This window comes from Leuciscus leuciscus (genome assembly GCF_965113295.1).
Source record: "Leuciscus leuciscus genome assembly, chromosome: 1".
NCBI classification, from domain to species: Eukaryota; Metazoa; Chordata; class Actinopteri; order Cypriniformes; family Leuciscidae; genus Leuciscus; species Leuciscus leuciscus.
The window spans coordinates 6,032,590-6,104,678 of record NC_138725.1 but is presented as its reverse complement, the minus strand read 5'-3'; positions in this window follow the sequence as shown (position 1 = coordinate 6,104,678).

Genomic DNA, 72,089 nt, shown 5'->3' with positions numbered 1-72,089 from the left:
TCCAATATAATTATAAATTCAATTGTTATAAGACTTTACAATATTACTGTTTGTTGTTGTATTTTTTTCAAAACTTGAAACTTGTGTGTGTGTGTGTGTGTGTGTGTGTGTACCTGTTTTTCTATCCCGGTGGGGACTTCAACCTGAATGCACACAGACTCATGGGGACTCGTGTCACAGTGGGGACCTAAATAGAGGTCCCCATGGGTAAACAAGCTTATAAATCATACAGAATGAGGTTTTTTTGGAAATGTAAAAATGCAGAAAGTGTTCTGTGATGGGTAGGTTTAGGGGTAGGGTTAGTGTAAGGAGATAGAATATACTGTTTGTACAGTATAAAAACCATTAAGTCTATGGAGAGTCCCCACAAAGATAGTAAACCAGACATATGTGTGTGTGTGTGTGTGTCAGTTGGATTTTTTTATGTTTTTGAAATAAGTCTCATGCGCTCCCCCAGACTGCATTTATTTGATTAAAATATAGTAGCCTAGGCTATAAACTACAGTATTGTGATCTATTATTTTTATATTTTATAATATATTATAATTGTAACGATCTCATAGCTTTATTTATGCAATTGTAAATACAGTGAATGCCAGATCTGATGCCGCTTTCTGTGTATGCACTGGAAAGATGGATTTTCCTTTAATGATTTAATTTGACTGGTGTTGCGTCCCAGGGCGTATGCATTTGTGTTTTATAATGTGTAAGTGTCACTCATTGATTTATTGAGTGTGTGTGCTGCCAATGGACCCAACGGCCTGCTGGGAGTTGTAGTTTTGTTGTATGTTTTGTCCAATTTCCTGTGCTCCTCCCTGTCCTCATCTAGGTGATGGGACCTACCAGCTGTTCCTCATCAATGGCAAGAGGATCCAGTATTCAAGCAGAGCCGGAGAGAGAGACTGGGAGAGAGTTCTTCTCCCAAGAGCCTGAGACTGTTGTGTTACCAGACTTGGAGTGTTGCTCTTGTTGGTGTATGTGAAGCTTAAATGTGTTGTTACGGCTGTAGTGGCAGCTTTGATGTGTTAAGCTTAAACCGAGGTCAACTTAAATGTCTTGTGGCTGTAGTGTACAGCTTTGAATTGTTTGCCCATTGTTGAGTGTTGGAGCAGTAGGGAGTGGGTGCCATTTTTCTTTTCTCCTGTTTTTTTTTTTTGTTTGTTTGTTTGTTTTGTTTTTTTGTTAGTTAGGAAGTAAGGTAAGAGTTGTGTTGTTTATTGTTGTAGGTTAATTAGGTTGTCCATCTACCGGCTAGTGATCTTTTGTTTGTTTTGGCTTTACCTGCTCCTGAAGAACACGCTTCATTTCTTTTTCTTTTGGAGCTGTTTGTTTAGGATTCTTTTTGCACTGTATTTATCACTTATTGTAAATAAATGTATTGGAAATCTTACTTTGTGTATTGTGTGCTGGGACTCAGTATAGGTTCACTTTTGTTTGTCGCTGTTCATTTTTTGCTTTAAAGTGACTTTCCCTTTTGCCCCTAGAACATGAATTGGGAACATAACACTGGTAACAGTGGGTATTGTGTAATTATTCTTATAGAATGTAGTCTTTTCTCTCTCTCTGTTTTGCATGCGTGGTCATAATCATTATTGTTGTTATTATTATTCTATATATATTTTTTTGCCTCTGTCACAGTGTATTCAGTGTATACTGTTCATAGGCAACACCAATAGGTGTCATGTCCCACAAAATAAACATATGACCACTGTTGTACAGTATCCATTACTTGGACTATTTAAATGTAGTATTAAAAAAAAAGCCAAAAAGATCGTCGCGTTGCGATGGGAGTATGCCCAACCAGATCAGCCGATCCGTCTAGCGATCAATGGGTGAGTTCCTGCCTGTCCGCATTCAACGACAATAGTAAAGGGCGCTCGGCAGCCATTTATACCACAGACTGGACCCGTCTTTCACTTCGACGGTAACTAAAAAAAAATTCAAGTTGCGATTTTTTACGATGGAGATCCTCGCGCGATCGAGTGTAGATTGTGTTGAACACGATAAGAACAAAAAATTCTGCGTTTATTCCTTAAAACAGTCGGCATTTCCCACATTGCTTCTGCTCTGCAGCTGCTATTGGCGTACGTCACTGTTATTAAGCGCCTCCTATTGGCGTAGGTAATGTTTACCTCACGATGATCAAGTATGTAAGGCGAACGGAACGAAACAGTCAAATTAACAATAAATTAACATGGTGAGTAACATTTTATAACCAATATTGTCAATATTGTTTGTTTTCCCTCTATTTTGCTGACTAGAATTTCAAAATAAAGCCCTACCAGAGTCTCAATGCAACAACAGAAAGCGATTGAACCCTGAATTTTGTGAACAGTTACATAATCCAATATAATTATAAATTCAATTGTTATAAGACTTTACAATATTACTGTTTGTTGTTGTATTTTTTTCAAAACTTGAAACTTGTGTGTGTGTGTGTGTGTGTGTGTGTGTGTGTGTGTGTGTGTCAGTTGGATTTTTTTATGTTTTTGAAATAAGTCTCATGCGCTCCCCCAGACTGCATTTATTTGATTAAAATATAGTAGCCTAGGCTATAAACTACAGTATTGTGATCTATTATTTTTATATTTTATAATATATTATAATTGTAACGATCTCATAGCTTTATTTATGCAATTGTAAATACAGTGAATGCCAGATCTGATGCCGCTTTCTGTGTATGCACTGGAAAGATGGATTTTCCTTTAATGATTTAATTTGACTGGTGTTGCGTCCCAGGGCGTATGCATTTGTGTTTTATAATGTGTAAGTGTCACTCATTGATTTATTGAGTGTGTGTGCTGCCAATGGACCCAACGGCCTGCTGGGAGTTGTAGTTTTGTTGTATGTTTTGTCCAATTTCCTGTGCTCCTCCCTGTCCTCATCTAGGTGATGGGACCTACCAGCTGTTCCTCATCAATGGCAAGAGGATCCAGTATTCAAGCAGAGCCGGAGAGAGAGACTGGGAGAGAGTTCTTCTCCCAAGAGCCTGAGACTGTTGTGTTACCAGACTTGGAGTGTTGCTCTTGTTGGTGTATGTGAAGCTTAAATGTGTTGTTACGGCTGTAGTGGCAGCTTTGATGTGTTAAGCTTAAACCGAGGTCAACTTAAATGTCTTGTGGCTGTAGTGTACAGCTTTGAATTGTTTGCCCATTGTTGAGTGTTGGAGCAGTAGGGAGTGGGTGCCATTTTTCTTTTCTCCTGTTTTTTTGTTTTTGTTTGTTTGTTTGTTTGTTTTGTTTTTTTGTTAGTTAGGAAGTAAGGTAAGAGTTGTGTTGTTTATTGTTGTAGGTTAATTAGGTTGTCCATCTACCGGCTAGTGATCTTTTGTTTGTTTTGGCTTTACCTGCTCCTGAAGAACACGCTTCATTTCTTTTTCTTTTGGAGCTGTTTGTTTAGGATTCTTTTTGCACTGTATTTATCACTTATTGTAAATAAATGTATTGGAAATCTTACTTTGTGTTTTGTGTGCTGGGACTCAGTATAGGTTCACTTTTGTTTGTCGCTGTTCATTTTTTGCTTTAAAGTGACTTTCCCTTTTGCCCCTAGAACATGAATTGGGATCATAACACTGGTAACAGTGGGTATTGTGTAATTATTCTTATAGAATGTAGTCTTTTCTCTCTCTCTGTTTTGCATGCGTGGTCATAATCATTATTGTTGTTATTATTATTCTATATTTTTTTTTTTGCCTCTGTCACAGTGTATTCAGTGTATACTGTTCATAGGCAACACCAATAGGTGTCATGTCACACAAAATAAACATATGACCACTGTTGTACAGTATCCATTACTTGGACTATTTAAATGTAGTATTAAAAAAAAGGCAAAAAGATCGTCGCGCTGCGATGGGAGTATGCCCAGCCAGATCAGCCGATCCGTCTAGCGATCAATGGGTGAGTTCCTGCCTGTCCGCATTCAACGACAATAGTACAGGGCGCTCGGCAGCAATTTATACCACAGACTGGACCCGTCTTTCACTTCGACGGTAACTAAAAAAAAATTCAAGTTGCGATTTTTTACGATGGAGATCCTCGCGCGATCGAGTGTAGATTGTGTTGAACACGATAAGAACAAAAAATTCTGCGTTTATTCCTTAAAACAGTCGGCATTTCCCACATTGCTTCTGCTCTGCAGCTGCTATTGGCGTACGTCACTGTTATTAAGCGCCTCCTATTGGCGTAGGTAATGTTTACCTCACGATGATCAAGTATGTAAGGCGAACGGAACGAAACAGTCAAATTAACAATAAATTAACATGGTGAGTAACATTTTATAACCAATATTGTAAATATTGTTTGTTTTCCCTCTATTTTGCTGACTAGAATTTCAAAATAAAGCCCTACCAGAGTCTCAATGCAACAACAGAAAGCGATTGAACCCTGAATTTTGTGAACAGTTACATAATCCAATATAATTATAAATTCAATTGTTATAAGACTTTACAATATTACTGTTTGTTGTTGTATTTTTTTCAAAACTTGAAATTTGTGTGTGTGTGTGTGTGTGTGTGTGTGTGTGTGTGTGTGTGTGTCAGTTGGATTTTTTTTATGTTTTTGAAATAAGTCTCATGCGCTCCCCCAGCCTGCATTTATTTGATTAAAATATAGTAGCCTAGGCTATAAACTACAGTATTGTGATCTATTATTTTTATATTTTATAATATATTATAATTGTAACGATCTCATAGCTTTATTTATGCAATTGTAAATACAGTGAATGCCAGATCTGATGCCGCTTTCTGTGTATGCACTGGAAAGATGGATTTTCCTTTAATGATTTAATTTGACTGGTGTTGCGTCCCAGGGCGTATGCATTTGTGTTTTATAATGTGTAAGTGTCACTCATTGATTTATTGAGTGTGTGTGCTGCCAATGGACCCAACTGCCTGCTGGGAGTTGTAGTTTTGTTGTATGTTTTGTCCAATTTCCTGTGCTCCTCCCTGTCCTCATCTAGGTGATGGGACCTACCAGCTGTTCCTCATCAATGGCAAGAGGATCCAGTATTCAAGCAGAGCCGGAGAGAGAGACTGGGAGAGAGTTCTTCTCCCAAGAGCCTGAGACTGTTGTGTTACCAGACTTGGAGTGTTGCTCTTGTTGGTGTATGTGAAGCTTAAATGTGTTGTTACGGCTGTAGTGGCAGCTTTGATGTGTTAAGCTTAAACCGAGGTCAACTTAAATGTCTTGTGGCTGTAGTGTACAGCTTTGAATTGTTTGCCCATTGTTGAGTGTTGGAGCAGTAGGGAGTGGGTGCCATTTTTCTTTTCTCCTGTTTTTTTTTTTTGTTTGTTTGTTTGTTTGTTTGTTTAGTTTTTTTGTTAGTTAGGAAGTAAGGTAAGAGTTGTGTTGTTTATTGTTGTAGGTTAATTAGGTTGTCCATCTACCGGCTAGTGATCTTTTGTTTGTTTTGGCTTTACCTGCTCCTGAAGAACACGCTTCATTTCTTTTTCTTTTGGAGCTGTTTGTTTAGGATTCTTTTTGCACTGTATTTATCACTTATTGTAAATAAATGTATTGGAAATCTTACTTTGTGTATTGTGTGCTGGGACTCAGTATAGGTTCACTTTTGTTTGTCGCTGTTCATTTTTTGCTTTAAAGTGACTTTCCCTTTTGCCCCTAGAACATGAATTGGGATCATAACACTGGTAACAGTGGGTATTGTGTAATTATTCTTATAGAATGTAGTCTTTTCTCTCTCTCTGTTTTGCATGCGTGGTCATAATCATTATTGTTGTTATTATTATTCTATTTTTTTTTTTTTTGCCTCTGTCACAGTGTATTCAGTGTATACTGTTCATAGGCAACACCAATAGGTGTCATGTCACACAAAATAAACATATGACCACTGTTGTACAGTATCCATTACTTGGACTATTTAAATGTAGTATTAAAAAAAAGCCAAAAAGATCGTCGCGCTGCGATGGGAGTATGCCCAGCCAGATCAGCCGATCCGTCTAGCGATCAATGGGTGAGTTCCTGCCTGTCCGCATTCAACGACAATAGTAAAGGGCGCTCGGCAGCAATTTATACCACAGACTGGACCCGTCTTTCACTTCGACGGTAACTAAAAAAAAATTCAAGTTGCGATTTTTTACGATGGAGATCCTCGCGCGATCGAGTGTAGATTGTGTTGAACACGATAAGAACAAAAAATTCTGCGTTTATTCCTTAAAACAGTCGGCATTTCCCACATTGCTTCTGCTCTGCAGCTGCTATTGGCGTACGTCACTGTTATTAAGCGCCTCCTATTGGCGTAGGTAATGTTTACCTCACGATGATCAAGTATGTAAGGCGAACGGAACGAAACAGTCAAATTAACAATAAATTAACATGGTGAGTAACATTTTATAACCAATATTGTCAATATTGTTTGTTTTCCCTCTATTTTGCTGACTAGAATTTCAAAATAAAGCCCTACCAGAGTCTCAATGCAACAACAGAAAGCGATTGAACCCTGAATTTTGTGAACAGTTACATAATCCAATATAATTTTAAATTCAATTGTTATAAGACTTTACAATATTACTGTTTGTTGTTGTATTTTTTTCAAAACTTGAAACTTGTGTGTGTGTGTGTGTGTGTGTGTGTGTGTGTGTGTGTGTGTGTGTGTGTGTCAGTTGGATTTTTTTATGTTTTTGAAATAAGTCTCATGCGCTCCCCCAGACTGCATTTATTTGATTAAAATATAGTAGCCTAGGCTATAAACTACAGTATTGTGATCTATTATTTTTATATTTTATAATATATTATAATTGTAACGATCTCATAGCTTTATTTATGCAATTGTAAATACAGTGAATGCCAGATCTGATGCCGCTTTCTGTGTATGCACTGGAAAGATGGATTTTCCTTTAATGATTTAATTTGACTGGTGTTGCGTCCCAGGGCGTATGCATTTGTGTTTTATAATGTGTAAGTGTCACTCATTGATTTATTGAGTGTGTGTGCTGCCAATGGACCCAACGGCCTGCTGGGAGTTGTAGTTTTGTTGTATGTTTTGTCCAATTTCCTGTGCTCCTCCCTGTCCTCATCTAGGTGATGGGACCTACCAGCTGTTCCTCATCAATGGCAAGAGGATCCAGTATTCAAGCAGAGCCGGAGAGAGAGACTGGGAGAGAGTTCTTCTCCCAAGAGCCTGAGACTGTTGTGTTACCAGACTTGGAGTGTTGCTCTTGTTGGTGTATGTGAAGCTTAAATGTGTTGTTACGGCTGTAGTGGCAGCTTTGATGTGTTAAGCTTAAACCGAGGTCAACTTAAATGTCTTGTGGCTGTAGTGTACAGCTTTGAATTGTTTGCCCATTGTTGAGTGTTGGAGCAGTAGGGAGTGGGTGCCATTTTTCTTTTCTCCTGTTTTTTTTTTTTGTTTTGTTTGTTTGTTTGTTTGTTTGTTTGTTTGTTTGTTTTGTTTTTTTGTTAGTTAGGAAGTAAGGTAAGAGTTGTGTTGTTTATTGTTGTAGGTTAATTAGGTTGTCCATCTACCGGCTAGTGATCTTTTGTTTGTTTTGGCTTTACCTGCTCCTGAAGAACACGCTTCATTTCTTTTTCTTTTGGAGCTGTTTGTTTAGGATTCTTTTTGCACTGTATTTATCACTTATTGTAAATAAATGTATTGGAAATCTTACTTTGTGTTTTGTGTGCTGGGACTCAGTATAGGTTCACTTTTGTTTGTCGCTGTTCATTTTTTGCTTTAAAGTGACTTTCCCTTTTGCCCCTAGAACATGAATTGGGATCATAACACTGGTAACAGTGGGTATTGTGTAATTATTCTTATAGAATGTAGTCTTTTCTCTCTCTCTGTTTTGCATGCGTGGTCATAATCATTATTGTTGTTATTATTATTCTATATTTTTTTTTTTTTTGCCTCTGTCACAGTGTATTCAGTGTATACTGTTCATAGGCAACACCAATAGGTGTCATGTCACACAAAATAAACATATGACCACTGTTGTACAGTATCCATTACTTGGACTATTTAAATGTAGTATTAAAAAAAAGGCAAAAAGATCGTCGCGCTGCGATGGGAGTATGCCCAGCCAGATCAGCCGATCCGTCTAGCGATCAATGGGTGAGTTCCTGCCTGTCCGCATTCAACGACAATAGTAAAGGGCGCTCGGCAGCTATTTATACCACAGACTGGACCCGTCTTTCACTTCGACGGTAACTAAAAAAAAATTCAAGTTGCGATTTTTTACGATGGAGATCCTCGCGCGATCGAGTGTAGATTGTGTTGAACACGATAAGAACAAAAAATTCTGCGTTTATTCCTTAAAACAGTCGGCATTTCCCACATTGCTTCTGCTCTGCAGCTGCTATTGGCGTACGTCACTGTTATTAAGCGCCTCCTATTGGCGTAGGTAATGTTTACCTCACGATGATCAAGTATGTAAGGCGAACGGAACGAAACAGTCAAATTAACAATAAATTAACATGGTGAGTAACATTTTATAACCAATATTGTCAATATTGTTTGTTTTCCCTCTATTTTGCTGACTAGAATTTCAAAATAAAGCCCTACCAGAGTCTCAATGCAACAACAGAAAGCGATTGAACCCTGAATTTTGTGAACAGTTACATAATCCAATATAATTTTAAATTCAATTGTTATAAGACTTTACAATATTACTGTTTGTTGTTGTATTTTTTTCAAAACTTGAAACTTGTGTGTGTGTGTGTGTGTGTGTGTGTGTGTGTCAGTTGGATTTTTTTATGTTTTTGAAATAAGTCTCATGCGCTCCCCCAGACTGCATTTATTTGATTAAAATATAGTAGCCTAGGCTATAAACTACAGTATTGTGATCTATTATTTTTATATTTTATAATATATTATAATTGTAACGATCTCATAGCTTTATTTATGCAATTGTAAATACAGTGAATGCCAGATCTGATGCCGCTTTCTGTGTATGCACTGGAAAGATGGATTTTCCTTTAATGATTTAATTTGACTGGTGTTGCGTCCCAGGGCGTATGCATTTGTGTTTTATAATGTGTAAGTGTCACTCATTGATTTATTGAGTGTGTGTGCTGCCAATGGACCCAACGGCCTGCTGGGAGTTGTAGTTTTGTTGTATGTTTTGTCCAATTTCCTGTGCTCCTCCCTGTCCTCATCTAGGTGATGGGACCTACCAGCTGTTCCTCATCAATGGCAAGAGGATCCAGTATTCAAGCAGAGCCGGAGAGAGAGACTGGGAGAGAGTTCTTCTCCCAAGAGCCTGAGACTGTTGTGTTACCAGACTTGGAGTGTTGCTCTTGTTGGTGTATGTGAAGCTTAAATGTGTTGTTACGGCTGTAGTGGCAGCTTTGATGTGTTAAGCTTAAACCGAGGTCAACTTAAATGTCTTGTGGCTGTAGTGTACAGCTTTGAATTGTTTGCCCATTGTTGAGTGTTGGAGCAGTAGGGAGTGGGTGCCATTTTTCTTTTCTCCTGTTTTTTTTTTTTGTTTTGTTTGTTTGTTTGTTTGTTTGTTTTGTTTTTTTGTTAGTTAGGAAGTAAGGTAAGAGTTGTGTTGTTTATTGTTGTCAGGTTAATTAGGTTGTCCATCTACCGGCTAGTGATCTTTTGTTTGTTTTGGCTTTACCTGCTCCTGAAGAACACGCTTCATTTCTTTTTCTTTTGGAGCTGTTTGTTTAGGATTCTTTTTGCACTGTATTTATCACTTATTGTAAATAAATGTATTGGAAATCTTACTTTGTGTTTTGTGTGCTGGGACTCAGTATAGGTTCACTTTTGTTTGTCGCTGTTCATTTTTTGCTTTAAAGTGACTTTCCCTTTTGCCCCTAGAACATGAATTGGGATCATAACACTGGTAACAGTGGGTATTGTGTAATTATTCTTATAGAATGTAGTCTTTTCTCTCTCTCTGTTTTGCATGCGTGGTCATAATCATTATTGTTGTTATTATTATTCTATATTTTTTTTTTTGTTGCCTCTGTCACAGTGTATTCAGTGTATACTGTTCATAGGCAACACCAATAGGAATAGGTGTCATGTCACACAAAATAAACATATGACCACTGTTGTACAGTATCCATTACTTGGACTATTTAAATGTAGTATTAAAAAAAAGGCAAAAAGATCGTCGCGCTGCGATGGGAGTATGCCCAGCCAGATCAGCCGATCCGTCTAGCGATCAATGGGTGAGTTCCTGCCTGTCCGCATTCAACGACAATAGTAAAGGGCGCTCGGCAGCTATTTATACCACAGACTGGACCCGTCTTTCACTTCGACGGTAACTAAAAAAAAATTCAAGTTGCGATTTTTTACGATGGAGATCCTCGCGCGATCGAGTGTAGATTGTGTTGAACACGATAAGAACAAAAAATTCTGCGTTTATTCCTTAAAACAGTCGGCATTTCCCACATTGCTTCTGCTCTGCAGCTGCTATTGGCGTACGTCACTGTTATTAAGCGCCTCCTATTGGCGTAGGTAATGTTTACCTCACGATGATCAAGTATGTAAGGCGAACGGAACGAAACAGTCAAATTAACAATAAATTAACATGGTGAGTAACATTTTATAACCAATATTGTCAATATTGTTTGTTTTCCCTCTATTTTGCTGACTAGAATTTCAAAATAAAGCCCTACCAGAGTCTCAATGCAACAACAGAAAGCGATTGAACCCTGAATTTTGTGAACAGTTACATAATCCAATATAATTTTAAATTCAATTGTTATAAGACTTTACAATATTACTGTTTGTTGTTGTATTTTTTTCAAAACTTGAAACTTGTGTGTGTGTGTGTGTGTGTGTGTGTGTGTGTGTCAGTTGGATTTTTTTATGTTTTTGAAATAAGTCTCATGCGCTCCCCCAGACTGCATTTATTTGATTAAAATATAGTAGCCTAGGCTATAAACTACAGTATTGTGATCTATTATTTTTATATTTTATAATATATTATAATTGTAACGATCTCATAGCTTTATTTATGCAATTGTAAATACAGTGAATGCCAGATCTGATGCCGCTTTCTGTGTATGCACTGGAAAGATGGATTTTCCTTTAATGATTTAATTTGACTGGTGTTGCGTCCCAGGGCGTATGCATTTGTGTTTTATAATGTGTAAGTGTCACTCATTGATTTATTGAGTGTGTGTGCTGCCAATGGACCCAACGGCCTGCTGGGAGTTGTAGTTTTGTTGTATGTTTTGTCCAATTTCCTGTGCTCCTCCCTGTCCTCATCTAGGTGATGGGACCTACCAGCTGTTCCTCATCAATGGCAAGAGGATCCAGTATTCAAGCAGAGCCGGAGAGAGAGACTGGGAGAGAGTTCTTCTCCCAAGAGCCTGAGACTGTTGTGTTACCAGACTTGGAGTGTTGCTCTTGTTGGTGTATGTGAAGCTTAAATGTGTTGTTACGGCTGTAGTGGCAGCTTTGATGTGTTAAGCTTAAACCGAGGTCAACTTAAATGTCTTGTGGCTGTAGTGTACAGCTTTGAATTGTTTGCCCATTGTTGAGTGTTGGAGCAGTAGGGAGTGGGTGCCATTTTCTCTTTTCTCCTGTTTTTTTTTTTTGTTTTGTTTGTTTGTTTGTTTGTTTGTTTTGTTTTTTTGTTAGTTAGGAAGTAAGGTAAGAGTTGTGTTGTTTATTGTTGTCAGGTTAATTAGGTTGTCCATCTACCGGCTAGTGATCTTTTGTTTGTTTTGGCTTTACCTGCTCCTGAAGAACACGCTTCATTTCTTTTTCTTTTGGAGCTGTTTGTTTAGGATTCTTTTTGCACTGTATTTATCACTTATTGTAAATAAATGTATTGGAAATCTTACTTTGTGTTTTGTGTGCTGGGACTCAGTATAGGTTCACTTTTGTTTGTCGCTGTTCATTTTTTGCTTTAAAGTGACTTTCCCTTTTGCCCCTAGAACATGAATTGGGATCATAACACTGGTAACAGTGGGTATTGTGTAATTATTCTTATAGAATGTAGTCTTTTCTCTCTCTCTGTTTTGCATGCGTGGTCATAATCATTATTGTTGTTATTATTATTCTATTTTTTTTTTTTTGTTGCCTCTGTCACAGTGTATTCAGTGTATACTGTTCATAGGCAACACCAATAGGTGTCATGTCACACAAAATAAACATATGACCACTGTTGTACAGTATCCATTACTTGGACTATTTAAATGTAGTATTAAAAAAAAGGCAAAAAGATCGTCGCGCTGCGATGGGAGTATGCCCAGCCAGATCAGCCGATCCGTCTAGCGATCAATGGGTGAGTTCCTGCCTGTCCGCATTCAACGACAATAGTAAAGGGCGCTCGGCAGCTATTTATACCACAGACTGGACCCGTCTTTCACTTCGACGGTAACTAAAAAAAAATTCAAGTTGCGATTTTTTACGATGGAGATCCTCGCGCGATCGAGTGTAGATTGTGTTGAACACGATAAGAACAAAAAATTCTGCGTTTATTCCTTAAAACAGTCGGCATTTCCCACATTGCTTCTGCTCTGCAGCTGCTATTGGCGTACGTCACTGTTATTAAGCGCCTCCTATTGGCGTAGGTAATGTTTACCTCACGATGATCAAGTATGTAAGGCGAACGGAACGAAACAGTCAAATTAACAATAAATTAACATGGTGAGTAACATTTTATAACCAATATTGTCAATATTGTTTGTTTTCCCTCTATTTTGCTGACTAGAATTTCAAAATAAAGCCCTACCAGAGTCTCAATGCAACAACAGAAAGCGATTGAACCCTGAATTTTGTGAACAGTTACATAATCCAATATAATTTTAAATTCAATTGTTATAAGACTTTACAATATTACTGTTTGTTGTTGTATTTTTTTCAAAACTTGAAACTGTGTGTGTGTGTGTGTGTGTGTGTGTGTGTGTGTCAGTTGGATTTTTTTATGTTTTTGAAATAAGTCTCATGCGCTCCCCCAGACTGCATTTATTTGATTAAAATATAGTAGCCTAGGCTATAAACTACAGTATTGTGATCTATTATTTTTATATTTTATAATATATTATAATTGTAACGATCTCATAGCTTTATTTATGCAATTGTAAATACAGTGAATGCCAGATCTGATGCCGCTTTCTGTGTATGCACTGGAAAGATGGATTTTCCTTTAATGATTTAATTTGACTGGTGTTGCGTCCCAGGGCGTATGCATTTGTGTTTTATAATGTGTAAGTGTCACTCATTGATTTATTGAGTGTGTGTGCTGCCAATGGACCCAACGGCCTGCTGGGAGTTGTAGTTTTGTTGTATGTTTTGTCCAATTTCCTGTGCTCCTCCCTGTCCTCATCTAGGTGATGGGACCTACCAGCTGTTCCTCATCAATGGCAAGAGGATCCAGTATTCAAGCAGAGCCGGAGAGAGAGACTGGGAGAGAGTTCTTCTCCCAAGAGCCTGAGACTGTTGTGTTACCAGACTTGGAGTGTTGCTCTTGTTGGTGTATGTGAAGCTTAAATGTGTTGTTACGGCTGTAGTGGCAGCTTTGATGTGTTAAGCTTAAACCGAGGTCAACTTAAATGTCTTGTGGCTGTAGTGTACAGCTTTGAATTGTTTGCCCATTGTTGAGTGTTGGAGCAGTAGGGAGTGGGTGCCATTTTTCTTTTCTCCTGTTTTTTTTTTTTGTTTTGTTTGTTTGTTTGTTTGTTTGTTTTGTTTTTTTGTTAGTTAGGAAGTAAGGTAAGAGTTGTGTTGTTTATTGTTGTCAGGTTAATTAGGTTGTCCATCTACCGGCTAGTGATCTTTTGTTTGTTTTGGCTTTACCTGCTCCTGAAGAACACGCTTCATTTCTTTTTCTTTTGGAGCTGTTTGTTTAGGATTCTTTTTGCACTGTATTTATCACTTATTGTAAATAAATGTATTGGAAATCTTACTTTGTGTTTTGTGTGCTGGGACTCAGTATAGGTTCACTTTTGTTTGTCGCTGTTCATTTTTTGCTTTAAAGTGACTTTCCCTTTTGCCCCTAGAACATGAATTGGGATCATAACACTGGTAACAGTGGGTATTGTGTAATTATTCTTATAGAATGTAGTCTTTTCTCTCTCTCTGTTTTGCATGCGTGGTCATAATCATTATTGTTGTTATTATTATTCTATATTTTTTTTTTTGTTGCCTCTGTCACAGTGTATTCAGTGTATACTGTTCATAGGCAACACCAATAGGTGTCATGTCACACAAAATAAACATATGACCACTGTTGTACAGTATCCATTACTTGGACTATTTAAATGTAGTATTAAAAAAAAGGCAAAAAGATCGTCGCGCTGCGATGGGAGTATGCCCAGCCAGATCAGCCGATCCGTCTAGCGATCAATGGGTGAGTTCCTGCCTGTCCGCATTCAACGACAATAGTAAAGGGCGCTCGGCAGCTATTTATACCACAGACTGGACCCGTCTTTCACTTCGACGGTAACTAAAAAAAAATTCAAGTTGCGATTTTTTACGATGGAGATCCTCGCGCGATCGAGTGTAGATTGTGTTGAACACGATAAGAACAAAAAATTCTGCGTTTATTCCTTAAAACAGTCGGCATTTCCCACATTGCTTCTGCTCTGCAGCTGCTATTGGCGTACGTCACTGTTATTAAGCGCCTCCTATTGGCGTAGGTAATGTTTACCTCACGATGATCAAGTATGTAAGGCGAACGGAACGAAACAGTCAAATTAACAATAAATTAACATGGTGAGTAACATTTTATAACCAATATTGTCAATATTGTTTGTTTTCCCTCTATTTTGCTGACTAGAATTTCAAAATAAAGCCCTACCAGAGTCTCAATGCAACAACAGAAAGCGATTGAACCCTGAATTTTGTGAACAGTTACATAATCCAATATAATTTTAAATTCAATTGTTATAAGACTTTACAATATTACTGTTTGTTGTTGTATTTTTTTCAAAACTTGAAACTTGTGTGTGTGTGTGTGTGTGTGTGTGTGTGTGTGTCAGTTGGATTTTTTTATGTTTTTGAAATAAGTCTCATGCGCTCCCCCAGACTGCATTTATTTGATTAAAATATAGTAGCCTAGGCTATAAACTACAGTATTGTGATCTATTATTTTTATATTTTATAATATATTATAATTGTAACGATCTCATAGCTTTATTTATGCAATTGTAAATACAGTGAATGCCAGATCTGATGCCGCTTTCTGTGTATGCACTGGAAAGATGGATTTTCCTTTAATGATTTAATTTGACTGGTGTTGCGTCCCAGGGCGTATGCATTTGTGTTTTATAATGTGTAAGTGTCACTCATTGATTTATTGAGTGTGTGTGCTGCCAATGGACCCAACGGCCTGCTGGGAGTTGTAGTTTTGTTGTATGTTTTGTCCAATTTCCTGTGCTCCTCCCTGTCCTCATCTAGGTGATGGGACCTACCAGCTGTTCCTCATCAATGGCAAGAGGATCCAGTATTCAAGCAGAGCCGGAGAGAGAGACTGGGAGAGAGTTCTTCTCCCAAGAGCCTGAGACTGTTGTGTTACCAGACTTGGAGTGTTGCTCTTGTTGGTGTATGTGAAGCTTAAATGTGTTGTTACGGCTGTAGTGGCAGCTTTGATGAAGCTTAAACCGAGGTCAACTTAAATGTCTTGTGGCTGTAGTGTACAGCTTTGAATTGTTTGCCCATTGTTGAGTGTTGGAGCAGTAGGGAGTGGGTGCCATTTTTCTTTTCTCCTGTTTTTTTTTTTTTTGTTTGTTTGTTTGTTTGTTTGTTTGTTTGTTTTGTTTTTTTGTTAGTTAGGAAGTAAGGTAAGAGTTGTGTTGTTTATTGTTGTAGGTTAATTAGGTTGTCCATCTACCGGCTAGTGATCTTTTGTTTGTTTTGGCTTTACCTGCTCCTGAAGAACACGCTTCATTTCTTTTTCTTTTGGAGCTGTTTGTTTAGGATTCTTTTTGCACTGTATTTATCACTTATTGTAAATAAATGTATTGGAAATCTTACTTTGTGTTTTGTGTGCTGGGACTCAGTATAGGTTCACTTTTGTTTGTCGCTGTTCATTTTTTGCTTTAAAGTGACTTTCCCTTTTGCCCCTAGAACATGAATTGGGATCATAACACTGGTAACAGTGGGTATTGTGTAATTATTCTTATAGAATGTAGTCTTTTCTCTCTCTCTGTTTTGCATGCGTGGTCATAATCATTATTGTTGTTATTATTATTCTATATTTTTTTTTTTGTTGCCTCTGTCACAGTGTATTCAGTGTATACTGTTCATAGGCAACACCAATAGGTGTCATGTCACACAAAATAAACATATGACCACTGTTGTACAGTATCCATTACTTGGACTATTTAAATGTAGTATTAAAAAAAAGGCAAAAAGATCGTCGCGCTGCGATGGGAGTATGCCCAGCCAGATCAGCCGATCCGTCTAGCGATCAATGGGTGAGTTCCTGCCTGTCCGCATTCAACGACAATAGTAAAGGGCGCTCGGCAGCTATTTATACCACAGACTGGACCCGTCTTTCACTTCGACGGTAACTAAAAAAAAATTCAAGTTGCGATTTTTTACGATGGAGATCCTCGCGCGATCGAGTGTAGATTGTGTTGAACACGATAAGAACAAAAAATTCTGCGTTTATTCCTTAAAACAGTCGGCATTTCCCACATTGCTTCTGCTCTGCAGCTGCTATTGGCGTACGTCACTGTTATTAAGCGCCTCCTATTGGCGTAGGTAATGTTTACCTCACGATGATCAAGTATGTAAGGCGAACGGAACGAAACAGTCAAATTAACAATAAATTAACATGGTGAGTAACATTTTATAACCAATATTGTCAATATTGTTTGTTTTCCCTCTATTTTGCTGACTAGAATTTCAAAATAAAGCCCTACCAGAGTCTCAATGCAACAACAGAAAGCGATTGAACCCTGAATTTTGTGAACAGTTACATAATCCAATATAATTTTAAATTCAATTGTTATAAGACTTTACAATATTACTGTTTGTTGTTGTATTTTTTTCAAAACTTGAAACTTGTGTGTGTGTGTGTGTGTGTGTGTGTGTGTGTGTCAGTTGGATTTTTTTATGTTTTTGAAATAAGTCTCATGCGCTCCCCCAGACTGCATTTATTTGATTAAAATATAGTAGCCTAGGCTATAAACTACAGTATTGTGATCTATTATTTTTATATTTTATAATATATTATAATTGTAACGATCTCATAGCTTTATTTATGCAATTGTAAATACAGTGAATGCCAGATCTGATGCCGCTTTCTGTGTATGCACTGGAAAGATGGATTTTCCTTTAATGATTTAATTTGACTGGTGTTGCGTCCCAGGGCGTATGCATTTGTGTTTTATAATGTGTAAGTGTCACTCATTGATTTATTGAGTGTGTGTGCTGCCAATGGACCCAACGGCCTGCTGGGAGTTGTAGTTTTGTTGTATGTTTTGTCCAATTTCCTGTGCTCCTCCCTGTCCTCATCTAGGTGATGGGACCTACCAGCTGTTCCTCATCAATGGCAAGAGGATCCAGTATTCAAGCAGAGCCGGAGAGAGAGACTGGGAGAGAGTTCTTCTCCCAAGAGCCTGAGACTGTTGTGTTACCAGACTTGGAGTGTTGCTCTTGTTGGTGTATGTGAAGCTTAAATGTGTTGTTACGGCTGTAGTGGCAGCTTTGATGTGTTAAGCTTAAACCGAGGTCAACTTAAATGTCTTGTGGCTGTAGTGTACAGCTTTGAATTGTTTGCCCATTGTTGAGTGTTGGAGCAGTAGGGAGTGGGTGCCATTTTTCTTTTCTCCTGTTTTTTTTTTTTGTTTTGTTTGTTTGTTTGTTTGTTTGTTTGTTTGTTTTGTTTTTTTGTTAGTTAGGAAGTAAGGTAAGAGTTGTGTTGTTTATTGTTGTAGGTTAATTAGGTTGTCCATCTACCGGCTAGTGATCTTTTGTTTGTTTTGGCTTTACCTGCTCCTGAAGAACACGCTTCATTTCTTTTTCTTTTGGAGCTGTTTGTTTAGGATTCTTTTTGCACTGTATTTATCACTTATTGTAAATAAATGTATTGGAAATCTTACTTTGTGTTTTGTGTGCTGGGACTCAGTATAGGTTCACTTTTGTTTGTCGCTGTTCATTTTTTGCTTTAAAGTGACTTTCCCTTTTGCCCCTAGAACATGAATTGGGATCATAACACTGGTAACAGTGGGTATTGTGTAATTATTCTTATAGAATGTAGTCTTTTCTCTCTCTCTGTTTTGCATGCGTGGTCATAATCATTATTGTTGTTATTATTATTCTATATTTTTTTTTTTGTTGCCTCTGTCACAGTGTATTCAGTGTATACTGTTCATAGGCAACACCAATAGGTGTCATGTCACACAAAATAAACATATGACCACTGTTGTACAGTATCCATTACTTGGACTATTTAAATGTAGTATTAAAAAAAAGGCAAAAAGATCGTCGCGCTGCGATGGGAGTATGCCCAGCCAGATCAGCCGATCCGTCTAGCGATCAATGGGTGAGTTCCTGCCTGTCCGCATTCAACGACAATAGTAAAGGGCGCTCGGCAGCTATTTATACCACAGACTGGACCCGTCTTTCACTTCGACGGTAACTAAAAAAAAATTCAAGTTGCGATTTTTTACGATGGAGATCCTCGCGCGATCGAGTGTAGATTGTGTTGAACACGATAAGAACAAAAAATTCTGCGTTTATTCCTTAAAACAGTCGGCATTTCCCACATTGCTTCTGCTCTGCAGCTGCTATTGGCGTACGTCACTGTTATTAAGCGCCTCCTATTGGCGTAGGTAATGTTTACCTCACGATGATCAAGTATGTAAGGCGAACGGAACGAAACAGTCAAATTAACAATAAATTAACATGGTGAGTAACATTTTATAACCAATATTGTCAATATTGTTTGTTTTCCCTCTATTTTGCTGACTAGAATTTCAAAATAAAGCCCTACCAGAGTCTCAATGCAACAACAGAAAGCGATTGAACCCTGAATTTTGTGAACAGTTACATAATCCAATATAATTTTAAATTCAATTGTTATAAGACTTTACAATATTACTGTTTGTTGTTGTATTTTTTTCAAAACTTGAAACTTGTGTGTGTGTGTGTGTGTGTGTGTGTGTGTGTGTCAGTTGGATTTTTTTATGTTTTTGAAATAAGTCTCATGCGCTCCCCCAGACTGCATTTATTTGATTAAAATATAGTAGCCTAGGCTATAAACTACAGTATTGTGATCTATTATTTTTATATTTTATAATATATTATAATTGTAACGATCTCATAGCTTTATTTATGCAATTGTAAATACAGTGAATGCCAGATCTGATGCCGCTTTCTGTGTATGCACTGGAAAGATGGATTTTCCTTTAATGATTTAATTTGACTGGTGTTGCGTCCCAGGGCGTATGCATTTGTGTTTTATAATGTGTAAGTGTCACTCATTGATTTATTGAGTGTGTGTGCTGCCAATGGACCCAACGGCCTGCTGGGAGTTGTAGTTTTGTTGTATGTTTTGTCCAATTTCCTGTGCTCCTCCCTGTCCTCATCTAGGTGATGGGACCTACCAGCTGTTCCTCATCAATGGCAAGAGGATCCAGTATTCAAGCAGAGCCGGAGAGAGAGACTGGGAGAGAGTTCTTCTCCCAAGAGCCTGAGACTGTTGTGTTACCAGACTTGGAGTGTTGCTCTTGTTGGTGTATGTGAAGCTTAAATGTGTTGTTACGGCTGTAGTGGCAGCTTTGATGTGTTAAGCTTAAACCGAGGTCAACTTAAATGTCTTGTGGCTGTAGTGTACAGCTTTGAATTGTTTGCCCATTGTTGAGTGTTGGAGCAGTAGGGAGTGGGTGCCATTTTTCTTTTCTCCTGTTTTTTTTTTTTGTTTTGTTTGTTTGTTTGTTTGTTTGTTTGTTTGTTTTGTTTTTTTGTTAGTTAGGAAGTAAGGTAAGAGTTGTGTTGTTTATTGTTGTAGGTTAATTAGGTTGTCCATCTACCGGCTAGTGATCTTTTGTTTGTTTTGGCTTTACCTGCTCCTGAAGAACACGCTTCATTTCTTTTTCTTTTGGAGCTGTTTGTTTAGGATTCTTTTTGCACTGTATTTATCACTTATTGTAAATAAATGTATTGGAAATCTTACTTTGTGTTTTGTGTGCTGGGACTCAGTATAGGTTCACTTTTGTTTGTCGCTGTTCATTTTTTGCTTTAAAGTGACTTTCCCTTTTGCCCCTAGAACATGAATTGGGATCATAACACTGGTAACAGTGGGTATTGTGTAATTATTCTTATAGAATGTAGTCTTTTCTCTCTCTCTGTTTTGCATGCGTGGTCATAATCATTATTGTTGTTATTATTATTCTATATTTTTTTTTTTGTTGCCTCTGTCACAGTGTATTCAGTGTATACTGTTCATAGGCAACACCAATAGGTGTCATGTCACACAAAATAAACATATGACCACTGTTGTACAGTATCCATTACTTGGACTATTTAAATGTAGTATTAAAAAAAAGGCAAAAAGATCGTCGCGCTGCGATGGGAGTATGCCCAGCCAGATCAGCCGATCCGTCTAGCGATCAATGGGTGAGTTCCTGCCTGTCCGCATTCAACGACAATAGTAAAGGGCGCTCGGCAGCTATTTATACCACAGACTGGACCCGTCTTTCACTTCGACGGTAACTAAAAAAAAATTCAAGTTGCGATTTTTTACGATGGAGATCCTCGCGCGATCGAGTGTAGATTGTGTTGAACACGATAAGAACAAAAAATTCTGCGTTTATTCCTTAAAACAGTCGGCATTTCCCACATTGCTTCTGCTCTGCAGCTGCTATTGGCGTACGTCACTGTTATTAAGCGCCTCCTATTGGCGTAGGTAATGTTTACCTCACGATGATCAAGTATGTAAGGCGAACGGAACGAAACAGTCAAATTAACAATAAATTAACATGGTGAGTAACATTTTATAACCAATATTGTCAATATTGTTTGTTTTCCCTCTATTTTGCTGACTAGAATTTCAAAATAAAGCCCTACCAGAGTCTCAATGCAACAACAGAAAGCGATTGAACCCTGAATTTTGTGAACAGTTACATAATCCAATATAATTTTAAATTCAATTGTTATAAGACTTTACAATATTACTGTTTGTTGTTGTATTTTTTTCAAAACTTGAAACTTGTGTGTGTGTGTGTGTGTGTGTGTGTGTGTGTCAGTTGGATTTTTTTATGTTTTTGAAATAAGTCTCATGCGCTCCCCCAGACTGCATTTATTTGATTAAAATATAGTAGCCTAGGCTATAAACTACAGTATTGTGATCTATTATTTTTATATTTTATAATATATTATAATTGTAACGATCTCATAGCTTTATTTATGCAATTGTAAATACAGTGAATGCCAGATCTGATGCCGCTTTCTGTGTATGCACTGGAAAGATGGATTTTCCTTTAATGATTTAATTTGACTGGTGTTGCGTCCCAGGGCGTATGCATTTGTGTTTTATAATGTGTAAGTGTCACTCATTGATTTATTGAGTGTGTGTGCTGCCAATGGACCCAACGGCCTGCTGGGAGTTGTAGTTTTGTTGTATGTTTTGTCCAATTTCCTGTGCTCCTCCCTGTCCTCATCTAGGTGATGGGACCTACCAGCTGTTCCTCATCAATGGCAAGAGGATCCAGTATTCAAGCAGAGCCGGAGAGAGAGACTGGGAGAGAGTTCTTCTCCCAAGAGCCTGAGACTGTTGTGTTACCAGACTTGGAGTGTTGCTCTTGTTGGTGTATGTGAAGCTTAAATGTGTTGTTACGGCTGTAGTGGCAGCTTTGATGTGTTAAGCTTAAACCGAGGTCAACTTAAATGTCTTGTGGCTGTAGTGTACAGCTTTGAATTGTTTGCCCATTGTTGAGTGTTGGAGCAGTAGGGAGTGGGTGCCATTTTTCTTTTCTCCTGTTTTTTTTTTTTGTTTTGTTTGTTTGTTTGTTTGTTTGTTTGTTTGTTTTGTTTTTTTGTTAGTTAGGAAGTAAGGTAAGAGTTGTGTTGTTTATTGTTGTAGGTTAATTAGGTTGTCCATCTACCGGCTAGTGATCTTTTGTTTGTTTTGGCTTTACCTGCTCCTGAAGAACACGCTTCATTTCTTTTTCTTTTGGAGCTGTTTGTTTAGGATTCTTTTTGCACTGTATTTATCACTTATTGTAAATAAATGTATTGGAAATCTTACTTTGTGTTTTGTGTGCTGGGACTCAGTATAGGTTCACTTTTGTTTGTCGCTGTTCATTTTTTGCTTTAAAGTGACTTTCCCTTTTGCCCCTAGAACATGAATTGGGATCATAACACTGGTAACAGTGGGTATTGTGTAATTATTCTTATAGAATGTAGTCTTTTCTCTCTCTCTGTTTTGCATGCGTGGTCATAATCATTATTGTTGTTATTATTATTCTATATTTTTTTTTTTTTTGCCTCTGTCACAGTGTATTCAGTGTATACTGTTCATAGGCAACACCAATAGGTGTCATGTCACACAAAATAAACATATGACCACTGTTGTACAGTATCCATTACTTGGACTATTTAAATGTAGTATTAAAAAAAAGGCAAAAAGATCGTCGCGCTGCGATGGGAGTATGCCCAGCCAGATCAGCCGATCCGTCTAGCGATCAATGGGTGAGTTCCTGCCTGTCCGCATTCAACGACAATAGTAAAGGGCGCTCGGCAGCTATTTATACCACAGACTGGACCCGTCTTTCACTTCGACGGTAACTAAAAAAAAATTCAAGTTGCGATTTTTTACGATGGAGATCCTCGCGCGATCGAGTGTAGATTGTGTTGAACACGATAAGAACAAAAAATTCTGCGTTTATTCCTTAAAACAGTCGGCATTTCCCACATTGCTTCTGCTCTGCAGCTGCTATTGGCGTACGTCACTGTTATTAAGCGCCTCCTATTGGCGTAGGTAATGTTTACCTCACGATGATCAAGTATGTAAGGCGAACGGAACGAAACAGTCAAATTAACAATAAATTAACATGGTGAGTAACATTTTATAACCAATATTGTCAATATTGTTTGTTTTCCCTCTATTTTGCTGACTAGAATTTCAAAATAAAGCCCTACCAGAGTCTCAATGCAACAACAGAAAGCGATTGAACCCTGAATTTTGTGAACAGTTACATAATCCAATATAATTTTAAATTCAATTGTTATAAGACTTTACAATATTACTGTTTGTTGTTGTATTTTTTTCAAAACTTGAAACTTGTGTGTGTGTGTGTGTGTGTGTGTGTGTGTGTCAGTTGGATTTTTTTATGTTTTTGAAATAAGTCTCATGCGCTCCCCCAGACTGCATTTATTTGATTAAAATATAGTAGCCTAGGCTATAAACTACAGTATTGTGATCTATTATTTTTATATTTTATAATATATTATAATTGTAACGATCTCATAGCTTTATTTATGCAATTGTAAATACAGTGAATGCCAGATCTGATGCCGCTTTCTGTGTATGCACTGGAAAGATGGATTTTCCTTTAATGATTTAATTTGACTGGTGTTGCGTCCCAGGGCGTATGCATTTGTGTTTTATAATGTGTAAGTGTCACTCATTGATTTATTGAGTGTGTGTGCTGCCAATGGACCCAACGGCCTGCTGGGAGTTGTAGTTTTGTTGTATGTTTTGTCCAATTTCCTGTGCTCCTCCCTGTCCTCATCTAGGTGATGGGACCTACCAGCTGTTCCTCATCAATGGCAAGAGGATCCAGTATTCAAGCAGAGCCGGAGAGAGAGACTGGGAGAGAGTTCTTCTCCCAAGAGCCTGAGACTGTTGTGTTACCAGACTTGGAGTGTTGCTCTTGTTGGTGTATGTGAAGCTTAAATGTGTTGTTACGGCTGTAGTGGCAGCTTTGATGTGTTAAGCTTAAACCGAGGTCAACTTAAATGTCTTGTGGCTGTAGTGTACAGCTTTGAATTGTTTGCCCATTGTTGAGTGTTGGAGCAGTAGGGAGTGGGTGCCATTTTTCTTTTCTCCTGTTTTTTTTTTTTGTTTTGTTTGTTTGTTTGTTTGTTTGTTTGTTTTGTTTTTTTGTTAGTTAGGAAGTAAGGTAAGAGTTGTGTTGTTTATTGTTGTAGGTTAATTAGGTTGTCCATCTACCGGCTAGTGATCTTTTGTTTGTTTTGGCTTTACCTGCTCCTGAAGAACACGCTTCATTTCTTTTTCTTTTGGAGCTGTTTGTTTAGGATTCTTTTTGCACTGTATTTATCACTTATTGTAAATAAATGTATTGGAAATCTTACTTTGTGTTTTGTGTGCTGGGACTCAGTATAGGTTCACTTTTGTTTGTCGCTGTTCATTTTTTGCTTTAAAGTGACTTTCCCTTTTGCCCCTAGAACATGAATTGGGATCATAACACTGGTAACAGTGGGTATTGTGTAATTATTCTTATAGAATGTAGTCTTTTCTCTCTCTCTGTTTTGCATGCGTGGTCATAATCATTATTGTTGTTATTATTATTCTATATTTTTTTTTTTTTTGCCTCTGTCACAGTGTATTCAGTGTATACTGTTCATAGGCAACACCAATAGGTGTCATGTCACACAAAATAAACATATGACCACTGTTGTACAGTATCCATTACTTGGACTATTTAAATGTAGTATTAAAAAAAAGGCAAAAAGATCGTCGCGCTGCGATGGGAGTATGCCCAGCCAGATCAGCCGATCCGTCTAGCGATCAATGGGTGAGTTCCTGCCTGTCCGCATTCAACGACAATAGTAAAGGGCGCTCGGCAGCTATTTATACCACAGACTGGACCCGTCTTTCACTTCGACGGTAACTAAAAAAAAATTCAAGTTGCGATTTTTTACGATGGAGATCCTCGCGCGATCGAGTGTAGATTGTGTTGAACACGATAAGAACAAAAAATTCTGCGTTTATTCCTTAAAACGTCGGCATTTCCCACATTGCTTCTGCTCTGCAGCTGCTATTGGCGTACGTCACTGTTATTAAGCGCCTCCTATTGGCGTAGGTAATGTTTACCTCACGATGATCAAGTATGTAAGGCGAACGGAACGAAACAGTCAAATTAACAATAAATTAACATGGTGAGTAACATTTTATAACCAATATTGTCAATATTGTTTGTTTTCCCTCTATTTTGCTGACTAGAATTTCAAAATAAAGCCCTACCAGAGTCTCAATGCAACAACAGAAAGCGATTGAACCCTGAATTTTGTGAACAGTTACATAATCCAATATAATTTTAAATTCAATTGTTATAAGACTTTACAATATTACTGTTTGTTGTTGTATTTTTTTCAAAACTTGAAACTTGTGTGTGTGTGTGTGTGTGTGTGTGTGTGTGTCAGTTGGATTTTTTTATGTTTTTGAAATAAGTCTCATGCGCTCCCCCAGACTGCATTTATTTGATTAAAATATAGTAGCCTAGGCTATAAACTACAGTATTGTGATCTATTATTTTTATATTTTATAATATATTATAATTGTAACGATCTCATAGCTTTATTTATGCAATTGTAAATACAGTGAATGCCAGATCTGATGCCGCTTTCTGTGTATGCACTGGAAAGATGGATTTTCCTTTAATGATTTAATTTGACTGGTGTTGCGTCCCAGGGCGTATGCATTTGTGTTTTATAATGTGTAAGTGTCACTCATTGATTTATTGAGTGTGTGTGCTGCCAATGGACCCAACGGCCTGCTGGGAGTTGTAGTTTTGTTGTATGTTTTGTCCAATTTCCTGTGCTCCTCCCTGTCCTCATCTAGGTGATGGGACCTACCAGCTGTTCCTCATCAATGGCAAGAGGATCCAGTATTCAAGCAGAGCCGGAGAGAGAGACTGGGAGAGAGTTCTTCTCCCAAGAGCCTGAGACTGTTGTGTTACCAGACTTGGAGTGTTGCTCTTGTTGGTGTATGTGAAGCTTAAATGTGTTGTTACGGCTGTAGTGGCAGCTTTGATGTGTTAAGCTTAAACCGAGGTCAACTTAAATGTCTTGTGGCTGTAGTGTACAGCTTTGAATTGTTTGCCCATTGTTGAGTGTTGGAGCAGTAGGGAGTGGGTGCCATTTTTCTTTTCTCCTGTTTTTTTTTTTTGTTTTGTTTGTTTGTTTGTTTGTTTGTTTGTTTTGTTTTTTTGTTAGTTAGGAAGTAAGGTAAGAGTTGTGTTGTTTATTGTTGTAGGTTAATTAGGTTGTCCATCTACCGGCTAGTGATCTTTTGTTTGTTTTGGCTTTACCTGCTCCTGAAGAACACGCTTCATTTCTTTTTCTTTTGGAGCTGTTTGTTTAGGATTCTTTTTGCACTGTATTTATCACTTATTGTAAATAAATGTATTGGAAATCTTACTTTGTGTTTTGTGTGCTGGGACTCAGTATAGGTTCACTTTTGTTTGTCGCTGTTCATTTTTTGCTTTAAAGTGACTTTCCCTTTTGCCCCTAGAACATGAATTGGGATCATAACACTGGTAACAGTGGGTATTGTGTAATTATTCTTATAGAATGTAGTCTTTTCTCTCTCTCTGTTTTGCATGCGTGGTCATAATCATTATTGTTGTTATTATTATTCTATATATTTTTTTTTTTGCCTCTGTCACAGTGTATTCAGTGTATACTGTTCATAGGCAACACCAATAGGTGTCATGTCACACAAAATAAACATATGACCACTGTTGTACAGTATCCATTACTTGGACTATTTAAATGTAGTATTAAAAAAAAGGCAAAAAGATCGTCGCGCTGCGATGGGAGTATGCCCAGCCAGATCAGCCGATCCGTCTAGCGATCAATGGGTGAGTTCCTGCCTGTCCGCATTCAACGACAATAGTAAAGGGCGCTCGGCAGCTATTTATACCACAGACTGGACCCGTCTTTCACTTCGACGGTAACTAAAAAAAAATTCAAGTTGCGATTTTTTACGATGGAGATCCTCGCGCGATCGAGTGTAGATTGTGTTGAACACGATAAGAACAAAAAATTCTGCGTTTATTCCTTAAAACAGTCGGCATTTCCCACATTGCTTCTGCTCTGCAGCTGCTATTGGCGTACGTCACTGTTATTAAGCGCCTCCTATTGGCGTAGGTAATGTTTACCTCACGATGATCAAGTATGTAAGGCGAACGGAACGAAACAGTCAAATTAACAATAAATTAACATGGTGAGTAACATTTTATAACCAATATTGTCAATATTGTTTGTTTTCCCTCTATTTTGCTGACTAGAATTTCAAAATAAAGCCCTACCAGAGTCTCAATGCAACAACAGAAAGCGATTGAACCCTGAATTTTGTGAACAGTTACATAATCCAATATAATTTTAAATTCAATTGTTATAAGACTTTACAATATTACTGTTTGTTGTTGTATTTTTTTCAAAACTTGAAACTTGTGTGTGTGTGTGTGTGTGTGTGTGTGTGTGTCAGTTGGATTTTTTTATGTTTTTGAAATAAGTCTCATGCGCTCCCCCAGACTGCATTTATTTGATTAAAATATAGTAGCCTAGGCTATAAACTACAGTATTGTGATCTATTATTTTTATATTTTATAATATATTATAATTGTAACGATCTCATAGCTTTATTTATGCAATTGTAAATACAGTGAATGCCAGATCTGATGCCGCTTTCTGTGTATGCACTGGAAAGATGGATTTTCCTTTAATGATTTAATTTGACTGGTGTTGCGTCCCAGGGCGTATGCATTTGTGTTTTATAATGTGTAAGTGTCACTCATTGATTTATTGAGTGTGTGTGCTGCCAATGGACCCAACGGCCTGCTGGGAGTTGTAGTTTTGTTGTATGTTTTGTCCAATTTCCTGTGCTCCTCCCCAGGGCCGGCCCTGACCAATTTGCTGCCCTAGGCAAGATTTTACCTGGCGCCCCATGCATCACAGCCCATTTCACCCCGTCATTGTGTTCATGATTTAGCATATATATATAACACAGCCTAAACACAAATACCAAGAGCATTACATAGCATTCAAGTCAAGTCCCCATTATCTTTTATAGCACGATTTACAATAAAGATTTAATGTGAACTTTGCTATTTTGAATAAACCTGTAAATAAATATCATTACTATGCCATAAAATGTACAGAAAATGATAATGATGATTCATTATCAAAGTTGGAAACAGTTCTGCTGCTTAATATTTTTTCATAACCTGTGATACTTTTTTAGGATACTTTGATAAATAAATAGTAAAAAAAAAAATTTTTTAAATGTTTTAAAAATAGAAATCTTTTGTAACAACAATATACACTACTGGTCAGTCATTTGGGGTCAGTTGTTTTTTTTTTGTTTTTTTGTTGTTGAAATAAATCAATACTTTATTCAGCAAGGATGTGTTAAATTGATAAAAAGTGATCGTAAAGATGATTTATATAATTAGAAAATATTTTTATTTTATTTTAAATAAATGCAGTTCTTTTTAACATTTTATTCATCAAATATATTAGGCAGCAGAACTGTTTCCAACACGCATAATAAATCAGAATATTAAAATGATTTCTAAAGGATCATGTGATAGACTGGATGTCACATGTGACACTGAAGACTGGAGTAATGATGCTGAAAATTCAGCTTTGCATCACAGAAATAAATGATAATTTAAAGTATAATAAATTGAAAACCAATTATTTTAAATTGTAATAATATATCACAATATTTATTATTTTTTCTGTATTTTTGATCAAATAAATGCAGGCTTGATGAGCAGAAGAAACTTTTTTCAAAAACATTAAAAATAGTAATGTTTCCAAACTTTTGGCCTGTACTGTATCCCCACAACTGCACAACTGTAGAGTAAAACATTAATAAAAAAGTGATAATAAAAAATGCGTCTTAAAACTGACATGATTGTTACAAAACCACACAGTCTGGGGACTCTGGAGAACTCAGAACAACTGCTAACATTAAGTTTAAGGTAAAAATAACTGCCATGAAATTATAGTATCTTACTCCTATGCCATAAATTGTTCATTCACTACATCACTTTACCTCTGTCTTTATCCCCTTTTATCCTCTTCTCTTCTTTTTGGCACTGTATCTATCGCAGACTATGCTCATTTATAATGTGTCATGTAAATTCGGCCTTCCGTCACAATCAGGAAACTTTCACCGTGTCTAGAACTGGCGCGAGCTGCCAGGCCCGTTTCTACGAGCTGTGTGTTAACAAAAGCAGTGCTGTCTACATTGGATGCGGAGTCGCCGTGCGCCGTGCGCCGTGCTACACAACAAATTACCAACAACTGATCGCGCGCGCGCTCTGTTTCTGACGCACTTCAAGCACTCGATGGGCGGGGGACGATTGGTGAGCCGGACTTTTTTTTTTTTTTTTTTTTTTTGAAGTATTTGGAATTAATGGTTTTAAAATAGTATTATATATAAAAAAATAAAAATGTAAAAAAATAAAAATAAAAATAAAAATTCACTCGTTCACTCATTCTGGCGCCCCTATGGATGAGTGGCGCCCCTAGCATTTGCCTATACCGCCTATGCCGCGGGCCGGCCCTGCTCCTCCCTGTCCTCATCTAGGTGATGGGACCTACCAGCTGTTCCTCATCAATGGCAAGAGGATCCAGTATTCAAGCAGAGCCGGAGAGAGAGACTGGGAGAGAGTTCTTCTCCCAAGAGCCTGAGACTGTTGTGTTACCAGACTTGGAGTGTTGCTCTTGTTGGTGTATGTGAAGCTTAAATGTGTTGTTACGGCTGTAGTGGCAGCTTTGATGTGTTAAGCTTAAACCGAGGTCAACTTAAATGTCTTGTGGCTGTAGTGTACAGCTTTGAATTGTTTGCCCATTGTTGAGTGTTGGAGCAGTAGGGAGTGGGTGCCATTTTTCTTTTCTCCTGTTTTTTTTTTTTGTTTTGTTTGTTTGTTTGTTTGTTTGTTTGTTTGTTTTGTTTTTTTGTTAGTTAGGAAGTAAGGTAAGAGTTGTGTTGTTTATTGTTGTAGGTTAATTAGGTTGTCCATCTACCGGCTAGTGATCTTTTGTTTGTTTTGGCTTTACCTGCTCCTGAAGAACACGCTTCATTTCTTTTTCTTTTGGAGCTGTTTGTTTAGGATTCTTTTTGCACTGTATTTATCACTTATTGTAAATAAATGTATTGGAAATCTTACTTTGTGTTTTGTGTGCTGGGACTCAGTATAGGTTCACTTTTGTTTGTCGCTGTTCATTTTTTGCTTTAAAGTGACTTTCCCTTTTGCCCCTAGAACATGAATTGGGATCATAACACTGGTAACAGTGGGTATTGTGTAATTATTCTTATAGAATGTAGTCTTTTCTCTCTCTCTGTTTTGCATGCGTGGTCATAATCATTATTGTTGTTATTATTATTCTATATTTTTTTTTTTTTTGCCTCTGTCACAGTGTATTCAGTGTATACTGTTCATAGGCAACACCAATAGGTGTCATGTCACACAAAATAAACATATGACCACTGTTGTACAGTATCCATTACTTGGACTATTTAAATGTAGTATTAAAAAAAAGGCAAAAAGATCGTCGCGCTGCGATGGGAGTATGCCCAGCCAGATCAGCCGATCCGTCTAGCGATCAATGGGTGAGTTCCTGCCTGTCCGCATTCAACGACAATAGTAAAGGGCGCTCGGCAGCTATTTATACCACAGACTGGACCCGTCTTTCACTTCGACGGTAACTAAAAAAAAATTCAAGTTGCGATTTTTTACGATGGAGATCCTCGCGCGATCGAGTGTAGATTGTGTTGAACACGATAAGAACAAAAAATTCTGCGTTTATTCCTTAAAACAGTCGGCATTTCCCACATTGCTTCTGCTCTGCAGCTGCTATTGGCGTACGTCACTGTTATTAAGCGCCTCCTATTGGCGTAGGTAATGTTTACCTCACGATGATCAAGTATGTAAGGCGAACGGAACGAAACAGTCAAATTAACAATAAATTAACATGGTGAGTAACATTTTATAACCAATATTGTCAATATTGTTTGTTTTCCCTCTATTTTGCTGACTAGAATTTCAAAATAAAGCCCTACCAGAGTCTCAATGCAACAACAGAAAGCGATTGAACCCTGAATTTTGTGAACAGTTACATAATCCAATATAATTTTAAATTCAATTGTTATAAGACTTTACAATATTACTGTTTGTTGTTGTATTTTTTTCAAAACTTGAAACTTGTGTGTGTGTGTGTGTGTGTGTGTGTGTGTGTCAGTTGGATTTTTTTATGTTTTTGAAATAAGTCTCATGCGCTCCCCCAGACTGCATTTATTTGATTAAAATATAGTAGCCTAGGCTATAAACTACAGTATTGTGATCTATTATTTTTATATTTTATAATATATTATAATTGTAACGATCTCATAGCTTTATTTATGCAATTGTAAATACAGTGAATGCCAGATCTGATGCCGCTTTCTGTGTATGCACTGGAAAGATGGATTTTCCTTTAATGATTTAATTTGACTGGTGTTGCGTCCCAGGGCGTATGCATTTGTGTTTTATAATGTGTAAGTGTCACTCATTGATTTATTGAGTGTGTGTGCTGCCAATGGACCCAACGGCCTGCTGGGAGTTGTAGTTTTGTTGTATGTTTTGTCCAATTTCCTGTGCTCCTCCCTGTCCTCATCTAGGTGATGGGACCTACCAGCTGTTCCTCATCAATGGCAAGAGGATCCAGTATTCAAGCAGAGCCGGAGAGAGAGACTGGGAGAGAGTTCTTCTCCCAAGAGCCTGAGACTGTTGTGTTACCAGACTTGGAGTGTTGCTCTTGTTGGTGTATGTGAAGCTTAAATGTGTTGTTACGGCTGTAGTGGCAGCTTTGATGTGTTAAGCTTAAACCGAGGTCAACTTAAATGTCTTGTGGCTGTAGTGTACAGCTTTGAATTGTTTGCCCATTGTTGAGTGTTGGAGCAGTAGGGAGTGGGTGCCATTTTTCTTTTCTCCTGTTTTTTTTTTTTGTTTTGTTTGTTTGTTTGTTTGTTTGTTTTGTTTTTTTGTTAGTTAGGAAGTAAGGTAAGAGTTGTGTTGTTTATTGTTGTAGGTTAATTAGGTTGTCCATCTACCGGCTAGTGATCTTTTGTTTGTTTTGGCTTTACCTGCTCCTGAAGAACACGCTTCATTTCTTTTTCTTTTGGAGCTGTTTGTTTAGGATTCTTTTTGCACTGTATTTATCACTTATTGTAAATAAATGTATTGGAAATCTTACTTTGTGTTTTGTGTGCTGGGACTCAGTATAGGTTCACTTTTGTTTGTCGCTGTTCATTTTTTGCTTTAAAGTGACTTTCCCTTTTGCCCCTAGAACATGAATTGGGATCATAACACTGGTAACAGTGGGTATTGTGTAATTATTCTTATAGAATGTAGTCTTTTCTCTCTCTCTGTTTTGCATGCGTGGTCATAATCATTATTGTTGTTATTATTATTCTATATTTTTTTTTTTGTTGCCTCTGTCACAGTGTATTCAGTGTATACTGTTCATAGGCAACACCAATAGGTGTCATGTCACACAAAATAAACATATGACCACTGTTGTACAGTATCCATTACTTGGACTATTTAAATGTAGTATTAAAAAAAAGGCAAAAAGATCGTCGCGCTGCGATGGGGATGGGAGTATGCCCAGCCAGATCAGCCGATCCGTCTAGCGATCAATGGGTGAGTTCCTGCCTGTCCGCATTCAACGACAATAGTAAAGGGCGCTCGGCAGCTATTTATACCACAGACTGGACCCGTCTTTCACTTCGACGGTAACTAAAAAAAAATTCAAGTTGCGATTTTTTACGATGGAGATCCTCGCGCGATCGAGTGTAGATTGTGTTGAACACGATAAGAACAAAAAATTCTGCGTTTATTCCTTAAAACAGTCGGCATTTCCCACATTGCTTCTGCTCTGCAGCTGCTATTGGCGTACGTCACTGTTATTAAGCGCCTCCTATTGGCGTAGGTAATGTTTACCTCACGATGATCAAGTATGTAAGGCGAACGGAACGAAACAGTCAAATTAACAATAAATTAACATGGTGAGTAACATTTTATAACCAATATTGTCAATATTGTTTGTTTTCCCTCTATTTTGCTGACTAGAATTTCAAAATAAAGCCCTACCAGAGTCTCAATGCAACAACAGAAAGCGATTGAACCCTGAATTTTGTGAACAGTTACATAATCCAATATAATTTTAAATTCAATTGTTATAAGACTTTACAATATTACTGTTTGTTGTTGTATTTTTTTCAAAACTTGAAACTTGTGTGTGTGTGTGTGTGTGTGTGTGTGTGTGTCAGTTGGATTTTTTTATGTTTTTGAAATAAGTCTCATGCGCTCCCCCAGACTGCATTTATTTGATTAAAATATAGTAGCCTAGGCTATAAACTACAGTATTGTGATCTATTATTTTTATATTTTATAATATATTATAATTGTAACGATCTCATAGCTTTATTTATGCAATTGTAAATACAGTGAATGCCAGATCTGATGCCGCTTTCTGTGTATGCACTGGAAAGATGGATTTTCCTTTAATGATTTAATTTGACTGGTGTTGCGTCCCAGGGCGTATGCATTTGTGTTTTATAATGTGTAAGTGTCACTCATTGATTTATTGAGTGTGTGTGCTGCCAATGGACCCAACGGCCTGCTGGGAGTTGTAGTTTTGTTGTATGTTTTGTCCAATTTCCTGTGCTCCTCCCTGTCCTCATCTAGGTGATGGGACCTACCAGCTGTTCCTCATCAATGGCAAGAGGATCCAGTATTCAAGCAGAGCCGGAGAGAGAGACTGGGAGAGAGTTCTTCTCCCAAGAGCCTGAGACTGTTGTGTTACCAGACTTGGAGTGTTGCTCTTGTTGGTGTATGTGAAGCTTAAATGTGTTGTTACGGCTGTAGTGGCAGCTTTGATGTGTTAAGCTTAAACCGAGGTCAACTTAAATGTCTTGTGGCTGTAGTGTACAGCTTTGAATTGTTTGCCCATTGTTGAGTGTTGGAGCAGTAGGGAGTGGGTGCCATTTTTCTTTTCTCCTGTTTTTTTTTTTTGTTTTGTTTGTTTGTTTGTTTGTTTGTTTGTTTTGTTTTTTTGTTAGTTAGGAAGTAAGGTAAGAGTTGTGTTGTTTATTGTTGTAGGTTAATTAGGTTGTCCATCTACCGGCTAGTGATCTTTTGTTTGTTTTGGCTTTACCTGCTCCTGAAGAACACGCTTCATTTCTTTTTCTTTTGGAGCTGTTTGTTTAGGATTCTTTTTGCACTGTATTTATCACTTATTGTAAATAAATGTATTGGAAATCTTACTTTGTGTTTTGTGTGCTGGGACTCAGTATAGGTTCACTTTTGTTTGTCGCTGTTCATTTTTTGCTTTAAAGTGACTTTCCCTTTTGCCCCTAGAACATGAATTGGGATCATAACACTGGTAACAGTGGGTATTGTGTAATTATTCTTATAGAATGTAGTCTTTTCTCTCTCTCTGTTTTGCATGCGTGGTCATAATCATTATTGTTGTTATTATTATTCTATATTTTTTTTTTTTTTGCCTCTGTCACAGTGTATTCAGTGTATACTGTTCATAGGCAACACCAATAGGTGTCATGTCACACAAAATAAACATATGACCACTGTTGTACAGTATCCATTACTTGGACTATTTAAATGTAGTATTAAAAAAAAGGCAAAAAGATCGTCGCGCTGCGATGGGAGTATGCCCAGCCAGATCAGCCGATCCGTCTAGCGATCAATGGGTGAGTTCCTGCCTGTCCGCATTCAACGACAATAGTAAAGGGCGCTCGGCAGCTATTTATACCACAGACTGGACCCGTCTTTCACTTCGACGGTAACTAAAAAAAAATTCAAGTTGCGATTTTTTACGATGGAGATCCTCGCGCGATCGAGTGTAGATTGTGTTGAACACGATAAGAACAAAAAATTCTGCGTTTATTCCTTAAAACAGTCGGCATTTCCCACATTGCTTCTGCTCTGCAGCTGCTATTGGCGTACGTCACTGTTATTAAGCGCCTCCTATTGGCGTAGGTAATGTTTACCTCACGATGATCAAGTATGTAAGGCGAACGGAACGAAACAGTCAAATTAACAATAAATTAACATGGTGAGTAACATTTTATAACCAATATTGTCAATATTGTTTGTTTTCCCTCTATTTTGCTGACTAGAATTTCAAAATAAAGCCCTACCAGAGTCTCAATGCAACAACAGAAAGCGATTGAACCCTGAATTTTGTGAACAGTTACATAATCCAATATAATTTTAAATTCAATTGTTATAAGACTTTACAATATTACTGTTTGTTGTTGTATTTTTTTCAAAACTTGAAACTTGTGTGTGTGTGTGTGTGTGTGTGTGTGTGTGTGTCAGTTGGATTTTTTTATGTTTTTGAAATAAGTCTCATGCGCTCCCCCAGACTGCATTTATTTGATTAAAATATAGTAGCCTAGGCTATAAACTACAGTATTGTGATCTATTATTTTTATATTTTATAATATATTATAATTGTAACGATCTCATAGCTTTATTTATGCAATTGTAAATACAGTGAATGCCAGATCTGATGCCGCTTTCTGTGTATGCACTGGAAAGATGGATTTTCCTTTAATGATTTAATTTGACTGGTGTTGCGTCCCAGGGCGTATGCATTTGTGTTTTATAATGTGTAAGTGTCACTCATTGATTTATTGAGTGTGTGTGCTGCCAATGGACCCAACGGCCTGCTGGGAGTTGTAGTTTTGTTGTATGTTTTGTCCAATTTCCTGTGCTCCTCCCTGTCCTCATCTAGGTGATGGGACCTACCAGCTGTTCCTCATCAATGGCAAGAGGATCCAGTATTCAAGCAGAGCCGGAGAGAGAGACTGGGAGAGAGTTCTTCTCCCAAGAGCCTGAGACTGTTGTGTTACCAGACTTGGAGTGTTGCTCTTGTTGGTGTATGTGAAGCTTAAATGTGTTGTTACGGCTGTAGTGGCAGCTTTGATGTGTTAAGCTTAAACCGAGGTCAACTTAAATGTCTTGTGGCTGTAGTGTACAGCTTTGAATTGTTTGCCCATTGTTGAGTGTTGGAGCAGTAGGGAGTGGGTGCCATTTTTCTTTTCTCCTGTTTTTTTTTTTTGTTTTGTTTTGTTTGTTTGTTTGTTTGTTTGTTTGTTTGTTTTGTTTTTTTGTTAGTTAGGAAGTAAGGTAAGAGTTGTGTTGTTTATTGTTGTAGGTTAATTAGGTTGTCCATCTACCGGCTAGTGATCTTTTGTTTGTTTTGGCTTTACCTGCTCCTGAAGAACACGCTTCATTTCTTTTTCTTTTGGAGCTGTTTGTTTAGGATTCTTTTTGCACTGTATTTATCACTTATTGTAAATAAATGTATTGGAAATCTTACTTTGTGTTTTGTGTGCTGGGACTCAGTATAGGTTCACTTTTGTTTGTCGCTGTTCATTTTTTGCTTTAAAGTGACTTTCCCTTTTGCCCCTAGAACATGAATTGGGATCATAACACTGGTAACAGTGGGTATTGTGTAATTATTCTTATAGAATGTAGTCTTTTCTCTCTCTCTGTTTTGCATGCGTGGTCATAATCATTATTGTTGTTATTATTATTCTATATATTTTTTTTTTTGCCTCTGTCACAGTGTATTCAGTGTATACTGTTTCATAGGCAACACCAATAGGTGTCATGTCACACAAAATAAACATATGACCACTGTTGTACAGTATCCATTACTTGGACTATTTAAATGTAGTATTAAAAAAAAGGCAAAAAGATCGTCGCGCTGCGATGGGAGTATGCCCAGCCAGATCAGCCGATCCGTCTAGCGATCAATGGGTGAGTTCCTGCCTGTCCGCATTCAACGACAATAGTAAAGGGCGCTCGGCAGCTATTTATACCACAGACTGGACCCGTCTTTCACTTCGACGGTAACTAAAAAAAAATTCAAGTTGCGATTTTTTACGATGGAGATCCTCGCGCGATCGAGTGTAGATTGTGTTGAACACGATAAGAACAAAAAATTCTGCGTTTATTCCTTAAAACAGTCGGCATTTCCCACATTGCTTCTGCTCTGCAGCTGCTATTGGCGTACGTCACTGTTATTAAGCGCCTCCTATTGGCGTAGGTAATGTTTACCTCACGATGATCAAGTATGTAAGGCGAACGGAACGAAACAGTCAAATTAACAATAAATTAACATGGTGAGTAACATTTTATAACCAATATTGTCAATATTGTTTGTTTTCCCTCTATTTTGCTGACTAGAATTTCAAAATAAAGCCCTACCAGAGTCTCAATGCAACAACAGAAAGCGATTGAACCCTGAATTTTGTGAACAGTTACATAATCCAATATAATTTTAAATTCAATTGTTATAAGACTTTACAATATTACTGTTTGTTGTTGTATTTTTTTCAAAACTTGAAACTTGTGTGTGTGTGTGTGTGTGTGTGTGTGTGTGTGTCAGTTGGATTTTTTTATGTTTTTGAAATAAGTCTCATGCGCTCCCCCAGACTGCATTTATTTGATTAAAATATAGTAGCCTAGGCTATAAACTACAGTATTGTGATCTATTATTTTTATATTTTATAATATATTATAATTGTAACGATCTCATAGCTTTATTTATGCAATTGTAAATACAGTGAATGCCAGATCTGATGCCGCTTTCTGTGTATGCACTGGAAAGATGGATTTTCCTTTAATGATTTAATTTGACTGGTGTTGCGTCCCAGGGCGTATGCATTTGTGTTTTATAATGTGTAAGTGTCACTCATTGATTTATTGAGTGTGTGTGCTGCCAATGGACCCAACGGCCTGCTGGGAGTTGTAGTTTTGTTGTATGTTTTGTCCAATTTCCTGTGCTCCTCCCTGTCCTCATCTAGGTGATGGGACCTACCAGCTGTTCCTCATCAATGGCAAGAGGATCCAGTATTCAAGCAGAGCCGGAGAGAGAGACTGGGAGAGAGTTCTTCTCCCAAGAGCCTGAGACTGTTGTGTTACCAGACTTGGAGTGTTGCTCTTGTTGGTGTATGTGAAGCTTAAATGTGTTGTTACGGCTGTAGTGGCAGCTTTGATGTGTTAAGCTTAAACCGAGGTCAACTTAAATGTCTTGTGGCTGTAGTGTACAGCTTTGAATTGTTTGCCCATTGTTGAGTGTTGGAGCAGTAGGGAGTGGGTGCCATTTTTCTTTTCTCCTGTTTTTTTTTTTTGTTTGTTTGTTTGTTTGTTTGTTTGTTTGTTTGTTTTGTTTTTTTGTTAGTTAGGAAGTAAGGTAAGAGTTGTGTTGTTTATTGTTGTAGGTTAATTAGGTTGTCCATCTACCGGCTAGTGATCTTTTGTTTGTTTTGGCTTTACCTGCTCCTGAAGAACACGCTTCATTTCTTTTTCTTTTGGAGCTGTTTGTTTAGGATTCTTTTTGCACTGTATTTATCACTTATTGTAAATAAATGTATTGGAAATCTTACTTTGTGTTTTGTGTGCTGGGACTCAGTATAGGTTCACTTTTGTTTGTCGCTGTTCATTTTTTGCTTTAAAGTGACTTTCCCTTTTGCCCCTAGAACATGAATTGGGATCATAACACTGGTAACAGTGGGTATTGTGTAATTATTCTTATAGAATGTAGTCTTTTCTCTCTCTCTGTTTTGCATGCGTGGTCATAATCATTATTGTTGTTATTATTATTCTATATATTTTTTTTTTTGCCTCTGTCACAGTGTATTCAGTGTATACTGTTCATAGGCAACACCAATAGGTGTCATGTCACACAAAATAAACATATGACCACTGTTGTACAGTATCCATTACTTGGACTATTTAAATGTAGTATTAAAAAAAAGGCAAAAAGATCGTCGCGCTGCGATGGGAGTATGCCCAGCCAGATCAGCCGATCCGTCTAGCGATCAATGGGTGAGTTCCTGCCTGTCCGCATTCAACGACAATAGTAAAGGGCGCTCGGCAGCTATTTATACCACAGACTGGACCCGTCTTTCACTTCGACGGTAACTAAAAAAAAATTCAAGTTGCGATTTTTTACGATGGAGATCCTCGCGCGATCGAGTGTAGATTGTGTTGAACACGATAAGAACAAAAAATTCTGCGTTTATTCCTTAAAACAGTCGGCATTTCCCACATTGCTTCTGCTCTGCAGCTGCTATTGGCGTACGTCACTGTTATTAAGCGCCTCCTATTGGCGTAGGTAATGTTTACCTCACGATGATCAAGTATGTAAGGCGAACGGAACGAAACAGTCAAATTAACAATAAATTAACATGGTGAGTAACATTTTATAACCAATATTGTCAATATTGTTTGTTTTCCCTCTATTTTGCTGACTAGAATTTCAAAATAAAGCCCTACCAGAGTCTCAATGCAACAACAGAAAGCGATTGAACCCTGAATTTTGTGAACAGTTACATAATCCAATATAATTTTAAATTCAATTGTTATAAGACTTTACAATATTACTGTTTGTTGTTGTATTTTTTTCAAAACTTGAAACTTGTGTGTGTGTGTGTGTGTGTGTGTGTGTGTGTGTCAGTTGGATTTTTTTATGTTTTTGAAATAAGTCTCATGCGCTCCCCCAGACTGCATTTATTTGATTAAAATATAGTAGCCTAGGCTATAAACTACAGTATTGTGATCTATTATTTTTATATTTTATAATATATTATAATTGTAACGATCTCATAGCTTTATTTATGCAATTGTAAATACAGTGAATGCCAGATCTGATGCCGCTTTCTGTGTATGCACTGGAAAGATGGATTTTCCTTTAATGATTTAATTTGACTGGTGTTGCGTCCCAGGGCGTATGCATTTGTGTTTTATAATGTGTAAGTGTCACTCATTGATTTATTGAGTGTGTGTGCTGCCAATGGACCCAACGGCCTGCTGGGAGTTGTAGTTTTGTTGTATGTTTTGTCCAATTTCCTGTGCTCCTCCCTGTCCTCATCTAGGTGATGGGACCTACCAGCTGTTCCTCATCAATGGCAAGAGGATCCAGTATTCAAGCAGAGCCGGAGAGAGAGACTGGGAGAGAGTTCTTCTCCCAAGAGCCTGAGACTGTTGTGTTACCAGACTTGGAGTGTTGCTCTTGTTGGTGTATGTGAAGCTTAAATGTGTTGTTACGGCTGTAGTGGCAGCTTTGATGTGTTAAGCTTAAACCGAGGTCAACTTAAATGTCTTGTGGCTGTAGTGTACAGCTTTGAATTGTTTGCCCATTGTTGAGTGTTGGAGCAGTAGGGAGTGGGTGCCATTTTTCTTTTCTCCTGTTTTTTTTTTTTGTTTTGTTTGTTTGTTTGTTTGTTTGTTTGTTTGTTTTGTTTTTTTGTTAGTTAGGAAGTAAGGTAAGAGTTGTGTTGTTTATTGTTGTAGGTTAATTAGGTTGTCCATCTACCGGCTAGTGATCTTTTGTTTGTTTTGGCTTTACCTGCTCCTGAAGAACACGCTTCATTTCTTTTTCTTTTGGAGCTGTTTGTTTAGGATTCTTTTTGCACTGTATTTATCACTTATTGTAAATAAATGTATTGGAAATCTTACTTTGTGTTTTGTGTGCTGGGACTCAGTATAGGTTCACTTTTGTTTGTCGCTGTTCATTTTTTGCTTTAAAGTGACTTTCCCTTTTGCCCCTAGAACATGAATTGGGATCATAACACTGGTAACAGTGGGTATTGTGTAATTATTCTTATAGAATGTAGTCTTTTCTCTCTCTCTGTTTTGCATGCGTGGTCATAATCATTATTGTTGTTATTATTATTCTATATTTTTTTTTTTGTTGCCTCTGTCACAGTGTATTCAGTGTATACTGTTCATAGGCAACACCAATAGGTGTCATGTCACACAAAATAAACATATGACCACTGTTGTACAGTATCCATTACTTGGACTATTTAAATGTAGTATTAAAAAAAAGGCAAAAAGATCGTCGCGCTGCGATGGGAGTATGCCCAGCCAGATCAGCCGATCCGTCTAGCGATCAATGGGTGAGTTCCTGCCTGTCCGCATTCAACGACAATAGTAAAGGGCGCTCGGCAGCTATTTATACCACAGACTGGACCCGTCTTTCACTTCGACGGTAACTAAAAAAAAATTCAAGTTGCGATTTTTTACGATGGAGATCCTCGCGCGATCGAGTGTAGATTGTGTTGAACACGATAAGAACAAAAAATTCTGCGTTTATTCCTTAAAACAGTCGGCATTTCCCACATTGCTTCTGCTCTGCAGCTGCTATTGGCGTACGTCACTGTTATTAAGCGCCTCCTATTGGCGTAGGTAATGTTTACCTCACGATGATCAAGTATGTAAGGCGAACGGAACGAAACAGTCAAATTAACAATAAATTAACATGGTGAGTAACATTTTATAACCAATATTGTCAATATTGTTTGTTTTCCCTCTATTTTGCTGACTAGAATTTCAAAATAAAGCCCTACCAGAGTCTCACAATGCAACAACAGAAAGCGATTGAACCCTGAATTTTGTGAACAGTTACATAATCCAATATAATTTTAAATTCAATTGTTATAAGACTTTACAATATTACTGTTTGTTGTTGTATTTTTTTCAAAACTTGAAACTTGTGTGTGTGTGTGTGTGTGTGTGTGTGTGTGTCAGTTGGATTTTTTTATGTTTTTGAAATAAGTCTCATGCGCTCCCCCAGACTGCATTTATTTGATTAAAATATAGTAGCCTAGGCTATAAACTACAGTATTGTGATCTATTATTTTTATATTTTATAATATATTATAATTGTAACGATCTCATAGCTTTATTTATGCAATTGTAAATACAGTGAATGCCAGATCTGATGCCGCTTTCTGTGTATGCACTGGAAAGATGGATTTTCCTTTAATGATTTAATTTGACTGGTGTTGCGTCCCAGGGCGTATGCATTTGTGTTTTATAATGTGTAAGTGTCACTCATTGATTTATTGAGTGTGTGTGCTGCCAATGGACCCAACGGCCTGCTGGGAGTTGTAGTTTTGTTGTATGTTTTGTCCAATTTCCTGTGCTCCTCCCTGTCCTCATCTAGGTGATGGGACCTACCAGCTGTTCCTCATCAATGGCAAGAGGATCCAGTATTCAAGCAGAGCCGGAGAGAGAGACTGGGAGAGAGTTCTTCTCCCAAGAGCCTGAGACTGTTGTGTTACCAGACTTGGAGTGTTGCTCTTGTTGGTGTATGTGAAGCTTAAATGTGTTGTTACGGCTGTAGTGGCAGCTTTGATGTGTTAAGCTTAAACCGAGGTCAACTTAAATGTCTTGTGGCTGTAGTGTACAGCTTTGAATTGTTTGCCCATTGTTGAGTGTTGGAGCAGTAGGGAGTGGGTGCCATTTTTCTTTTCTCCTGTTTTTTTTTTTTTGTTTTGTTTGTTTGTTTGTTTGTTTGTTTTGTTTTTTTGTTAGTTAGGAAGTAAGGTAAGAGTTGTGTTGTTTATTGTTGTAGGTTAATTAGGTTGTCCATCTACCGGCTAGTGATCTTTTGTTTGTTTTGGCTTTACCTGCTCCTGAAGAACACGCTTCATTTCTTTTTCTTTTGGAGCTGTTTGTTTAGGATTCTTTTTGCACTGTATTTATCACTTATTGTAAATAAATGTATTGGAAATCTTACTTTGTGTTTTGTGTGCTGGGACTCAGTATAGGTTCACTTTTGTTTGTCGCTGTTCATTTTTTGCTTTAAAGTGACTTTCCCTTTTGCCCCTAGAACATGAATTGGGATCATAACACTGGTAACAGTGGGTATTGTGTAATTATTCTTATAGAATGTAGTCTTTTCTCTCTCTCTGTTTTGCATGCGTGGTCATAATCATTATTGTTGTTATTATTATTCTATATATTTTTTTTTTTGCCTCTGTCACAGTGTATTCAGTGTATACTGTTCATAGGCAACACCAATAGGTGTCATGTCACACAAAATAAACATATGACCACTGTTGTACAGTATCCATTACTTGGACTATTTAAATGTAGTATTAAAAAAAAGGCAAAAAGATCGTCGCGCTGCGATGGGAGTATGCCCAGCCAGATCAGCCGATCCGTCTAGCGATCAATGGGTGAGTTCCTGCCTGTCCGCATTCAACGACAATAGTAAAGGGCGCTCGGCAGCTATTTATACCACAGACTGGACCCGTCTTTCACTTCGACGGTAACTAAAAAAAAATTCAAGTTGCGATTTTTTACGATGGAGATCCTCGCGCGATCGAGTGTAGATTGTGTTGAACACGATAAGAACAAAAAATTCTGCGTTTATTCCTTAAAACAGTCGGCATTTCCCACATTGCTTCTGCTCTGCAGCTGCTATTGGCGTACGTCACTGTTATTAAGCGCCTCCTATTGGCGTAGGTAATGTTTACCTCACGATGATCAAGTATGTAAGGCGAACGGAACGAAACAGTCAAATTAACAATAAATTAACATGGTGAGTAACATTTTATAACCAATATTGTCAATATTGTTTGTTTTCCCTCTATTTTGCTGACTAGAATTTCAAAATAAAGCCCTACCAGAGTCTCAATGCAACAACAGAAAGCGATTGAACCCTGAATTTTGTGAACAGTTACATAATCCAATATAATTTTAAATTCAATTGTTATAAGACTTTACAATATTACTGTTTGTTGTTGTATTTTTTTCAAAACTTGAAACTTGTGTGTGTGTGTGTGTGTGTGTGTGTGTGTCAGTTGGATTTTTTTATGTTTTTGAAATAAGTCTCATGCGCTCCCCCAGACTGCATTTATTTGATTAAAATATAGTAGCCTAGGCTATAAACTACAGTATTGTGATCTATTATTTTTATATTTTATAATATATTATAATTGTAACGATCTCATAGCTTTATTTATGCAATTGTAAATACAGTGAATGCCAGATCTGATGCCGCTTTCTGTGTATGCACTGGAAAGATGGATTTTCCTTTAATGATTTAATTTGACTGGTGTTGCGTCCCAGGGCGTATGCATTTGTGTTTTATAATGTGTAAGTGTCACTCATTGATTTATTGAGTGTGTGTGCTGCCAATGGACCCAACGGCCTGCTGGGAGTTGTAGTTTTGTTGTATGTTTTGTCCAATTTCCTGTGCTCCTCCCTGTCCTCATCTAGGTGATGGGACCTACCAGCTGTTCCTCATCAATGGCAAGAGGATCCAGTATTCAAGCAGAGCCGGAGAGAGAGACTGGGAGAGAGTTCTTCTCCCAAGAGCCTGAGACTGTTGTGTTACCAGACTTGGAGTGTTGCTCTTGTTGGTGTATGTGAAGCTTAAATGTGTTGTTACGGCTGTAGTGGCAGCTTTGATGTGTTAAGCTTAAACCGAGGTCAACTTAAATGTCTTGTGGCTGTAGTGTACAGCTTTGAATTGTTTGCCCATTGTTGAGTGTTGGAGCAGTAGGGAGTGGGTGCCATTTTTCTTTTCTCCTGTTTTTTTTTTTTGTTTTGTTTGTTTGTTTGTTTGTTTGTTTGTTTGTTTTGTTTTTTTGTTAGTTAGGAAGTAAGGTAAGAGTTGTGTTGTTTATTGTTGTAGGTTAATTAGGTTGTCCATCTACCGGCTAGTGATCTTTTGTTTGTTTTGGCTTTACCTGCTCCTGAAGAACACGCTTCATTTCTTTTTCTTTTGGAGCTGTTTGTTTAGGATTCTTTTTGCACTGTATTTATCACTTATTGTAAATAAATGTATTGGAAATCTTACTTTGTGTTTTGTGTGCTGGGACTCAGTATAGGTTCACTTTTGTTTGTCGCTGTTCATTTTTTGCTTTAAAGTGACTTTCCCTTTTGCCCCTAGAACATGAATTGGGATCATAACACTGGTAACAGTGGGTATTGTGTAATTATTCTTATAGAATGTAGTCTTTTCTCTCTCTCTGTTTTGCATGCGTGGTCATAATCATTATTGTTGTTATTATTATTCTATATTTTTTTTTTTGTTGCCTCTGTCACAGTGTATTCAGTGTATACTGTTCATAGGCAACACCAATAGGTGTCATGTCACACAAAATAAACATATGACCACTGTTGTACAGTATCCATTACTTGGACTATTTAAATGTAGTATTAAAAAAAAGGCAAAAAGATCGTCGCGCTGCGATGGGAGTATGCCCAGCCAGATCAGCCGATCCGTCTAGCGATCAATGGGTGAGTTCCTGCCTGTCCGCATTCAACGACAATAGTAAAGGGCGCTCGGCAGCTATTTATACCACAGACTGGACCCGTCTTTCACTTCGACGGTAACTAAAAAAAAATTCAAGTTGCGATTTTTTACGATGGAGATCCTCGCGCGATCGAGTGTAGATTGTGTTGAACACGATAAGAACAAAAAATTCTGCGTTTATTCCTTAAAACAGTCGGCATTTCCCACATTGCTTCTGCTCTGCAGCTGCTATTGGCGTACGTCACTGTTATTAAGCGCCTCCTATTGGCGTAGGTAATGTTTACCTCACGATGATCAAGTATGTAAGGCGAACGGAACGAAACAGTCAAATTAACAATAAATTAACATGGTGAGTAACATTTTATAACCAATATTGTCAATATTGTTTGTTTTCCCTCTATTTTGCTGACTAGAATTTCAAAATAAAGCCCTACCAGAGTCTCAATGCAACAACAGAAAGCGATTGAACCCTGAATTTTGTGAACAGTTACATAATCCAATATAATTTTAAATTCAATTGTTATAAGACTTTACAATATTACTGTTTGTTGTTGTATTTTTTTCAAAACTTGAAACTTGTGTGTGTGTGTGTGTGTGTGTGTGTGTGTGTGTCAGTTGGATTTTTTTATGTTTTTGAAATAAGTCTCATGCGCTCCCCCAGACTGCATTTATTTGATTAAAATATAGTAGCCTAGGCTATAAACTACAGTATTGTGATCTATTATTTTTATATTTTATAATATATTATAATTGTAACGATCTCATAGCTTTATTTATGCAATTGTAAATACAGTGAATGCCAGATCTGATGCCGCTTTCTGTGTATGCACTGGAAAGATGGATTTTCCTTTAATGATTTAATTTGACTGGTGTTGCGTCCCAGGGCGTATGCATTTGTGTTTTATAATGTGTAAGTGTCACTCATTGATTTATTGAGTGTGTGTGCTGCCAATGGACCCAACGGCCTGCTGGGAGTTGTAGTTTTGTTGTATGTTTTGTCCAATTTCCTGTGCTCCTCCCTGTCCTCATCTAGGTGATGGGACCTACCAGCTGTTCCTCATCAATGGCAAGAGGATCCAGTATTCAAGCAGAGCCGGAGAGAGAGACTGGGAGAGAGTTCTTCTCCCAAGAGCCTGAGACTGTTGTGTTACCAGACTTGGAGTGTTGCTCTTGTTGGTGTATGTGAAGCTTAAATGTGTTGTTACGGCTGTAGTGGCAGCTTTGATGTGTTAAGCTTAAACCGAGGTCAACTTAAATGTCTTGTGGCTGTAGTGTACAGCTTTGAATTGTTTGCCCATTGTTGAGTGTTGGAGCAGTAGGGAGTGGGTGCCATTTTTCTTTTCTCCTGTTTTTTTTTTTTGTTTTGTTTGTTTGTTTGTTTGTTTGTTTGTTTGTTTTGTTTTTTTGTTAGTTAGGAAGTAAGGTAAGAGTTGTGTTGTTTATTGTTGTAGGTTAATTAGGTTGTCCATCTACCGGCTAGTGATCTTTTGTTTGTTTTGGCTTTACCTGCTCCTGAAGAACACGCTTCATTTCTTTTTCTTTTGGAGCTGTTTGTTTAGGATTCTTTTTGCACTGTATTTATCACTTATTGTAAATAAATGTATTGGAAATCTTACTTTGTGTTTTGTGTGCTGGGACTCAGTATAGGTTCACTTTTGTTTGTCGCTGTTCATTTTTTGCTTTAAAGTGACTTTCCCTTTTGCCCCTAGAACATGAATTGGGATCATAACACTGGTAACAGTGGGTATTGTGTAATTATTCTTATAGAATGTAGTCTTTTCTCTCTCTCTGTTTTGCATGCGTGGTCATAATCATTATTGTTGTTATTATTATTCTATATTTTTTTTTTTGTTGCCTCTGTCACAGTGTATTCAGTGTATACTGTTCATAGGCAACACCAATAGGTGTCATGTCACACAAAATAAACATATGACCACTGTTGTACAGTATCCATTACTTGGACTATTTAAATGTAGTATTAAAAAAAAGGCAAAAAGATCGTCGCGCTGCGATGGGAGTATGCCCAGCCAGATCAGCCGATCCGTCTAGCGATCAATGGGTGAGTTCCTGCCTGTCCGCATTCAACGACAATAGTAAAGGGCGCTCGGCAGCTATTTATACCACAGACTGGACCCGTCTTTCACTTCGACGGTAACTAAAAAAAAATTCAAGTTGCGATTTTTTACGATGGAGATCCTCGCGCGATCGAGTGTAGATTGTGTTGAACACGATAAGAACAAAAAATTCTGCGTTTATTCCTTAAAACAGTCGGCATTTCCCACATTGCTTCTGCTCTGCAGCTGCTATTGGCGTACGTCACTGTTATTAAGCGCCTCCTATTGGCGTAGGTAATGTTTACCTCACGATGATCAAGTATGTAAGGCGAACGGAACGAAACAGTCAAATTAACAATAAATTAACATGGTGAGTAACATTTTATAACCAATATTGTCAATATTGTTTGTTTTCCCTCTATTTTGCTGACTAGAATTTCAAAATAAAGCCCTACCAGAGTCTCAATGCAACAACAGAAAGCGATTGAACCCTGAATTTTGTGAACAGTTACATAATCCAATATAATTTTAAATTCAATTGTTATAAGACTTTACAATATTACTGTTTGTTGTTGTATTTTTTTCAAAACTTGAAACTTGTGTGTGTGTGTGTGTGTGTGTGTGTGTGTGTCAGTTGGATTTTTTTATGTTTTTGAAATAAGTCTCATGCGCTCCCCCAGACTGCATTTATTTGATTAAAATATAGTAGCCTAGGCTATAAACTACAGTATTGTGATCTATTATTTTTATATTTTATAATATATTATAATTGTAACGATCTCATAGCTTTATTTATGCAATTGTAAATACAGTGAATGCCAGATCTGATGCCGCTTTCTGTGTATGCACTGGAAAGATGGATTTTCCTTTAATGATTTAATTTGACTGGTGTTGCGTCCCAGGGCGTATGCATTTGTGTTTTATAATGTGTAAGTGTCACTCATTGATTTATTGAGTGTGTGTGCTGCCAATGGACCCAACGGCCTGCTGGGAGTTGTAGTTTTGTTGTATGTTTTGTCCAATTTCCTGTGCTCCTCCCTGTCCTCATCTAGGTGATGGGACCTACCAGCTGTTCCTCATCAATGGCAAGAGGATCCAGTATTCAAGCAGAGCCGGAGAGAGAGACTGGGAGAGAGTTCTTCTCCCAAGAGCCTGAGACTGTTGTGTTACCAGACTTGGAGTGTTGCTCTTGTTGGTGTATGTGAAGCTTAAATGTGTTGTTACGGCTGTAGTGGCAGCTTTGATGTGTTAAGCTTAAACCGAGGTCAACTTAAATGTCTTGTGGCTGTAGTGTACAGCTTTGAATTGTTTGCCCATTGTTGAGTGTTGGAGCAGTAGGGAGTGGGTGCCATTTTTCTTTTCTCCTGTTTTTTTTTTTTGTTTTGTTTGTTTGTTTGTTTGTTTGTTTGTTTTGTTTTTTTGTTAGTTAGGAAGTAAGGTAAGAGTTGTGTTGTTTATTGTTGTAGGTTAATTAGGTTGTCCATCTACCGGCTAGTGATCTTTTGTTTGTTTTGGCTTTACCTGCTCCTGAAGAACACGCTTCATTTCTTTTTCTTTTGGAGCTGTTTGTTTAGGATTCTTTTTGCACTGTATTTATCACTTATTGTAAATAAATGTATTGGAAATCTTACTTTGTGTTTTGTGTGCTGGGACTCAGTATAGGTTCACTTTTGTTTGTCGCTGTTCATTTTTTGCTTTAAAGTGACTTTCCCTTTTGCCCCTAGAACATGAATTGGGATCATAACACTGGTAACAGTGGGTATTGTGTAATTATTCTTATAGAATGTAGTCTTTTCTCTCTCTCTGTTTTGCATGCGTGGTCATAATCATTATTGTTGTTATTATTATTCTATATTTTTTTTTTTTTGCCTCTGTCACAGTGTATTCAGTGTATACTGTTCATAGGCAACACCAATAGGTGTCATGTCACACAAAATAAACATATGACCACTGTTGTACAGTATCCATTACTTGGACTATTTAAATGTAGTATTAAAAAAAAGGCAAAAAGATCGTCGCGCTGCGATGGGAGTATGCCCAGCCAGATCAGCCGATCCGTCTAGCGATCAATGGGTGAGTTCCTGCCTGTCCGCATTCAACGACAATAGTAAAGGGCGCTCGGCAGCTATTTATACCACAGACTGGACCCGTCTTTCACTTCGACGGTAACTAAAAAAAAATTCAAGTTGCGATTTTTTACGATGGAGATCCTCGCGCGATCGAGTGTAGATTGTGTTGAACACGATAAGAACAAAAAATTCTGCGTTTATTCCTTAAAACAGTCGGCATTTCCCACATTGCTTCTGCTCTGCAGCTGCTATTGGCGTACGTCACTGTTATTAAGCGCCTCCTATTGGCGTAGGTAATGTTTACCTCACGATGATCAAGTATGTAAGGCGAACGGAACGAAACAGTCAAATTAACAATAAATTAACATGGTGAGTAACATTTTATAACCAATATTGTCAATATTGTTTGTTTTCCCTCTATTTTGCTGACTAGAATTTCAAAATAAAGCCCTACCAGAGTCTCAATGCAACAACAGAAAGCGATTGAACCCTGAATTTTGTGAACAGTTACATAATCCAATATAATTTTAAATTCAATTGTTATAAGACTTTACAATATTACTGTTTGTTGTTGTATTTTTTTCAAAACTTGAAACTTGTGTGTGTGTGTGTGTGTGTGTGTGTGTGTGTGTGTGTCAGTTGGATTTTTTTATGTTTTTGAAATAAGTCTCATGCGCTCCCCCAGACTGCATTTATTTGATTAAAATATAGTAGCCTAGGCTATAAACTACAGTATTGTGATCTATTATTTTTATATTTTATAATATATTATAATTGTAACGATCTCATAGCTTTATTTATGCAATTGTAAATACAGTGAATGCCAGATCTGATGCCGCTTTCTGTGTATGCACTGGAAAGATGGATTTTCCTTTAATGATTTAATTTGACTGGTGTTGCGTCCCAGGGCGTATGCATTTGTGTTTTATAATGTGTAAGTGTCACTCATTGATTTATTGAGTGTGTGTGCTGCCAATGGACCCAACGGCCTGCTGGGAGTTGTAGTTTTGTTGTATGTTTTGTCCAATTTCCTGTGCTCCTCCCTGTCCTCATCTAGGTGATGGGACCTACCAGCTGTTCCTCATCAATGGCAAGAGGATCCAGTATTCAAGCAGAGCCGGAGAGAGAGACTGGGAGAGAGTTCTTCTCCCAAGAGCCTGAGACTGTTGTGTTACCAGACTTGGAGTGTTGCTCTTGTTGGTGTATGTGAAGCTTAAATGTGTTGTTACGGCTGTAGTGGCAGCTTTGATGTGTTAAGCTTAAACCGAGGTCAACTTAAATGTCTTGTGGCTGTAGTGTACAGCTTTGAATTGTTTGCCCATTGTTGAGTGTTGGAGCAGTAGGGAGTGGGTGCCATTTTTCTTTTCTCCTGTTTTTTTTTTTTGTTTTGTTTGTTTGTTTGTTTGTTTGTTTGTTTGTTTGTTTTGTTTTTTTGTTAGTTAGGAAGTAAGGTAAGAGTTGTGTTGTTTATTGTTGTAGGTTAATTAGGTTGTCCATCTACCGGCTAGTGATCTTTTGTTTGTTTTGGCTTTACCTGCTCCTGAAGAACACGCTTCATTTCTTTTTCTTTTGGAGCTGTTTGTTTAGGATTCTTTTTGCACTGTATTTATCACTTATTGTAAATAAATGTATTGGAAATCTTACTTTGTGTTTTGTGTGCTGGGACTCAGTATAGGTTCACTTTTGTTTGTCGCTGTTCATTTTTTGCTTTAAAGTGACTTTCCCTTTTGCCCCTAGAACATGAATTGGGATCATAACACTGGTAACAGTGGGTATTGTGTAATTATTCTTATAGAATGTAGTCTTTTCTCTCTCTCTGTTTTGCATGCGTGGTCATAATCATTATTGTTGTTATTATTATTCTATATATTTTTTTTTTTGCCTCTGTCACAGTGTATTCAGTGTATACTGTTCATAGGCAACACCAATAGGTGTCATGTCACACAAAATAAACATATGACCACTGTTGTACAGTATCCATTACTTGGACTATTTAAATGTAGTATTAAAAAAAAGGCAAAAAGATCGTCGCGCTGCGATGGGAGTATGCCCAGCCAGATCAGCCGATCCGTCTAGCGATCAATGGGTGAGTTCCTGCCTGTCCGCATTCAACGACAATAGTAAAGGGCGCTCGGCAGCTATTTATACCACAGACTGGACCCGTCTTTCACTTCGACGGTAACTAAAAAAAAATTCAAGTTGCGATTTTTTACGATGGAGATCCTCGCGCGATCGAGTGTAGATTGTGTTGAACACGATAAGAACAAAAAATTCTGCGTTTATTCCTTAAAACAGTCGGCATTTCCCACATTGCTTCTGCTCTGCAGCTGCTATTGGCGTACGTCACTGTTATTAAGCGCCTCCTATTGGCGTAGGTAATGTTTACCTCACGATGATCAAGTATGTAAGGCGAACGGAACGAAACAGTCAAATTAACAATAAATTAACATGGTGAGTAACATTTTATAACCAATATTGTCAATATTGTTTGTTTTCCCTCTATTTTGCTGACTAGAATTTCAAAATAAAGCCCTACCAGAGTCTCAATGCAACAACAGAAAGCGATTGAACCCTGAATTTTGTGAACAGTTACATAATCCAATATAATTTTAAATTCAATTGTTATAAGACTTTACAATATTACTGTTTGTTGTTGTATTTTTTTCAAAACTTGAAACTTGTGTGTGTGTGTGTGTGTGTGTGTGTGTGTGTCAGTTGGATTTTTTTATGTTTTTGAAATAAGTCTCATGCGCTCCCCCAGACTGCATTTATTTGATTAAAATATAGTAGCCTAGGCTATAAACTACAGTATTGTGATCTATTATTTTTATATTTTATAATATATTATAATTGTAACGATCTCATAGCTTTATTTATGCAATTGTAAATACAGTGAATGCCAGATCTGATGCCGCTTTCTGTGTATGCACTGGAAAGATGGATTTTCCTTTAATGATTTAATTTGACTGGTGTTGCGTCCCAGGGCGTATGCATTTGTGTTTTATAATGTGTAAGTGTCACTCATTGATTTATTGAGTGTGTGTGCTGCCAATGGACCCAACGGCCTGCTGGGAGTTGTAGTTTTGTTGTATGTTTTGTCCAATTTCCTGTGCTCCTCCCTGTCCTCATCTAGGTGATGGGACCTACCAGCTGTTCCTCATCAATGGCAAGAGGATCCAGTATTCAAGCAGAGCCGGAGAGAGAGACTGGGAGAGAGTTCTTCTCCCAAGAGCCTGAGACTGTTGTGTTACCAGACTTGGAGTGTTGCTCTTGTTGGTGTATGTGAAGCTTAAATGTGTTGTTACGGCTGTAGTGGCAGCTTTGATGTGTTAAGCTTAAACCGAGGTCAACTTAAATGTCTTGTGGCTGTAGTGTACAGCTTTGAATTGTTTGCCCATTGTTGAGTGTTGGAGCAGTAGGGAGTGGGTGCCATTTTTCTTTTCTCCTGTTTTTTTTTTTTGTTTTGTTTGTTTGTTTGTTTGTTTGTTTGTTTGTTTTGTTTTTTTGTTAGTTAGGAAGTAAGGTAAGAGTTGTGTTGTTTATTGTTGTAGGTTAATTAGGTTGTCCATCTACCGGCTAGTGATCTTTTGTTTGTTTTGGCTTTACCTGCTCCTGAAGAACACGCTTCATTTCTTTTTCTTTTGGAGCTGTTTGTTTAGGATTCTTTTTGCACTGTATTTATCACTTATTGTAAATAAATGTATTGGAAATCTTACTTTGTGTTTTGTGTGCTGGGACTCAGTATAGGTTCACTTTTGTTTGTCGCTGTTCATTTTTTGCTTTAAAGTGACTTTCCCTTTTGCCCCTAGAACATGAATTGGGATCATAACACTGGTAACAGTGGGTATTGTGTAATTATTCTTATAGAATGTAGTCTTTTCTCTCTCTCTGTTTTGCATGCGTGGTCATAATCATTATTGTTGTTATTATTATTCTATATTTTTTTTTTTTTGCCTCTGTCACAGTGTATTCAGTGTATACTGTTCATAGGCAACACCAATAGGTGTCATGTCACACAAAATAAACATATGACCACTGTTGTACAGTATCCATTACTTGGACTATTTAAATGTAGTATTAAAAAAAAGGCAAAAAGATCGTCGCGCTGCGATGGGAGTATGCCCAGCCAGATCAGCCGATCCGTCTAGCGATCAATGGGTGAGTTCCTGCCTGTCCGCATTCAACGACAATAGTAAAGGGCGCTCGGCAGCTATTTATACCACAGACTGGACCCGTCTTTCACTTCGACGGTAACTAAAAAAAAATTCAAGTTGCGATTTTTTACGATGGAGATCCTCGCGCGATCGAGTGTAGATTGTGTTGAACACGATAAGAACAAAAAATTCTGCGTTTATTCCTTAAAACAGTCGGCATTTCCCACATTGCTTCTGCTCTGCAGCTGCTATTGGCGTACGTCACTGTTATTAAGCGCCTCCTATTGGCGTAGGTAATGTTTACCTCACGATGATCAAGTATGTAAGGCGAACGGAACGAAACAGTCAAATTAACAATAAATTAACATGGTGAGTAACATTTTATAACCAATATTGTCAATATTGTTTGTTTTCCCTCTATTTTGCTGACTAGAATTTCAAAATAAAGCCCTACCAGAGTCTCAATGCAACAACAGAAAGCGATTGAACCCTGAATTTTGTGAACAGTTACATAATCCAATATAATTTTAAATTCAATTGTTATAAGACTTTACAATATTACTGTTTGTTGTTGTATTTTTTTCAAAACTTGAAACTTGTGTGTGTGTGTGTGTGTGTGTGTGTGTGTGTCAGTTGGATTTTTTTATGTTTTTGAAATAAGTCTCATGCGCTCCCCCAGACTGCATTTATTTGATTAAAATATAGTAGCCTAGGCTATAAACTACAGTATTGTGATCTATTATTTTTATATTTTATAATATATTATAATTGTAACGATCTCATAGCTTTATTTATGCAATTGTAAATACAGTGAATGCCAGATCTGATGCCGCTTTCTGTGTATGCACTGGAAAGATGGATTTTCCTTTAATGATTTAATTTGACTGGTGTTGCGTCCCAGGGCGTATGCATTTGTGTTTTATAATGTGTAAGTGTCACTCATTGATTTATTGAGTGTGTGTGCTGCCAATGGACCCAACGGCCTGCTGGGAGTTGTAGTTTTGTTGTATGTTTTGTCCAATTTCCTGTGCTCCTCCCTGTCCTCATCTAGGTGATGGGACCTACCAGCTGTTCCTCATCAATGGCAAGAGGATCCAGTATTCAAGCAGAGCCGGAGAGAGAGACTGGGAGAGAGTTCTTCTCCCAAGAGCCTGAGACTGTTGTGTTACCAGACTTGGAGTGTTGCTCTTGTTGGTGTATGTGAAGCTTAAATGTGTTGTTACGGCTGTAGTGGCAGCTTTGATGTGTTAAGCTTAAACCGAGGTCAACTTAAATGTCTTGTGGCTGTAGTGTACAGCTTTGAATTGTTTGCCCATTGTTGAGTGTTGGAGCAGTAGGGAGTGGGTGCCATTTTTCTTTTCTCCTGTTTTTTTTTTTTGTTTTGTTTGTTTGTTTGTTTGTTTGTTTGTTTTGTTTTTTTGTTAGTTAGGAAGTAAGGTAAGAGTTGTGTTGTTTATTGTTGTAGGTTAATTAGGTTGTCCATCTACCGGCTAGTGATCTTTTGTTTGTTTTGGCTTTACCTGCTCCTGAAGAACACGCTTCATTTCTTTTTCTTTTGGAGCTGTTTGTTTAGGATTCTTTTTGCACTGTATTTATCACTTATTGTAAATAAATGTATTGGAAATCTTACTTTGTGTTTTGTGTGCTGGGACTCAGTATAGGTTCACTTTTGTTTGTCGCTGTTCATTTTTTGCTTTAAAGTGACTTTCCCTTTTGCCCCTAGAACATGAATTGGGATCATAACACTGGTAACAGTGGGTATTGTGTAATTATTCTTATAGAATGTAGTCTTTTCTCTCTCTCTGTTTTGCATGCGTGGTCATAATCATTATTGTTGTTATTATTATTCTATATTTTTTTTTTTTTGCCTCTGTCACAGTGTATTCAGTGTATACTGTTCATAGGCAACACCAATAGGTGTCATGTCACACAAAATAAACATATGACCACTGTTGTACAGTATCCATTACTTGGACTATTTAAATGTAGTATTAAAAAAAAGGCAAAAAGATCGTCGCGCTGCGATGGGAGTATGCCCAGCCAGATCAGCCGATCCGTCTAGCGATCAATGGGTGAGTTCCTGCCTGTCCGCATTCAACGACAATAGTAAAGGGCGCTCGGCAGCTATTTATACCACAGACTGGACCCGTCTTTCACTTCGACGGTAACTAAAAAAAAATTCAAGTTGCGATTTTTTACGATGGAGATCCTCGCGCGATCGAGTGTAGATTGTGTTGAACACGATAAGAACAAAAAATTCTGCGTTTATTCCTTAAAACAGTCGGCATTTCCCACATTGCTTCTGCTCTGCAGCTGCTATTGGCGTACGGGCGTACGTCACTGTTATTAAGCGCCTCCTATTGGCGTAGGTAATGTTTACCTCACGATGATCAAGTATGTAAGGCGAACGGAACGAAACAGTCAAATTAACAATAAATTAACATGGTGAGTAACATTTTATAACCAATATTGTCAATATTGTTTGTTTTCCCTCTATTTTGCTGACTAGAATTTCAAAATAAAGCCCTACCAGAGTCTCAATGCAACAACAGAAAGCGATTGAACCCTGAATTTTGTGAACAGTTACATAATCCAATATAATTTTAAATTCAATTGTTATAAGACTTTACAATATTACTGTTTGTTGTTGTATTTTTTTCAAAACTTGAAACTTGTGTGTGTGTGTGTGTGTGTGTGTGTGTGTGTGTCAGTTGGATTTTTTTATGTTTTTGAAATAAGTCTCATGCGCTCCCCCAGACTGCATTTATTTGATTAAAATATAGTAGCCTAGGCTATAAACTACAGTATTGTGATCTATTATTTTTATATTTTATAATATATTATAATTGTAACGATCTCATAGCTTTATTTATGCAATTGTAAATACAGTGAATGCCAGATCTGATGCCGCTTTCTGTGTATGCACTGGAAAGATGGATTTTCCTTTAATGATTTAATTTGACTGGTGTTGCGTCCCAGGGCGTATGCATTTGTGTTTTATAATGTGTAAGTGTCACTCATTGATTTATTGAGTGTGTGTGCTGCCAATGGACCCAACGGCCTGCTGGGAGTTGTAGTTTTGTTGTATGTTTTGTCCAATTTCCTGTGCTCCTCCCTGTCCTCATCTAGGTGATGGGACCTACCAGCTGTTCCTCATCAATGGCAAGAGGATCCAGTATTCAAGCAGAGCCGGAGAGAGAGACTGGGAGAGAGTTCTTCTCCCAAGAGCCTGAGACTGTTGTGTTACCAGACTTGGAGTGTTGCTCTTGTTGGTGTATGTGAAGCTTAAATGTGTTGTTACGGCTGTAGTGGCAGCTTTGATGTGTTAAGCTTAAACCGAGGTCAACTTAAATGTCTTGTGGCTGTAGTGTACAGCTTTGAATTGTTTGCCCATTGTTGAGTGTTGGAGCAGTAGGGAGTGGGTGCCATTTTTCTTTTCTCCTGTTTTTTTTTTTTGTTTTGTTTGTTTGTTTGTTTGTTTGTTTGTTTTGTTTTTTTGTTAGTTAGGAAGTAAGGTAAGAGTTGTGTTGTTTATTGTTGTAGGTTAATTAGGTTGTCCATCTACCGGCTAGTGATCTTTTGTTTGTTTTGGCTTTACCTGCTCCTGAAGAACACGCTTCATTTCTTTTTCTTTTGGAGCTGTTTGTTTAGGATTCTTTTTGCACTGTATTTATCACTTATTGTAAATAAATGTATTGGAAATCTTACTTTGTGTTTTGTGTGCTGGGACTCAGTATAGGTTCACTTTTGTTTGTCGCTGTTCATTTTTTGCTTTAAAGTGACTTTCCCTTTTGCCCCTAGAACATGAATTGGGATCATAACACTGGTAACAGTGGGTATTGTGTAATTATTCTTATAGAATGTAGTCTTTTCTCTCTCTCTGTTTTGCATGCGTGGTCATAATCATTATTGTTGTTATTATTATTCTATATTTTTTTTTTTTTGCCTCTGTCACAGTGTATTCAGTGTATACTGTTCATAGGCAACACCAATAGGTGTCATGTCACACAAAATAAACATATGACCACTGTTGTACAGTATCCATTACTTGGACTATTTAAATGTAGTATTAAAAAAAAGGCAAAAAGATCGTCGCGCTGCGATGGGAGTATGCCCAGCCAGATCAGCCGATCCGTCTAGCGATCAATGGGTGAGTTCCTGCCTGTCCGCATTCAACGACAATAGTAAAGGGCGCTCGGCAGCTATTTATACCACAGACTGGACCCGTCTTTCACTTCGACGGTAACTAAAAAAAAATTCAAGTTGCGATTTTTTACGATGGAGATCCTCGCGCGATCGAGTGTAGATTGTGTTGAACACGATAAGAACAAAAAATTCTGCGTTTATTCCTTAAAACAGTCGGCATTTCCCACATTGCTTCTGCTCTGCAGCTGCTATTGGCGTACGTCACTGTTATTAAGCGCCTCCTATTGGCGTAGGTAATGTTTACCTCACGATGATCAAGTATGTAAGGCGAACGGAACGAAACAGTCAAATTAACAATAAATTAACATGGTGAGTAACATTTTATAACCAATATTGTCAATATTGTTTGTTTTCCCTCTATTTTGCTGACTAGAATTTCAAAATAAAGCCCTACCAGAGTCTCAATGCAACAACAGAAAGCGATTGAACCCTGAATTTTGTGAACAGTTACATAATCCAATATAATTTTAAATTCAATTGTTATAAGACTTTACAATATTACTGTTTGTTGTTGTATTTTTTTCAAAACTTGAAACTTGTGTGTGTGTGTGTGTGTGTGTGTGTGTGTGTGTGTCAGTTGGATTTTTTTATGTTTTTGAAATAAGTCTCATGCGCTCCCCCAGACTGCATTTATTTGATTAAAATATAGTAGCCTAGGCTATAAACTACAGTATTGTGATCTATTATTTTTATATTTTATAATATATTATAATTGTAACGATCTCATAGCTTTATTTATGCAATTGTAAATACAGTGAATGCCAGATCTGATGCCGCTTTCTGTGTATGCACTGGAAAGATGGATTTTCCTTTAATGATTTAATTTGACTGGTGTTGCGTCCCAGGGCGTATGCATTTGTGTTTTATAATGTGTAAGTGTCACTCATTGATTTATTGAGTGTGTGTGCTGCCAATGGACCCAACGGCCTGCTGGGAGTTGTAGTTTTGTTGTATGTTTTGTCCAATTTCCTGTGCTCCTCCCTGTCCTCATCTAGGTGATGGGACCTACCAGCTGTTCCTCATCAATGGCAAGAGGATCCAGTATTCAAGCAGAGCCGGAGAGAGAGACTGGGAGAGAGTTCTTCTCCCAAGAGCCTGAGACTGTTGTGTTACCAGACTTGGAGTGTTGCTCTTGTTGGTGTATGTGAAGCTTAAATGTGTTGTTACGGCTGTAGTGGCAGCTTTGATGTGTTAAGCTTAAACCGAGGTCAACTTAAATGTCTTGTGGCTGTAGTGTACAGCTTTGAATTGTTTGCCCATTGTTGAGTGTTGGAGCAGTAGGGAGTGGGTGCCATTTTTCTTTTCTCCTGTTTTTTTTTTTTGTTTTGTTTGTTTGTTTGTTTGTTTGTTTGTTTGTTTGTTTTGTTTTTTTGTTAGTTAGGAAGTAAGGTAAGAGTTGTGTTGTTTATTGTTGTAGGTTAATTAGGTTGTCCATCTACCGGCTAGTGATCTTTTGTTTGTTTTGGCTTTACCTGCTCCTGAAGAACACGCTTCATTTCTTTTTCTTTTGGAGCTGTTTGTTTAGGATTCTTTTTGCACTGTATTTATCACTTATTGTAAATAAATGTATTGGAAATCTTACTTTGTGTTTTGTGTGCTGGGACTCAGTATAGGTTCACTTTTGTTTGTCGCTGTTCATTTTTTGCTTTAAAGTGACTTTCCCTTTTGCCCCTAGAACATGAATTGGGATCATAACACTGGTAACAGTGGGTATTGTGTAATTATTCTTATAGAATGTAGTCTTTTCTCTCTCTCTGTTTTGCATGCGTGGTCATAATCATTATTGTTGTTATTATTATTCTATATATTTTTTTTTTTGCCTCTGTCACAGTGTATTCAGTGTATACTGTTCATAGGCAACACCAATAGGTGTCATGTCACACAAAATAAACATATGACCACTGTTGTACAGTATCCATTACTTGGACTATTTAAATGTAGTATTAAAAAAAAGGCAAAAAGATCGTCGCGCTGCGATGGGAGTATGCCCAGCCAGATCAGCCGATCCGTCTAGCGATCAATGGGTGAGTTCCTGCCTGTCCGCATTCAACGACAATAGTAAAGGGCGCTCGGCAGCTATTTATACCACAGACTGGACCCGTCTTTCACTTCGACGGTAACTAAAAAAAAATTCAAGTTGCGATTTTTTACGATGGAGATCCTCGCGCGATCGAGTGTAGATTGTGTTGAACACGATAAGAACAAAAAATTCTGCGTTTATTCCTTAAAACAGTCGGCATTTCCCACATTGCTTCTGCTCTGCAGCTGCTATTGGCGTACGTCACTGTTATTAAGCGCCTCCTATTGGCGTAGGTAATGTTTACCTCACGATGATCAAGTATGTAAGGCGAACGGAACGAAACAGTCAAATTAACAATAAATTAACATGGTGAGTAACATTTTATAACCAATATTGTCAATATTGTTTGTTTTCCCTCTATTTTGCTGACTAGAATTTCAAAATAAAGCCCTACCAGAGTCTCAATGCAACAACAGAAAGCGATTGAACCCTGAATTTTGTGAACAGTTACATAATCCAATATAATTTTAAATTCAATTGTTATAAGACTTTACAATATTACTGTTTGTTGTTGTATTTTTTTCAAAACTTGAAACTTGTGTGTGTGTGTGTGTGTGTGTGTGTGTGTCAGTTGGATTTTTTTATGTTTTTGAAATAAGTCTCATGCGCTCCCCCAGACTGCATTTATTTGATTAAAATATAGTAGCCTAGGCTATAAACTACAGTATTGTGATCTATTATTTTTATATTTTATAATATATTATAATTGTAACGATCTCATAGCTTTATTTATGCAATTGTAAATACAGTGAATGCCAGATCTGATGCCGCTTTCTGTGTATGCACTGGAAAGATGGATTTTCCTTTAATGATTTAATTTGACTGGTGTTGCGTCCCAGGGCGTATGCATTTGTGTTTTATAATGTGTAAGTGTCACTCATTGATTTATTGAGTGTGTGTGCTGCCAATGGACCCAACGGCCTGCTGGGAGTTGTAGTTTTGTTGTATGTTTTGTCCAATTTCCTGTGCTCCTCCCTGTCCTCATCTAGGTGATGGGACCTACCAGCTGTTCCTCATCAATGGCAAGAGGATCCAGTATTCAAGCAGAGCCGGAGAGAGAGACTGGGAGAGAGTTCTTCTCCCAAGAGCCTGAGACTGTTGTGTTACCAGACTTGGAGTGTTGCTCTTGTTGGTGTATGTGAAGCTTAAATGTGTTGTTACGGCTGTAGTGGCAGCTTTGATGTGTTAAGCTTAAACCGAGGTCAACTTAAATGTCTTGTGGCTGTAGTGTACAGCTTTGAATTGTTTGCCCATTGTTGAGTGTTGGAGCAGTAGGGAGTGGGTGCCATTTTTCTTTTCTCCTGTTTTTTTTTTTTGTTTTGTTTGTTTGTTTGTTTGTTTGTTTGTTTGTTTTGTTTTTTTGTTAGTTAGGAAGTAAGGTAAGAGTTGTGTTGTTTATTGTTGTAGGTTAATTAGGTTGTCCATCTACCGGCTAGTGATCTTTTGTTTGTTTTGGCTTTACCTGCTCCTGAAGAACACGCTTCATTTCTTTTTCTTTTGGAGCTGTTTGTTTAGGATTCTTTTTGCACTGTATTTATCACTTATTGTAAATAAATGTATTGGAAATCTTACTTTGTGTTTTGTGTGCTGGGACTCAGTATAGGTTCACTTTTGTTTGTCGCTGTTCATTTTTTGCTTTAAAGTGACTTTCCCTTTTGCCCCTAGAACATGAATTGGGATCATAACACTGGTAACAGTGGGTATTGTGTAATTATTCTTATAGAATGTAGTCTTTTCTCTCTCTCTGTTTTGCATGCGTGGTCATAATCATTATTGTTGTTATTATTATTCTATATTTTTTTTTTTTTTGCCTCTGTCACAGTGTATTCAGTGTATACTGTTCATAGGCAACACCAATAGGTGTCATGTCACACAAAATAAACATATGACCACTGTTGTACAGTATCCATTACTTGGACTATTTAAATGTAGTATTAAAAAAAAGGCAAAAAGATCGTCGCGCTGCGATGGGAGTATGCCCAGCCAGATCAGCCGATCCGTCTAGCGATCAATGGGTGAGTTCCTGCCTGTCCGCATTCAACGACAATAGTAAAGGGCGCTCGGCAGCTATTTATACCACAGACTGGACCCGTCTTTCACTTCGACGGTAACTAAAAAAAAATTCAAGTTGCGATTTTTTACGATGGAGATCCTCGCGCGATCGAGTGTAGATTGTGTTGAACACGATAAGAACAAAAAATTCTGCGTTTATTCCTTAAAACAGTCGGCATTTCCCACATTGCTTCTGCTCTGCAGCTGCTATTGGCGTACGTCACTGTTATTAAGCGCCTCCTATTGGCGTAGGTAATGTTTACCTCACGATGATCAAGTATGTAAGGCGAACGGAACGAAACAGTCAAATTAACAATAAATTAACATGGTGAGTAACATTTTATAACCAATATTGTCAATATTGTTTGTTTTCCCTCTATTTTGCTGACTAGAATTTCAAAATAAAGCCCTACCAGAGTCTCAATGCAACAACAGAAAGCGATTGAACCCTGAATTTTGTGAACAGTTACATAATCCAATATAATTTTAAATTCAATTGTTATAAGACTTTACAATATTACTGTTTGTTGTTGTATTTTTTTCAAAACTTGAAACTTGTGTGTGTGTGTGTGTGTGTGTGTGTGTGTGTCAGTTGGATTTTTTTATGTTTTTGAAATAAGTCTCATGCGCTCCCCCAGACTGCATTTATTTGATTAAAATATAGTAGCCTAGGCTATAAACTACAGTATTGTGATCTATTATTTTTATATTTTATAATATATTATAATTGTAACGATCTCATAGCTTTATTTATGCAATTGTAAATACAGTGAATGCCAGATCTGATGCCGCTTTCTGTGTATGCACTGGAAAGATGGATTTTCCTTTAATGATTTAATTTGACTGGTGTTGCGTCCCAGGGCGTATGCATTTGTGTTTTATAATGTGTAAGTGTCACTCATTGATTTATTGAGTGTGTGTGCTGCCAATGGACCCAACGGCCTGCTGGGAGTTGTAGTTTTGTTGTATGTTTTGTCCAATTTCCTGTGCTCCTCCCTGTCCTCATCTAGGTGATGGGACCTACCAGCTGTTCCTCATCAATGGCAAGAGGATCCAGTATTCAAGCAGAGCCGGAGAGAGAGACTGGGAGAGAGTTCTTCTCCCAAGAGCCTGAGACTGTTGTGTTACCAGACTTGGAGTGTTGCTCTTGTTGGTGTATGTGAAGCTTAAATGTGTTGTTACGGCTGTAGTGGCAGCTTTGATGTGTTAAGCTTAAACCGAGGTCAACTTAAATGTCTTGTGGCTGTAGTGTACAGCTTTGAATTGTTTGCCCATTGTTGAGTGTTGGAGCAGTAGGGAGTGGGTGCCATTTTTCTTTTCTCCTGTTTTTTTTTTTGTTTTGTTTGTTTGTTTGTTTGTTTGTTTGTTTGTTTGTTTTGTTTTTTTGTTAGTTAGGAAGTAAGGTAAGAGTTGTGTTGTTTATTGTTGTAGGTTAATTAGGTTGTCCATCTACCGGCTAGTGATCTTTTGTTTGTTTTGGCTTTACCTGCTCCTGAAGAACACGCTTCATTTCTTTTTCTTTTGGAGCTGTTTGTTTAGGATTCTTTTTGCACTGTATTTATCACTTATTGTAAATAAATGTATTGGAAATCTTACTTTGTGTTTTGTGTGCTGGGACTCAGTATAGGTTCACTTTTGTTTGTCGCTGTTCATTTTTTGCTTTAAAGTGACTTTCCCTTTTGCCCCTAGAACATGAATTGGGATCATAACACTGGTAACAGTGGGTATTGTGTAATTATTCTTATAGAATGTAGTCTTTTCTCTCTCTCTGTTTTGCATGCGTGGTCATAATCATTATTGTTGTTATTATTATTCTATATATTTTTTTTTGTTGCCTCTGTCACAGTGTATTCAGTGTATACTGTTCATAGGCAACACCAATAGGTGTCATGTCACACAAAATAAACATATGACCACTGTTGTACAGTATCCATTACTTGGACTATTTAAATGTAGTATTAAAAAAAAGGCAAAAAGATCGTCGCGCTGCGATGGGAGTATGCCCAGCCAGATCAGCCGATCCGTCTAGCGATCAATGGGTGAGTTCCTGCCTGTCCGCATTCAACGACAATAGTAAAGGGCGCTCGGCAGCTATTTATACCACAGACTGGACCCGTCTTTCACTTCGACGGTAACTAAAAAAAAATTCAAGTTGCGATTTTTTACGATGGAGATCCTCGCGCGATCGAGTGTAGATTGTGTTGAACACGATAAGAACAAAAAATTCTGCGTTTATTCCTTAAAACAGTCGGCATTTCCCACATTGCTTCTGCTCTGCAGCTGCTATTGGCGTACGTCACTGTTATTAAGCGCCTCCTATTGGCGTAGGTAATGTTTACCTCACGATGATCAAGTATGTAAGGCGAACGGAACGAAACAGTCAAATTAACAATAAATTAACATGGTGAGTAACATTTTATAACCAATATTGTCAATATTGTTTGTTTTCCCTCTATTTTGCTGACTAGAATTTCAAAATAAAGCCCTACCAGAGTCTCAATGCAACAACAGAAAGCGATTGAACCCTGAATTTTGTGAACAGTTACATAATCCAATATAATTTTAAATTCAATTGTTATAAGACTTTACAATATTACTGTTTGTTGTTGTATTTTTTTCAAAACTTGAAACTTGTGTGTGTGTGTGTGTGTGTGTGTGTGTGTGTGTGTGTGTGTGTGTGTGTGTGTGTGTCAGTTGGATTTTTTTATGTTTTTGAAATAAGTCTCATGCGCTCCCCCAGACTGCATTTATTTGATTAAAATATAGTAGCCTAGGCTATAAACTACAGTATTGTGATCTATTATTTTTATATTTTATAATATATTATAATTGTAACGATCTCATAGCTTTATTTATGCAATTGTAAATACAGTGAATGCCAGATCTGATGCCGCTTTCTGTGTATGCACTGGAAAGATGGATTTTCCTTTAATGATTTAATTTGACTGGTGTTGCGTCCCAGGGCGTATGCATTTGTGTTTTATAATGTGTAAGTGTCACTCATTGATTTATTGAGTGTGTGTGCTGCCAATGGACCCAACGGCCTGCTGGGAGTTGTAGTTTTGTTGTATGTTTTGTCCAATTTCCTGTGCTCCTCCCTGTCCTCATCTAGGTGATGGGACCTACCAGCTGTTCCTCATCAATGGCAAGAGGATCCAGTATTCAAGCAGAGCCGGAGAGAGAGACTGGGAGAGAGTTCTTCTCCCAAGAGCCTGAGACTGTTGTGTTACCAGACTTGGAGTGTTGCTCTTGTTGGTGTATGTGAAGCTTAAATGTGTTGTTACGGCTGTAGTGGCAGCTTTGATGTGTTAAGCTTAAACCGAGGTCAACTTAAATGTCTTGTGGCTGTAGTGTACAGCTTTGAATTGTTTGCCCATTGTTGAGTGTTGGAGCAGTAGGGAGTGGGTGCCATTTTTCTTTTCTCCTGTTTTTTTTTTTTTGTTTTGTTTGTTTGTTTGTTTGTTTGTTTGTTTGTTTTGTTTTTTTGTTAGTTAGGAAGTAAGGTAAGAGTTGTGTTGTTTATTGTTGTAGGTTAATTAGGTTGTCCATCTACCGGCTAGTGATCTTTTGTTTGTTTTGGCTTTACCTGCTCCTGAAGAACACGCTTCATTTCTTTTTCTTTTGGAGCTGTTTGTTTAGGATTCTTTTTGCACTGTATTTATCACTTATTGTAAATAAATGTATTGGAAATCTTACTTTGTGTTTTGTGTGCTGGGACTCAGTATAGGTTCACTTTTGTTTGTCGCTGTTCATTTTTTGCTTTAAAGTGACTTTCCCTTTTGCCCCTAGAACATGAATTGGGATCATAACACTGGTAACAGTGGGTATTGTGTAATTATTCTTATAGAATGTAGTCTTTTCTCTCTCTCTGTTTTGCATGCGTGGTCATAATCATTATTGTTGTTATTATTATTCTATATATTTTTTTTTTTGCCTCTGTCACAGTGTATTCAGTGTATACTGTTCATAGGCAACACCAATAGGTGTCATGTCACACAAAATAAACATATGACCACTGTTGTACAGTATCCATTACTTGGACTATTTAAATGTAGTATTAAAAAAAAGGCAAAAAGATCGTCGCGCTGCGATGGGAGTATGCCCAGCCAGATCAGCCGATCCGTCTAGCGATCAATGGGTGAGTTCCTGCCTGTCCGCATTCAACGACAATAGTAAAGGGCGCTCGGCAGCTATTTATACCACAGACTGGACCCGTCTTTCACTTCGACGGTAACTAAAAAAAAATTCAAGTTGCGATTTTTTACGATGGAGATCCTCGCGCGATCGAGTGTAGATTGTGTTGAACACGATAAGAACAAAAAATTCTGCGTTTATTCCTTAAAACAGTCGGCATTTCCCACATTGCTTCTGCTCTGCAGCTGCTATTGGCGTACGTCACTGTTATTAAGCGCCTCCTATTGGCGTAGGTAATGTTTACCTCACGATGATCAAGTATGTAAGGCGAACGGAACGAAACAGTCAAATTAACAATAAATTAACATGGTGAGTAACATTTTATAACCAATATTGTCAATATTGTTTGTTTTCCCTCTATTTTGCTGACTAGAATTTCAAAATAAAGCCCTACCAGAGTCTCAATGCAACAACAGAAAGCGATTGAACCCTGAATTTTGTGAACAGTTACATAATCCAATATAATTTTAAATTCAATTGTTATAAGACTTTACAATATTACTGTTTGTTGTTGTATTTTTTTCAAAACTTGAAACTTGTGTGTGTGTGTGTGTGTGTGTGTGTGTGTGTGTGTGTGTGTGTGTCAGTTGGATTTTTTTATGTTTTTGAAATAAGTCTCATGCGCTCCCCCAGACTGCATTTATTTGATTAAAATATAGTAGCCTAGGCTATAAACTACAGTATTGTGATCTATTATTTTTATATTTTATAATATATTATAATTGTAACGATCTCATAGCTTTATTTATGCAATTGTAAATACAGTGAATGCCAGATCTGATGCCGCTTTCTGTGTATGCACTGGAAAGATGGATTTTCCTTTAATGATTTAATTTGACTGGTGTTGCGTCCCAGGGCGTATGCATTTGTGTTTTATAATGTGTAAGTGTCACTCATTGATTTATTGAGTGTGTGTGCTGCCAATGGACCCAACGGCCTGCTGGGAGTTGTAGTTTTGTTGTATGTTTTGTCCAATTTCCTGTGCTCCTCCCTGTCCTCATCTAGGTGATGGGACCTACCAGCTGTTCCTCATCAATGGCAAGAGGATCCAGTATTCAAGCAGAGCCGGAGAGAGAGACTGGGAGAGAGTTCTTCTCCCAAGAGCCTGAGACTGTTGTGTTACCAGACTTGGAGTGTTGCTCTTGTTGGTGTATGTGAAGCTTAAATGTGTTGTTACGGCTGTAGTGGCAGCTTTGATGTGTTAAGCTTAAACCGAGGTCAACTTAAATGTCTTGTGGCTGTAGTGTACAGCTTTGAATTGTTTGCCCATTGTTGAGTGTTGGAGCAGTAGGGAGTGGGTGCCATTTTTCTTTTCTCCTGTTTTTTTTTTTTTGTTTTGTTTGTTTGTTTGTTTGTTTGTTTGTTTGTTTGTTTTGTTTTTTTGTTAGTTAGGAAGTAAGGTAAGAGTTGTGTTGTTTATTGTTGTAGGTTAATTAGGTTGTCCATCTACCGGCTAGTGATCTTTTGTTTGTTTTGGCTTTACCTGCTCCTGAAGAACACGCTTCATTTCTTTTTCTTTTGGAGCTGTTTGTTTAGGATTCTTTTTGCACTGTATTTATCACTTATTGTAAATAAATGTATTGGAAATCTTACTTTGTGTTTTGTGTGCTGGGACTCAGTATAGGTTCACTTTTGTTTGTCGCTGTTCATTTTTTGCTTTAAAGTGACTTTCCCTTTTGCCCCTAGAACATGAATTGGGATCATAACACTGGTAACAGTGGGTATTGTGTAATTATTCTTATAGAATGTAGTCTTTTCTCTCTCTCTGTTTTGCATGCGTGGTCATAATCATTATTGTTGTTATTATTATTCTATATATTTTTTTTTTTGCCTCTGTCACAGTGTATTCAGTGTATACTGTTCATAGGCAACACCAATAGGTGTCATGTCACACAAAATAAACATATGACCACTGTTGTACAGTATCCATTACTTGGACTATTTAAATGTAGTATTAAAAAAAAGGCAAAAAGATCGTCGCGCTGCGATGGGAGTATGCCCAGCCAGATCAGCCGATCCGTCTAGCGATCAATGGGTGAGTTCCTGCCTGTCCGCATTCAACGACAATAGTAAAGGGCGCTCGGCAGCTATTTATACCACAGACTGGACCCGTCTTTCACTTCGACGGTAACTAAAAAAAAATTCAAGTTGCGATTTTTTACGATGGAGATCCTCGCGCGATCGAGTGTAGATTGTGTTGAACACGATAAGAACAAAAAATTCTGCGTTTATTCCTTAAAACAGTCGGCATTTCCCACATTGCTTCTGCTCTGCAGCTGCTATTGGCGTACGTCACTGTTATTAAGCGCCTCCTATTGGCGTAGGTAATGTTTACCTCACGATGATCAAGTATGTAAGGCGAACGGAACGAAACAGTCAAATTAACAATAAATTAACATGGTGAGTAACATTTTATAACCAATATTGTCAATATTGTTTGTTTTCCCTCTATTTTGCTGACTAGAATTTCAAAATAAAGCCCTACCAGAGTCTCAATGCAACAACAGAAAGCGATTGAACCCTGAATTTTGTGAACAGTTACATAATCCAATATAATTTTAAATTCAATTGTTATAAGACTTTACAATATTACTGTTTGTTGTTGTATTTTTTTCAAAACTTGAAACTTGTGTGTGTGTGTGTGTGTGTGTGTGTGTGTGTCAGTTGGATTTTTTTATGTTTTTGAAATAAGTCTCATGCGCTCCCCCAGACTGCATTTATTTGATTAAAATATAGTAGCCTAGGCTATAAACTACAGTATTGTGATCTATTATTTTTATATTTTATAATATATTATAATTGTAACGATCTCATAGCTTTATTTATGCAATTGTAAATACAGTGAATGCCAGATCTGATGCCGCTTTCTGTGTATGCACTGGAAAGATGGATTTTCCTTTAATGATTTAATTTGACTGGTGTTGCGTCCCAGGGCGTATGCATTTGTGTTTTATAATGTGTAAGTGTCACTCATTGATTTATTGAGTGTGTGTGCTGCCAATGGACCCAACGGCCTGCTGGGAGTTGTAGTTTTGTTGTATGTTTTGTCCAATTTCCTGTGCTCCTCCCTGTCCTCATCTAGGTGATGGGACCTACCAGCTGTTCCTCATCAATGGCAAGAGGATCCAGTATTCAAGCAGAGCCGGAGAGAGAGACTGGGAGAGAGTTCTTCTCCCAAGAGCCTGAGACTGTTGTGTTACCAGACTTGGAGTGTTGCTCTTGTTGGTGTATGTGAAGCTTAAATGTGTTGTTACGGCTGTAGTGGCAGCTTTGATGTGTTAAGCTTAAACCGAGGTCAACTTAAATGTCTTGTGGCTGTAGTGTACAGCTTTGAATTGTTTGCCCATTGTTGAGTGTTGGAGCAGTAGGGAGTGGGTGCCATTTTTCTTTTCTCCTGTTTTTTTTTTTTGTTTTGTTTGTTTGTTTGTTTGTTTGTTTGTTTGTTTGTTTTGTTTTTTTGTTAGTTAGGAAGTAAGGTAAGAGTTGTGTTGTTTATTGTTGTAGGTTAATTAGGTTGTCCATCTACCGGCTAGTGATCTTTTGTTTGTTTTGGCTTTACCTGCTCCTGAAGAACACGCTTCATTTCTTTTTCTTTTGGAGCTGTTTGTTTAGGATTCTTTTTGCACTGTATTTATCACTTATTGTAAATAAATGTATTGGAAATCTTACTTTGTGTTTTGTGTGCTGGGACTCAGTATAGGTTCACTTTTGTTTGTCGCTGTTCATTTTTTGCTTTAAAGTGACTTTCCCTTTTGCCCCTAGAACATGAATTGGGATCATAACACTGGTAACAGTGGGTATTGTGTAATTATTCTTATAGAATGTAGTCTTTTCTCTCTCTCTGTTTTGCATGCGTGGTCATAATCATTATTGTTGTTATTATTATTCTATATATTTTTTTTTTTGCCTCTGTCACAGTGTATTCAGTGTATACTGTTCATAGGCAACACCAATAGGTGTCATGTCACACAAAATAAACATATGACCACTGTTGTACAGTATCCATTACTTGGACTATTTAAATGTAGTATTAAAAAAAAGGCAAAAAGATCGTCGCGCTGCGATGGGAGTATGCCCAGCCAGATCAGCCGATCCGTCTAGCGATCAATGGGTGAGTTCCTGCCTGTCCGCATTCAACGACAATAGTAAAGGGCGCTCGGCAGCTATTTATACCACAGACTGGACCCGTCTTTCACTTCGACGGTAACTAAAAAAAAATTCAAGTTGCGATTTTTTACGATGGAGATCCTCGCGCGATCGAGTGTAGATTGTGTTGAACACGATAAGAACAAAAAATTCTGCGTTTATTCCTTAAAACAGTCGGCATTTCCCACATTGCTTCTGCTCTGCAGCTGCTATTGGCGTACGTCACTGTTATTAAGCGCCTCCTATTGGCGTAGGTAATGTTTACCTCACGATGATCAAGTATGTAAGGCGAACGGAACGAAACAGTCAAATTAACAATAAATTAACATGGTGAGTAACATTTTATAACCAATATTGTCAATATTGTTTGTTTTCCCTCTATTTTGCTGACTAGAATTTCAAAATAAAGCCCTACCAGAGTCTCAATGCAACAACAGAAAGCGATTGAACCCTGAATTTTGTGAACAGTTACATAATCCAATATAATTTTAAATTCAATTGTTATAAGACTTTACAATATTACTGTTTGTTGTTGTATTTTTTTCAAAACTTGAAACTTGTGTGTGTGTGTGTGTGTGTGTGTGTGTGTGTCAGTTGGATTTTTTTATGTTTTTGAAATAAGTCTCATGCGCTCCCCCAGACTGCATTTATTTGATTAAAATATAGTAGCCTAGGCTATAAACTACAGTATTGTGATCTATTATTTTTATATTTTATAATATATTATAATTGTAACGATCTCATAGCTTTATTTATGCAATTGTAAATACAGTGAATGCCAGATCTGATGCCGCTTTCTGTGTATGCACTGGAAAGATGGATTTTCCTTTAATGATTTAATTTGACTGGTGTTGCGTCCCAGGGCGTATGCATTTGTGTTTTATAATGTGTAAGTGTCACTCATTGATTTATTGAGTGTGTGTGCTGCCAATGGACCCAACGGCCTGCTGGGAGTTGTAGTTTTGTTGTATGTTTTGTCCAATTTCCTGTGCTCCTCCCTGTCCTCATCTAGGTGATGGGACCTACCAGCTGTTCCTCATCAATGGCAAGAGGATCCAGTATTCAAGCAGAGCCGGAGAGAGAGACTGGGAGAGAGTTCTTCTCCCAAGAGCCTGAGACTGTTGTGTTACCAGACTTGGAGTGTTGCTCTTGTTGGTGTATGTGAAGCTTAAATGTGTTGTTACGGCTGTAGTGGCAGCTTTGATGTGTTAAGCTTAAACCGAGGTCAACTTAAATGTCTTGTGGCTGTAGTGTACAGCTTTGAATTGTTTGCCCATTGTTGAGTGTTGGAGCAGTAGGGAGTGGGTGCCATTTTTCTTTTCTCCTGTTTTTTTTTTTTGTTTTGTTTGTTTGTTTGTTTGTTTGTTTGTTTGTTTTGTTTTTTTGTTAGTTAGGAAGTAAGGTAAGAGTTGTGTTGTTTATTGTTGTAGGTTAATTAGGTTGTCCATCTACCGGCTAGTGATCTTTTGTTTGTTTTGGCTTTACCTGCTCCTGAAGAACACGCTTCATTTCTTTTTCTTTTGGAGCTGTTTGTTTAGGATTCTTTTTGCACTGTATTTATCACTTATTGTAAATAAATGTATTGGAAATCTTACTTTGTGTTTTGTGTGCTGGGACTCAGTATAGGTTCACTTTTGTTTGTCGCTGTTCATTTTTTGCTTTAAAGTGACTTTCCCTTTTGCCCCTAGAACATGAATTGGGATCATAACACTGGTAACAGTGGGTATTGTGTAATTATTCTTATAGAATGTAGTCTTTTCTCTCTCTCTGTTTTGCATGCGTGGTCATAATCATTATTGTTGTTATTATTATTCTATATTTTTTTTTTTGTTGCCTCTGTCACAGTGTATTCAGTGTATACTGTTCATAGGCAACACCAATAGGTGTCATGTCACACAAAATAAACATATGACCACTGTTGTACAGTATCCATTACTTGGACTATTTAAATGTAGTATTAAAAAAAAGGCAAAAAGATCGTCGCGCTGCGATGGGAGTATGCCCAGCCAGATCAGCCGATCCGTCTAGCGATCAATGGGTGAGTTCCTGCCTGTCCGCATTCAACGACAATAGTAAAGGGCGCTCGGCAGCTATTTATACCACAGACTGGACCCGTCTTTCACTTCGACGGTAACTAAAAAAAAAT